The sequence below is a fragment of the Spea bombifrons genome, chromosome 10, assembly GCF_027358695.1.
Source record: "Spea bombifrons isolate aSpeBom1 chromosome 10, aSpeBom1.2.pri, whole genome shotgun sequence".
Lineage (NCBI taxonomy): Eukaryota > Metazoa > Chordata > Amphibia > Anura > Pelobatidae > Spea > Spea bombifrons.
Window position 1 is genome coordinate 26237996 of NC_071096.1, and position 70774 is coordinate 26308769.

The 70774-nt window shown below is 41.6% G+C and overlaps 6 protein-coding genes, 1 non-coding gene and 1 pseudogene across 9 annotated transcripts in view; 2 read left to right on the plus strand and 6 right to left on the minus strand.

Annotated features, from left to right (window-relative positions):
- Positions 1-3221, minus strand: part of CFL1 (cofilin 1) — a 5766-nt gene extending 2545 nt beyond the window's left edge. Inside the window, exons 1-2 of the mRNA XM_053449701.1 lie at positions 3065-3221; positions 577-884 (exon numbers count right to left, since the gene is read on the minus strand). Coding sequence (XP_053305676.1) covers positions 577-884; positions 3065-3067 — 311 coding nt within the window. The 5' untranslated portion in view covers positions 3068-3221. The remainder of the gene's footprint in view (positions 1-576; positions 885-3064) is intronic.
- A 15223-nt stretch (positions 3222-18444) lies between these two features.
- Positions 18445-29388, plus strand: MUS81 (MUS81 structure-specific endonuclease subunit). The gene is made up of 16 exons (XM_053449703.1): positions 18445-18612; positions 20080-20209; positions 21523-21671; positions 21986-22084; positions 22642-22722; positions 23820-23908; positions 24813-24971; positions 25415-25588; positions 25892-26019; positions 26143-26255; positions 26580-26696; positions 26830-26925; positions 27189-27317; positions 27787-27890; positions 28149-28232; positions 29147-29388. The coding sequence occupies exons 1-16, from the start codon at positions 18478-18480 to the stop codon at positions 29211-29213; spliced, it is 1854 nt and encodes a 617-aa protein (XP_053305678.1). The 5' UTR covers positions 18445-18477; the 3' UTR covers positions 29214-29388.
- On the minus strand, positions 28541-28612 carry TRNAA-UGC (transfer RNA alanine (anticodon UGC)). Its single transcript has one exon. It is a non-coding gene; the product is annotated as a tRNA-Ala (tRNA).
- A 1227-nt stretch (positions 29389-30615) lies between the features above and the next one.
- Positions 30616-40493, minus strand: EFEMP2 (EGF containing fibulin extracellular matrix protein 2). Its single transcript, XM_053449686.1, has 11 exons — positions 40080-40493; positions 38888-38962; positions 38548-38596; positions 38192-38425; positions 37539-37661; positions 37125-37241; positions 36091-36210; positions 35777-35896; positions 34666-34792; positions 32286-32481; positions 30616-30912 (listed from the first exon to the last, which is right to left on the minus strand). Exons 2-11 carry the CDS (start codon positions 38960-38962, stop codon positions 30751-30753), a joined length of 1323 nt encoding a protein of 440 aa, XP_053305661.1. The 5' UTR covers positions 40080-40493; the 3' UTR covers positions 30616-30750.
- A 3777-nt stretch (positions 40494-44270) lies between these two features.
- FIBP (FGF1 intracellular binding protein) lies at positions 44271-49394 on the minus strand. 2 transcript variants are annotated; one of them, XM_053449689.1, is made up of 11 exons: positions 49356-49394; positions 48873-48968; positions 47883-48081; positions 47508-47634; positions 47315-47415; positions 46594-46727; positions 45780-45885; positions 45530-45593; positions 45145-45231; positions 44946-45043; positions 44271-44540 (listed from the first exon to the last, which is right to left on the minus strand). In XM_053449689.1, the coding sequence occupies exons 2-11, from the start codon at positions 48955-48957 to the stop codon at positions 44471-44473; spliced, it is 1071 nt and encodes a 356-aa protein (XP_053305664.1). In that variant the 5' UTR covers positions 48958-48968; positions 49356-49394; the 3' UTR covers positions 44271-44470. The 2 variants fall into 2 exon arrangements, with proteins under 2 accessions (XP_053305664.1, XP_053305663.1); XM_053449688.1 differs by having other exon boundaries at positions 48873-48973; positions 49356-49386.
- A 4099-nt stretch (positions 49395-53493) lies between these two features.
- Positions 53494-56292, plus strand: CCDC85B (coiled-coil domain containing 85B). Of its 2 annotated transcripts, XM_053449700.1 has the most exons (3): positions 53494-53530; positions 54324-54601; positions 55356-56292. In XM_053449700.1, exon 3 carries the CDS (start codon positions 55441-55443, stop codon positions 56044-56046), a length of 606 nt encoding a protein of 201 aa, XP_053305675.1. In that variant the 5' UTR covers positions 53494-53530; positions 54324-54601; positions 55356-55440; the 3' UTR covers positions 56047-56292. The 2 variants fall into 2 exon arrangements, with proteins under 2 accessions (XP_053305675.1, XP_053305674.1); XM_053449699.1 differs by lacking the exon at positions 53494-53530 and having other exon boundaries at positions 54003-54601.
- An 11803-nt stretch (positions 56293-68095) lies between these two features.
- Positions 68096-70774, minus strand: part of FOSL1 (FOS like 1, AP-1 transcription factor subunit) — a 6090-nt gene continuing 3411 nt past the window's right edge. Inside the window, exons 2-4 of the mRNA XM_053449693.1 lie at positions 69937-70128; positions 69278-69385; positions 68096-69131 (exon numbers count right to left, since the gene is read on the minus strand). Of these exons, the coding sequence (XP_053305668.1) occupies positions 68703-69131; positions 69278-69385; positions 69937-70128 (729 nt within the window). The 3' untranslated portion in view covers positions 68096-68702. The remainder of the gene's footprint in view (positions 69132-69277; positions 69386-69936; positions 70129-70774) is intronic.
- On the minus strand, positions 70543-70681 carry LOC128468098 (uncharacterized; annotated as a pseudogene).

Genomic DNA, 70774 nt, shown 5'->3' on the forward strand with positions numbered 1-70774 from the left:
GCAGAGGGCCAACACATCCAATCCTGTTCATGAATCTCATGTAGTACATTATAAAGCCACAGGGTGGCGCTGCAGTTCTACAGACAAGTCTGATTCAACACTTGGGAAAGCATTCGTTCGCTAAGCAGTATTGCAACATCAAGTGCCACATTTACTCTGACTTAGATGCAGGCAGCAGACATTCTTTAGCGCATGGAACAAAAATGCATCTGAAAGGCTCATTGTCTGATAGGGCATTCAACCACAGAACAAGAAAATGCAGCTGTAGTCTACAGGGAAGTACTACCTAGAGAAAGCTACAAACAGGAGGACCCAATGGAGACTGTCCATACACTATGCCATCAAAAACCCATTACATGACAGCTTCCAGATCCTTACAAACAGGTTCTTGGAATTCTGAGAAAGTGGACACCCATAGTAGGAACTGAACATAAGGGTAGCGCTCTATTTTTAATGGACTTGTTCACAGCACCTAATGGCAAGTGGGATGCTACCCAGCCATCACACATACAAGTTGACTCCACTTGTATGGAGGGGGCACTTATTCTTCCCCTAATCCAGGCTATAACTGCTCACCAGAAGATGAAAACCAGATCCTCTTTCTTGGTCTCCTTTGTTTCATAGGTGGCATCATACAAAGCATAACGGCAGTCATCCCGGGGAAGCATGTCCACAAAACACTTGTAGGGGTCTTCAACAGTACTACCGATGTCTCCCACTAAGATCTCCTTCCCTTCCTCTAAGATGATGCTTTTCTTGTCATCACTTAAGCAGAACAGCACAGCCTTCTTGCGTTTCTTGATCTCTTCTGGGGTAGATGACTTGCGGACTTTCATATCGTTGAAAGTCTTGATGACATCATCATCAACCATAACACCAGAGGCCTGTACAGAAAGCACATGAAGCAAGATGTTAAAGGGTTTGTTTCAAGAAAATGCAACAAACTATGAATAGTAGGTGATCAAACAGACCCGCATCCCAAACATAAACTGACCCGACTTCTGAAAGCTACGTTCATGCAAAACCAGAGCAATTGGGCCATCTCTGTCAAGTTATGATACAGTATTGTTTAAAAACTTAGTTTTGGAGTGCAGGCCAAGTACTACCTACAGTTAATGGAATGAGCGAATCCGTTTTCAGGGGTTAAGCAGGATATATAAAACACAATAAATTAGGTGAGAGACGTAGATGGGAAGAGAAAAAAAAGCTGCGTCATGTTTATGACACAGTGACTAATTTGACACAAGTCTCAACTAAGTTGTGTTGCATAGACTAAGAGCTTTGAGGATCACAAACGATCTGGCCTAAAGAGGTTAGTTTTACATGAAACTGATCACAAACTAAAGCTAATGGTGGCAACTCTAGAATTTAACACACAAGCACAAGTTCATTTGTTTGTTGAAGCCTTGTGTCACACCTACTGGTTACTATCCATATAAGTGTGTGCATGAATGAACCCATTCAATGATTTTGGCACATGAAGACGGCACATGTGAGGCCGGTATTCCATGGGAGTGGGGGAATCTAGCCTAAATTTGGCAATTCAGACTTGAAGCTGCAGAAATCACTGAACGCACCCACTTCTAGAATGCAAGTAACAGGATATGCTGCCGGTAAAGTGTGCTGTAGTGGACCCCTAAAGAATATATATATCACTCATTCCAATATCCTACAGTCATGCAACATTGTGTAGCGAGGGGCCGTCTTGCATGCGTCACATCTCTGCGCTGTTAAATGGTTGACTTGCTCAGGTGATGAGGAGAAGACGTCACATGCTAGTTGTATCATTTAGCCACTATATGGAAAGCCCTTTAGGTAAAGACTCTAAAGCAATCCAACTCGGAAGCGCACACTAGGCAGGTTTCCCATAAATTAGTTTAGTCGATACAAGGAAGGCCGCAACTGCAGAAGCTGTCGACGATAAATCCAAAATAAAGAAGCAGAGGCTCAGCACTCAAATGACAAGGTGAGTTTATTTCACACATGCAACGTTTCGACGCACAGGTCTTTCTCAAGCCATTTGAGTGCTGAGCCTCTGCTTCTTTATTTTGGATTTATTGAGGGACTTGGTGGTACCCTGGCTCGTGCACCATTTCACTGCTGAGTGCTGCATTCCAACCTTTCTTTTTATCTGTCGACGATAGACACCACAAACGGATCTATGACGCCACGCATAGGAGCCATTGAAGCGGAGGCGCGCACGCGCATTTGTCGCGTGAAGCGAGAGCGCGCGCCCTGCAGTCCGCCAAAGAAAGACTCCAATCGGGACGGGGTCGCGCCTCCACACCTGGCGCACGCTTGGCCACGCCCATCATCTCATCCTATTCAAGTTCAGCATCCGCTGGCAGGGCGCGTAATCCGCTGAATGAAGCCTGGCTGTCAAAGTCAGGCGCCCTTCACACAAAGGGCTCACCACCCTTTCCATCCGCACCCCCGTAACCCGCAATTCCCCCAAGCGTTTATGATTAGCCTCCGGGAAGAAAAAGCCTTACAACTAAAGGCGTGGCTTTTCGCCTTATGCCATGACGTACTAGGCCACACCCAGCACCACGGCACCCGCCGTTCCCGCCCTTTTCGCCGTTCTCTCGAAAGATTTATACAATATACTGGGAAAGTGCTGGATAGGCCATGCGGAAAATGATGCCAATGGCCGCATGACAACCGGCTTCCACAGCACTGCCCACGATCCACCCCTCTAAGAGGAAAAAACCCAAAGCGCAGCAGAGCGAAGAACACAGACGGCTCGCGTTGCAGATAAAAAGGTAAGCCTAGAGTACAGTAAAGTAAGCCAACGCTAACCGATAACATAGTTACAGCATGTTAACCAGCTGCATAACAAAGATGCCCCTTACAATCCTCACGACAAAAATAAACGAAGCGATAGCCCCCAATACAACTCATAAAAGGAGGCGACCTGAATGGCTAGTCAGTCAAAGGTACCCTTTGCCAGGATGGCAGGGGTTGTAGAAGATGGCGGCTCGAGGGAGCGGCCCCGGCTGCTTCCCCTCAGCATGGACCAAATGCAAGCTGCTGTACATCCTCCTCCGCTGTCAATTCTACTTACCATTGTGAAGCCGAATAGTAAACGGGGCTGAGGAAACGGTGGAAATAGGGCAGGGAAGGAGAGGAAGGCAGCCGGTGTCTTGGTGTGGTGAGGAAAAGGGCCGTGCCGCTGTCTGCCAGACTCACACCGAAATGAAGCCTCCCCTGTAGCCTCCTTCCGCTTTCTTTAAGCGCTGCACAATGAGGAGGGAGGGGCTGACTTCCTGTCTAGGTGCGAATGGTATCCCGGGAGTTGTAGTCCTGTCATTGAATGGACGCATAGTCCTTTGTGGGACTGTTTCTCTGCGTGATGCGACCTGACAGAGGGGAGGTGGTGAGTGGGGGTAGTTTTTTGACAAGGTGGGCGGAGCTACTGGGGCACTTGACAGCAGAGGCATTGTGTGTTATGCTTTAATATGCAATAATGATATGGGTCTTCATTCAATGGAGACACTGAAGACAAAGGCAGAAAATCTTGGGAGTCAGTAATACAGCTACTGCTGCCAATACCTGTACACTCATCCTCCAGATGTTTATTTCACTCCTCTGCTTTTACAGCATCATAACACAAACACTAAGGTATTCATTTCTAAATGTTAAGCTTCGTTGGGTACAAAGTAAGACGCCTTTTAAGAGCTATTGGCACCTAACTCTGCATTATGCTCAACATCGCTTGCAAACCTACGGTTTGGCGTAATACCATCATCTGTTGGATTAATATATTATTTTAGAATTAACTGTGGTCACAGATTTGATCCACAGCAGGCCCTGACTGGCCATCTAGCACACCAGGCATATACCACGTAGCGCATGGCCACAGGAATCCAGACGTGGTCTGCACTTACGTTTTCAGGTGGCCCCATCATCACCAGTGTGGCCCTGGTCCACAGTCACAAGTAGCCATCCACACTTACGATCCCCAGCCGGCCATGTGTTCTTCGGTTCACCGTCCCCACCCGTCTTCTCTCATTTCTGTATTTTGAAAGCTTTACAAAGAGCCTTTTTTTTGCTTCCTACTTGCTCTAGCTGCTCTTCTACATAGACTATAGGAGAACAAGGATTTGGGGTACTAGCACAATAGCCGCACTGTTTAAAGACTCTGTGCCTTTAAAACAGCATTTCCCTTAGTGTGAGAAGTACAACAGCAGGTCTGTTACTAAGTCTTATATACTGTATCATATTTACTGGAACAGAAGGAAAACAGCAAGAGGTTCCTTCTTATGACCGTAACTTGATGACCTGCCTTGGCCGCGTGCTGGCGTTTAACCAGACGAGCTCTTGGAGATCCCCACTTCACTAAGCGTGGCTTCGGTAGTGGCTGAGGGTGGCAGATCTGCCCAACAAATACCGGCGGTTTTCCTTTTTTCATAAGAAGAAACATTTCTAAAGAATGCCTGTGTTCGTTTCCAGAATTAAAAAATTCAGCCATCCCAGCAAAATGTTACATAGAGAGCCGGCAATTGTAAAAGGGGCTGCAAAGCTACCGAGGCGCATGTTTGTGGTTAGGTAACCAGCATTCTTTATTCATAGTTTATAGTGGGTTTTTTTCCCATTTTTTTTTTAAAAAAATAGTAAAATCGTAATATTTATTATTTGTTTTAAATTATATTTACCATGTCTGTGTTGAAACATATATTTAAAGCGCTGCAGAATATGATGGCGCTATATAAAAAAGAAATAATAATTTATATTGGGTTATCCACATGTACATGCCAGATCGTTGTTTCTGCATCTCTTGCAGCCGGTTACACGAGACTCCACACACGCCTGCATGCTTGGCAGCCCATTACTGATATCGTTAAGACCAATTTGTAATTCTTTAATTGATGCCATATGACAGTGACAGATGTGTCCTGTTCTGGCTCTACGAGACTTTGCCAAGTAATGTATAACGAGGAGCCCGTGTTGGTTTGTTTCATACGGTATCATAGCTTGCAATGATGTCATTATTAGCAAGCACTACAGATGCAATGAATTCCTCGCCCTGGGGCTTGCAGATTTAATGCCAGTCATGCATATGTCAGCCAGAGAAACCCAGCTCATCGTATTTATGAGCTCTGGCGTGGGACATGCTATGAGCGGTAAATACACGCCATGGTTAACATATTCATATGAGAGTAGGGTTTCGGCTTCCCCGTGTATAAAAGTGTAGTTTTGCCCTTGCCGTAGTTTCCAGCAGTAGGCGCAGGTGGCAGTAAGGGCAGGTGGCGGTATTGGCAGTTGGCAGTTGTCGCACCCTTAGTGTTGTACCACCGAGTGCCACTCCCTAAGTTGTGTAAATCCCAACTCTAGATACTTGTTGTGAAAGTTGGCACTTGTCATACACAGAGTGTGCATCAGCACGGAGTCATAGTGTGCGGAGGAGAAATGAGGACATCTTAGCCATAGTCATTTGCCACGGAACGTTAATATCAATGCCTGCTGTTATAAACTGAATGAATCAACCAATGGTTTCTTCTACATGCAATCTGTTCCTATATACCGAACAATGCTGTTGGGTCCTTACCAATGAAGCAATCAGTTTGGCAGCATCCATAATAATTGAAAGTTTCATAATAACCCAAGTGACATGGATAGCATTGACTGATGTCACCGAGCTGACACCATAGCTTGTACCTGATGCAACACAAGCGTTCTAAATTCCCCTTATATGGCTTGAGTTGTAGTCCTGCCCGCCTAACACGACCTTTGGCTATTTCGTAAGCCTTCATAATATAGGAAGTAAACCAAAAACAGACTTGCCTACTCATCTAGTGTGACTCTTTGCATGCTGGCCGCTTTCACTACGGAGATTATCGAGCTGCTGCTTATCTTGGCTTATCGCTGCGGCCCTATGCATATTGATCTAACCTGATGTAACACAATACGCTGAGGTCATGTGATTGCACAAATGTGCAGCAAATAATAATTTTGCACAAAAATCAGGCCTGGTGATTCTGGCATCCCGTGCCGTAGCTTTTTGTCTGGCAGGCACGTTCATCCAAGTGGCCCGGTCAAATGCTTCAGCAAAGACTGATTGATCACAATAGGAGCCCTTTAATGCCACGAATAAGCTGCGTCAAGCAGCCAATCAGTGGCAAAGATTGTTGGACCACTGATGAGGAGGGCATCTGCAGCGTCAGAGCTGCAGCTTCTACCCCAAGTAAGGGACAGTAAGCTGTCCCTTTAATAATTTACTGGTATACATTTTAGACGTTTGCACCGCCACGAAACACAAATATGTTTGCGTAACGATGCACAAAATATTTGATTTCGATTTGGCAACATTGTTTTCATGAATGAACGCTATAGAAACACTGCGTTAAAACGACTAATTCTTCTCTATTTAGAACGATTGCAAATTAAACTTGGCTCCCGCAGCCATTTAGCCGGTGGCTTATACACTGGCTGATGGAATTCACCGGTTTTAAATTCATCATGGATTCCTGAGATGCCGTTTAGCAGGCCAACATTCACAGAGACAGATGGAGAGCTACATAAGCTTACAGAAGCTTTGAAGACCTCAGAAGTCCATTCTGGGCTTTATTACATCGGAAAGAGGCACCTCTGAGGTCTTCTGTCAAATAGAAAGCATAAGATGTGAAAATGGTAACTATATAAATATATATATTAAAAAAAAATCCCCTGCATAAGAGTTCTTTTTTTTTTTTTAAGCTTTTTTGTTCAACCCTTTGAGATCCAGAGACTGGTGCATTGTGATGAACTGTTCACGCATCCTTTCTTCAAATGGGTTAAATAGGCCGCGCATGCATTTTTTCCGTGTGAGCTTCAGAGTCTGCTAGGATAAATACACAGTCATGTTTGAGGATTTGGCACTTCTCAGGCAGTGGGCTTTACGTCTAAGTGATGCCAACGTGAACAAATGGAATGCTGTCTGTCTGTCTGTCTGTCTTGGCTGCACAGTGGAATGGGCCATTAAATAAATATCCTTTACATGCCTGTTTCCAGCATTTAAGTACTTAGAGGCCACCCTAGCAGCAAATTCACTGAAATCGTATGTATCCTTTGGGGCAGTAGGTATGAATATGTAAGTGTGCATACAGAGGCCATTCATGAAAGGGAAGAAAAGGTGCACATACCAAGATAGCACCTTTTATCTACTACAATGAAAATCCAGCCTTTGTAATCGGGTAAAGTGTGACCACATGATCACACAATGGGCCACATTCATAAAGAACTATGCCACTAAATGCTGGCAAGCAGGCAGGGCTATTCCATTGGTTTCTATGTCCAGAGCTGGCTCAGAACTGTCATTTTATTTCTCCTTTTTAATTAAAAAAAATCTCGGCAGCTTCCTTTGTTCCCTACATGCCACGGCTACGCTCTCAATGAATAAAGCAAGTGCCTCTTCCTGCAGTCGCACGACGGAGGCTGATTTCCTCTATAGGAGGCAGCCCAGTGTATTTTTTCAGTGTAAAAGGTTCATTTTCTGTTCTGGTTGCTGCGATGCTTTTTGCTTGGTAGGGGAGGCCAAGGATTGCCCTATATGTCCTTATATGGACATGCAGGCTGCAGTGGGCGTTCCCCGGGCTGTATCAATGCCTGTGGAGGGAGGGGGGTGTTAAGGCGTCTAGGACTTCCTTTTTTGGAAGCAAGTTAAACCTTCCCTGCCTTGATCGAGAAGGCTGAACGGCTAAGACATCCCATGACATCTAGAAAAGACACATGGGAGGTGCGAGCTTGACGCTGCTGCAGGGGTGGCGCGCTTCATTGTGCAGTAGCTAGACACAGAGTACAATAAAGCAAAGCGGCGTTTGAATGATCACAATGCGCAAGATCTTTTAACAAAACGGTGCTCAGCTAGCTACCGAAAACACTGTTCCATTCAAGTGTAAATTGGAAACACCATAGGCAGGTTGCGATGCTGACTCACAGTCAACGCCTGATGTTCCCTGGCCACGAAAATTGTAATAATAGCAGTGACACATTTAAGCCTATCTGTGCCATTGGACTAGCTGCGTCATATGTGTGGAAGCCTAAATTATGAACCCGTTCTTTTACATGTATTGATTGAAAGGTATAGCCTTGTACAATAATAACAATTCACTTTTAGATGAAGAAAGGAACCCTGACTGCCGGCGTAAGAGTAGGGCAAAACGGTGGCACTGTAACCCAGAAGGGCCACATGAGATGAGTATCCGTCTGATAAAATGTGCCACGATTGCCCATCCCTGATTTACGAGAGGTCAGGACACAGACTCTTCCCTTTGTCTTTGTTTCATGTATGTCCGTCTCTCGTGTTATTCTTCCTCTGTCTCCTATCCTGTTTCCCAGAGGTATATTGTCTGACATTATTGCATTGTATTCTGATAATTCACCTCCTTCAATGTGCTGAGAAAAAAAAGGAAGTGGACCCCAGCAACTGTTTATTTACTGCATATCTTCTAATTATAAAGCCCCTGAAGCTGAATAGGAAGCTGAAGAACCCATGTCCTGTAACAATAGGATATTATTTCTACAACACATATGGCTTTTAGAAGAACTGACCCTGGCACAAAATTCATCTAGCCTTCCCACTATCCAGAATGTAGTTGTGCTTATCTGCGATCATGCCTTGTGTTGCTGCCGTATGACACCTGCACAGAAACCACCACCGAGCCAGATGTAGCGGTGACAGCAGAGGACAATATCTCTAAACTTAAACTAATAGTGGTTTAGACAAACTCAATATATTGTCGAGAAACATGTCCAAAAACCTCCCTATGGCTGTGATGCTCATCTCTTAGAGTCCATCACTAGGCAGTGTAGGAATCAGAACCTGGACGGACGCTTACAATGACCTATTTGGGTTTGCGGCTCTAGATTTTCAGCTATTACGCTGTTTCCAAGTTCTTGCACTGCATAACTTCATACATTATTCCTGCGCAGCAGAACATACAGGCAGAGCCTCGAGGCGGGCAAAGTAGGACATTGGAAAGCACTCTACATTCTACAGAGTAAATTCTTCTTTAAAAAAAATAGTAATGAAAGCCGGGTTCAGAGGTCCTCTAAATGTATTAAACAGTCTAAAGAGACAGCCAATAAAAGTACTTTAATGTTAAAATGATACATCAATTTAGGGCACTATGCTACTAGTGCCACCTTGTGTTACATTTAAGACTCATTAATAATACCAAGTTGTGCTACAGATACTACAGTGCAGTAGGTTTGAGTAACCCTCAACCACAGTGACCTAATGACATTAACACGTTCTTTGGAGTGTGACTCTCACCACTCAATCAATGCCAGCCTGTGTTTTATAGTCTGTATCCAGTATATGCAATTACAATCAGATTTTCGGAATTTTCTGGAACTGAGATATTGCCATATCTGTGATGTTTACTACAAGTCACTTCTCTACTGGTTGGAGGCAGTTATCAAAACAAGAAAGCCCTTCTTCACCTCTCCTCCGCAAGGCAAGTTTCAAACTTGCAGCTACTTGTTCACGACACTTCGGGATTCCAGAAATGCCGTGTATGCTTAAAAGCATAGAAAAAAAAAAACAGAAAATCAGAATCGGGACTTTACTTCTAGTCTGGTTCGGTAGCGTTACGCATGACACCGTATGTGACTCAGTTTTATTTCCTTATGCAAGAACAGGATCTGAGTCAGGTAGCAGGGTGATTTTATTGTATTGTTACATACAGTGTCCTGGTGTGTTCCGTATAATTTAGGAAGGAAAATTACCCACAAGCCGATCACCAGAACACGCCAAATGGGACATTATTAGTCATATGGAGCATGAAAGCAAAAATGAAAGCGTGATTATAGCATTTTCATATTATATGAGCATTTTTCATGTAGTTTTGTTGGCAATTCATGGATATTTCCAGTAGTACGCATGCAACAACGTTAAATGAGAGATATAACCCGAAGGTGCGTCTGAAATGACCAAAGCAGCACCTATTCTTCTATTTTTGATGCGATGATGACCCAGACTCCTGCCCGAATTGGATTGTAATGCTTTTAAAGAGACAGTTGCACTTGTATGAAAATATGAGTTGCACTCTTCAGTATGTTAAAGCTAAAGAAACGTACATGGTCTGTCATGTTATTCTTTCCTCCGCAGGTTTAGCCACAGAAACTTTTAAAAACTTTGAAATCACTGTTTCTTAATGTTAATGTTAAGGCTTGCTTTTTATTACAAAACATATGGTAAGGGTGGGCACCATTATGTTTGTGTGCTGTCGTGACCTGTTTTTCAGACAGGCCGGGAGGGACACAAAAACCCTAGACAACTTCACGTGGCACCTGGGTCACCGATTTGGACAACAGTGAATCACCATATCCCATATCGGAATTTAAGTACATTAACTAAACGATCTATAAACAGACTTCTGCACTTTGCTCTGTCTGATCCATTTACCTGCCCGGTGACGCACAGCCCCGGGTGGGGGGTGGTGTGGTAGAAGCAAGGTGTGTCAGGAATGCGCTACATGACACTGGCCCACGGCATAATGATTTCTGTGGAGTTTCCTGGCTGTCAGACCCATCTCTCCTCTGTAATTTTTGGTTTTATAGTTCCTCTAAAGAAACCATCACGTGTGACTGGCTTTGCACATAGCTTTGTGCAATCATACCCATCCCCCAGGTGTCCCCGTTCAGGGGTAACAGTCCTCTTCTGGCCCTAAATCCCCCTGTCCCTCTTTCCTCCCCTCTGATGTTCATCTCTTTTGTCATCTAACAATGTATGGTGGGTGTTAGTTTGTGCTAGTGCTCTCCAGCCCTAAACGTTATGATAATGTTTATAGAAACAATAGAAAATGTGTTTATAAACGAAATAGTGTAAATAAAAGTAACTGTAGAAATCACAAACATAAAAAAGTCTTGTAAAGCCCTGCCCCCCAGCCACACCTCTAACCACACCCCCTAAATAAAGGCGACCGTATTTAAAATGTTGGGAGGGATGGTGTAAAATATCCTCACCCATCTATGTATGTGTTTGTGTCTCTGATCTCTATAGCCTTGGCCATTATGAAGCTCGGACTAGATTTATCATGTAGACAAACAGGAAAATTATTTTATATTATTATTATTATTATTATTACATTTTATGTCCCTTTGCATACTGGAAAAGTAGGTCAAAAATATCCCACTTCATGAAGCATCACCGACACCTATTTGTTCTATTCTGATGTTTTATTTAAGAAAATATATTGGAGATTTGGTCCAATTTCCAGATCTTTTATACATTAATATATTTGCCAAATTTTGTATAATGCACATTAGAATTCCTACCTACATGACTCACAAGTGACCGGGCGAATTACGTGAACTACTTTGTCATATCATAGGAGGCTTTGCTGAAGCTACTTGGGATTGTCATGTTACGCTTTGTGCTCAACCAGGCTTTGGTTCCAAACCTTTTGGCCGTGCATGATGGCCAGCGGTTCTGGTGATAGTTTGGACAGCTGGATGATGGGCAATAATTCCACTGTTCTGACTGTCCTAATTAAATAAAAGGGTTGGAAACTAAAGGTGGGGATCCATACCAATGCGTGGTAGTGAGCTCTGTGTATTGTGTTAGGTCAGGGAAATGTGTGTTACAAGACTTCTGTGTAAAAAAAAAAATATAATTAAAAAAAAGATTTTTAACGGACCTAAATTATTGGCTAGGTGACAGGTACTGGAGTAGACACAAGATTGTTACTATTACTATTGGCTATTACTATTATATATAATTTACACATTACATAGGAAGTGTGCATGGCCCCCTTGCAGGAGTTCACACTTAAAAACAAAACAAAGCATGGCGTTTCTAGCTATTTATTTAGCAAGTCTTCATTCTTTAGGATGAAAATAAATGTCCTTAGTGGGGCCTTTTCCAGGATATGAGTATCAGCCTAGGAAACTGCTTTCTGCGTTTTTACTTGAGTCACGTTTCCTGTTAAACTAAAGAAAATAGGTGAGGAAGTGGGTTTGCTTGGTGGTAGACCAACGGCCTGTGTTAATTTCCATTGTAAGTTGATTGAAAGGGTGTGTATAATAAGTGTATCTAAAAATATATAACATAACACATTTTACGTTTCAGAAAAGTGTGACTTTTTTTAAATAAAGTTGGCCAAGTGTCAATTCGGAACTGCATACAGGGATTCCTCAGAATTCTCCCCATGCATTCTGGGTGATAATCTATCCGGCAGCTCCTGGCCCTCGTCAGAGATGCATTCGGCCAAACTGAGCTAAAACTGGTGGGGTACAAGGAGCACTCGGGGGTGCAGATCTGGAGCTGCATTTATGGAGGCAGATAAGTTGCCCCCAACCCAAAGTAAAGGGTATCAAGGGTAAACACCAGTGATCTTGCACGTTAGCCCTGCATAACACATCGGCAATGGGGGAGATTTCACTATTTCCTGTTGCCCGTAGGGCCAGCGTGGCCCCTCTTCTTCTATGAAAGCTTGAAGGCTTACTGGAGCAGTCCATTTAAATTAATTGAGACATCAGCGTTCTCTTCTTCATAAGGACAGGGTCCTGCTCACATTGTCCCATTCACATGATGGATGCGCCGGTGTGATGATGCTGGCACAACACACTTGTCTCACCCCTTTTTACGGCAATCTATGCAACTATGCAGATTGTTGTTTTATCAAATGGGAAGATAAAATGTTATCTTCCATCTTCCACCCTCCATCCTATATCCTTTAGTGAGAGCGCGTGGTCTGCCATTTCAGACCTCGGCTTTCGTGCTCCCTAATCACTATGCGCCGGCTATTAATGCAGAGCGCGGAGATGACGTCATATCCCGCAGCTCGGCATTATTTGCCATTGCGTAGTAATTAGGGAGCACGAAAGCCGAGGTCTCCCCAACCAGCCCTGCAGGCTGCTGATCGGGTGGCTGTGCGCCTCCTCGCAGCTGTGCCCGAGGCGAGTGCCTCTCTCGCCTCACCCTTCCTATGGCCCTGATCTTCCCATTTGCTTTTAGGTTACCATATTACCAAATTTGGTTAAGTGGTTGGATAGACCTTATGCCACGTTTCTCCTCTCATATTTTTAATATAATATCACAACTGTACAAGGTGGAACCGCCGCATGGCTGACACATCTGCTGCTCTGCACATATTCCAGAACAGTGGCCTTACAATCTTCTTTTTGTTCTGGTTTTTATGTTATTATATGTATAGCTGGGTCACTAGATCTCCCTTTTGCCCGGGGATTGGGAAATTGTATCTTGTAGGTCTGCGTGTAAATCAAACCTGTCCAACATGCTGCATTTTTATATGTGGTTCCAGTTAAAGGAACAATCTGGCCACCATAAGTGTTTATGATAAGGGGAGAGCACCATTAATTAACAGCTTCAAATTATATTAAGAATTGAGACAATGTGTTTGTCACAGATCTGGCTAGTCCGACCGACTACCTCCGCTGACTTGTGCTCCCTTAGCCTGGGACACCACACTTACCCCGGTTCCCCAGTCACTAGCCGAGACTCAGTGTAGGGTAAAACCAAACGAAGACTGATTTAATTTGGACACACAGAGCTGGATATATCCAGCAAAACACACATTAACATAAAATAAGATATTGGGACACAAACCGGACCCTTAAACTGCCTCCCAGAGACAACAGGGGCAGTAACGGGATTAACAATTCAATAGGGGGGGGGGGACTGATTTATACAACATAATAATGAGGGGTCTGATATTAAGTTAAAACAATGGCGGTCACTCCCTGGTTGCAGATCCTGGCTGTCTAACAGAGATAATCCCCTCAGCCAGTGATGAGATGATATACTGCTGAGGTAGCCACAGAAGTCTTTACAAACCCAGGGTCCATAGTGAATAGGGAGGAGGCAGGGCCGGCCTTTGGGGTGTGCGACCTGTGCGACTGCACAGGGCGCCACACTCCAGGGGGCGCCGTCGCGGGGTCCGCCGACGCCGCCAGTAGCGTACCTGGGTGCCGCTCATCAGGGGGGCACCAGGCACCCCTCCAGAGACGGACAGTAATGTCCGCCGCTGGAGGAGCAAGGGAGCGGTATCGGAGGTCTTTAACAGACCTCCGGCTCCCTTGAGTGATTTTAAGCCGGTTCAAGGATCTCCCTTGAACCCGTCTTAAAATCACTCAAGGGAGCCGGAGGTCTGTTAAAGACCTCCGATACCGCTCCCTTGTGATCTGCGCGGCAACAGCTGCTGTGCGCCGGGGTTTGTTGTTAGATCCCGGCGCACAACACTGAAGCCGCGCCCACCGCTGTCCGTGCCCTCTGACCCGGAAGAAGACAGAAGAACTGAAGAAGAGGAGCGAAGAGAAGGAAAAGGAGCTGTAAGGAGAAAAGAGGAAAGGTAGGAAAGCATTCAGTGAGAGTGGATTGGTATGTGTGTGTGGATTGGTGTATGTGTGTGGATTGGTATGTGTGTGGATTGGTATATATGTGTGGATTGGTATATATGTGTGGATTGGTATATATGTGTGGATTAGTGTATATGTGTGGATTAGTGTATATGTGTGGATTAGTGTATATGTGTGGATTAGTGTATATGTGTGGATTAGTGTACGTGTGGATTGGTATATGTGTGGATTAGAGTGTGTGTGGATTGGTATGTATGTGGATTGGTATATGTGTGGATTGGTAAGTGTGGATTGGTATATATGTGTGGATTAGTGTATACGTGTGGATTGGTATGTGTGTGGATTGGTATATATGTGTGGATTGGTATATATGTGTGGATTGGTATATATGTGTGGATTAGTGTATATGTGTGGATTAGTGTATATGTGTGGATTGGTATATGTGTGGATTGGTATATGTGTGGATTAGAGTGTGTGTGGATTGGTATGTGTGTGGATTGGTATATGTGTGGATTGGTAAATGTGGATTGGTATATATGTGTGGATTAGTGTATACGTGTGGATTGGTATACGTGTGGATTGGTATACGTGTGGATTGGTATATGTGTGGATTGGTATATGTGTGGATTAGAGTGTGTGTGGATTGGTATGTGTGTGGATTGGTATATGTGTGGATTGGTATACGTGTGGATTGGTATATATGTGTGGATTAGTGTATACGTGTGGATTGGTATACGTGTGGATTGGTATACGTGTGGATTGGTATACGTGTGGATTGGTATGTATGCGTGTGGATTGGTATATGTGTGGATTGGTAAGTGTGTGAGAGTGATGGGTGTTATGCTGTACCATTTCCAATGTCTTTTTCATGATCTAATTATGCTCTAAAAGTACATCATAACTCCCATCACTCTATACTGTTCCATACAGTGGCAGAGCTGGGAGGCAGAGGCCTTGCACCCCCACCGCAGGACTTCTGAAAGGTAAGTGAACTTCAAAGAGGGAAAGGGTAGATAGTTAGGAGGGGGTAGATAGGGAGAAGGGAGTGAGACGGGGGAAAGGGGGTAGATAGGGCAATCACACTCCTATCATGCCAAATCTGCGAGTACATCCTGGAATCTGGGTATGCCTGGGCATGATAGGAATGTGATTGCTGTTAATCATATATATATATATATATATATATATATATATATAATATTGTTATTTAATTGTTTTGTCCTATTTTGGTGTGTTACTTACTTTAAATAAAAGTGTTAGATTTTTTTTATGGTGTGGGGGGGGGGTCATATTCGGTTTTGGCCAGGTAAATGCTGCGCTTTCCGTTTTTAGTCCAGAATTCGTTTCGGTGCATCTCTACTACTAAGCCAGACAATGAAGTGGTAGGCCTACACCACATCAATGTTTGGCGTAGTATATAGTGATTGGGGTTTTGTTACAAGTTTTTATGCCTTTCTTTTTTTGGGATGGGGGGGCGCCAGAGGAGTAGTCCGCACAGGGCGCCAGAACACCTAAGGCCGGCTCTGGGAGGAGGCTGGCAGTCAGGCCTCTCCAGTGGTCCCAGTGATGGAGGGTCCCGTCACAGTGTTCTTCCCCAAACATGTTTGCTAGTTACTATGGAGAATAAGACATTTTATTAGAGATAAATCACCCAAGGGAAGAAATCGTGGTGTGGGTTTCTTACTTACTTGCCATGAGCGATTACCAGAAATTCTGTCAATAACATTTATACAGAATGAAAATTGACCTCTAGTATTAATGTTTTAAGTCCAACAGACCTGTTTACTTTTAGGGTTGGGAAGGACAAGAGATAAGGAGAGAGGTTTGCCAGCACTTATCAAGGAGAAAGGTATCGACTTTAGCAACAACACGTCTAAACACAAAATTAGCTCTAAGCTCATAGGTTGGCAGGTGTGCCAAAACCGCCCCAAATGCCTTGATAGCCACCATTTATTATTAGTCACTCAAACTACTCTTCTTATTTGGTATTTTGTCCTCCTGAGTATCTGTGTAGGTGGTTGAGAGGACTTTATGTTGAGTGTGAGTCCTGCTTGGCTTATTCATGGCTCAAACTTGAGCTAGAAGTCTGGCTCGGCTTATGTTGAGCAAATGGCCAATTTGTCTACCTCTGCAAATTGTATGGTCCAGTATATCAAGTTTTTTTCCCCTAAAGTTAATCAATTACATTTTGCCCTAATTTCAGAAGTGTGTAGATGTTTGGACCAAAAGTGAGACACAATTAAATTGCAGCTCTTCCTGCTGACAGTCTCTCTGTCTACAGCCTTACTCTTTCTTTTATGGATTTTATGTCCCTGGGCATTCCAGCAGGTAGTTCTTCAAGTGTCAAATGATGCATGAAAAAGTTATGCACATGTATTTTTGAAGCAACAGGTACTGTCCTTTGCTGTCCGGACTGGATCACCTGGTCCTCAGTCTTCTTCTGGGTAGCATTCCAAGAAATCATTGGCACACATGCACAATAAAAAGTACAATAAAATAACAATAAAAAGGAACAGCCCCAGCCAAAGGTTATCATTGTAACAATATATCCAGCACCTGTCACAGGTAGCCTGTAACAAAGGGTCCACCAGTGCTTTGGTGGCTTTACCAGCCCAACTCAAGAGATTGCCTTCACCAAAACACACCATGAAGGGACCATTCCCTGGGGGCGATAAAGCACCTTGGGCAACTTGCCTCCACAACTTTAAGTGCCCCAATCATGAATATCTTAATGACCTATGCAGGGCTTAAAAGCCACTGGCAACAAACACCGCATTTGCACGGAGAGACAAGGACAAAGGTGTGCTATTTTTGTATATCTATTAAACCGTGGTGTGCAAGGTACCTGTCTCAGCGTACCCCTGCTATAAAAAAAAAAAAGGTAGAAAACAGCACACATCTTATTTTAAGGCAAATTAATACATGTATTTTATATGGTAAATTCCCTTTAAGAAATGCCTTTTATGGACATTTATTCTATGCAGACAGAAAGCCAGAGCAAAAGTTATTTTTAAACTGGTGGAAAAACGTACAACGTGCCCATGTCAGGAATGCAGGGCTCGAGATGCTAGTCGGGAAAACAAGAGACTGAAATCGACGTCACCCAGGCACTGAAATGGTCTGAAATATCAAGCTCCAGTCTAGCTGGAAATAAAACTAAAACGCAGCAGGATCTGAAGTCACAAGGTAATTCACCAAGCCTGCTCTTTCACCTAAAAGACATGTCTTATTTTTTTTTTTTTATTAAAACATTTAAAGACCCTCCTCCTCCTTAGCAAAACAATTTTACTAGAAATGTTATGCCCTGGGCCTACACTCCCACCATGCTCTGGCACCCTACCCTGAATAGCAGACCATCGTACATGTAGTGCACCCCGGGTTCATTACTCATTACCCAGCCACAAGAGGAAGAAGCACTGGGTACTCCACCTTCTGATCGCCATGTCACATAGCCATTCCTGGGAACTATCTAAATGAGCTGACCCTAAAACTCTTCTTCAAATATTAACCCTTCAATACCCCATTGTGAAGATTCTCTGTAGTGACTCGTGAAATGTGTTAAACCAAATGGTTCTAATACCTGTCCGCATGGAAACCTTGACTCGCCATTACTTAAAGATACACTTATTTAAATCATCAGGAGTAACCTGGTGAGGTTTTCTCACAAGAAGGGCTTGGTTGGCCCTGTATCGTTCATTGTTCAATGTGTCAGTCGAATTGAAGTATTCATTGTGGAGGGTTGTCTTTTGCAGGAGACACTTACAGGAGTTAGCCCTTTACAATGTGTAATAAGGTGAGTTGAAGCCATAACACTCCAGCAAATCGCTATGCAGGCTCACAATTTAGTGAATAAACCACCATAGCTAAAATTTGTACCACAAGGGCTAAAATGGGCTTTAATTCTGAAAACCTGCTGTATCAGTGGCCCAAACGGCTGAAGTCACACACCTTAGTATTAATATTTTTATGTCATTATAGTGGCTGACAGTTCATGTATCAGAATTCCATGTTCAGTGGCTGTTTTAGAGTGCGAGAAATGCATTGATCTGAATTAAAGTAAGTTTGCTAATTATCGTGCTATAATTATATACTTTTAGGAGGCAGAGCATCTTGAGTTCATTTGCAGTTTTGGATTTCAGGCACAAATACCATCAAGACACCTGGAAACACCAGAAGATGCCGGGTCAAGTCACCTTTGGACGTAAGCGCCCCCTGCCTCCCTGCCCCAATCCTCTCTTTCTCAAATGGCTGACTGAGTGGAGGGACGCTGCTGCTGAGAAAGGATTGAAAACTCAGTTTGTTTACCAGAAGGTAAGATGGTATTAAAACCCCCCATAATATATAACAAAGTATTATAAACACTATACGCCTACTGCAAGCTGGGTATGCAACGTGCCATTAGCACCATAATAATGCAGTAACCTCACGTTAAAGTAACTTGAAAAACAAGTGCGGGGTATAAAAATACAATATACCAATATTTGTTTATGCATTCTTGAAACGAGCGTCACACGAGAAACGTTTAAGGTGTATGCGTTTCAATGCCTAAACATTCCGCGGTATGAATGTCCTCTCACGCTTCACGCACTCATTCAGGGGAATAATGGCCACGGTTCCTTCCACCACTCGTCGTTCGCTGTGTGAATCGTATATTCTTTATATACAAACATTTGTTTAGCATTTATTACATTAACATATTGATTAAAAAAAGGATCCGTCCCCAAATGTACAGCTTTAACCCACAACTTGCCAGACACAGGCTTGACAGTGGAGTTTCCCATTGATTGTAAGCCTTAGGCAAATGTATCCCATTAACCACTTGATAAAGCTGCCCTTCACATGTTAGCTGGTGAGAATGCAAATCAGTTAACCTGAGTCGATTGACTCACCTGTAGTTATGCAGGGCTAGCCCTGATTTGTGCCTTGTTAGTGCGATATAAGGATATCCCTTAATAGTGTTAGTATGATGAACTGTACAAACGCAGCAGTATGCAGGGCTATTTGTATACTTTCTTCTGAGAAGTCAGTTCTAGTCTGCATAGACACAGGCAGAGGGCTGGTGTGATTGCTAACTAACCCACATATGTATCTCCAGTTGGATGGGTGATAATGTGGTTTTATTCTATCCTGGGTAGATTCGGATTTAACTCCTGAACCCCTTTGAAGGGTTGGTAGATCAAAAATTGAAGCCCATATTCTACATGCAACATGACAGTCACTGCCTGGTAGTATGTATGCATACAATAAGTGAATTCTACATACGGTAGGGTTGTATATATCAAAGATTTTCTGCTAGCATATGAAATATATATATACATATTGGCCTGTAATTAAAAAATCTAGTGGGTAGGTTGTCTTGTTTCTCTGTTTAGTCCTACCAGACTATGAACCATAGGTTTCAGTGTAAGACAAGTAGTGTTAAAAATATATAAAAATGTTTTAAGGTTTTGCACAGAGGTGAAACCTGACCGTATCGGGCCTGGTATTTGGCCTCCAAGTTGTAACTTAAATACAGTTGGCCATTGTTGAGAAGAGTAGATATCAAAACCTGGAGCAGCCACTATGAAAATCAGTGTAATGCATTTATTTGGACTATTAACCCTTTATTTGTAGCCTATAGCTGCCTTTTACATTGCTGGACCCCAGTGTGCCTTGCAGATTTTTCCATTGATGTTTCCGGTGTTGGTCATGGCTGTAGCCATACTGTACATGGCATCGGCAAATCGTTAATATTTTTGTATATTGTAGTGTTCTAATTTCTTCCTCTTCTTTCATCAGGCAATAAGCTCGCTAAAGAAGTATCCCCTGCCCCTCCGAAACGGAAAAGAGGCCAAAATCCTGCAAAACTTTGGCGACGGCATCTGTAAGATGTTGGATCAAAGACTGGAGAAGCACTATGCTGAACATGGTGCGTACTTAGTTTAAGCTATAGATTGACAATTTAAGAGCAGGTTCTGGGGATGCCTGTGATAGAGCTCTGTTGAGGTATAGATATATATAATACGGTCCGTTCTCCAATCGTTATGTAGCTGTGTGAGAAATCAATATATTCTCAGAACCCAAAGTCCTCATTAAGTCCCAGCTTCTCCCACTCAATTATTCATAATAATATTCCTCGCTATTCAAACAGCTAAGACAGTGGCTATGGGAAGACCGTGGACATCGATGAAAGAACACCAAATATATACCGGTATATAAATATCTGTCTGAGCCAAGCGCTTTAAAGGAGCTGAAAGGGAACTGTCTCAGACAGCATTCATCAGCTTTTTCTACCTTCAACAGAGCCAGACATGGAGCAAATCATGCGGAGGACATTTGGACAAATACATCTCCTGCGGGGCATTTAGCGCATGGATAGGGAAAGGGGTAAATGCAGAAGATTCTGCAGAACCCCCCCCCATGCATATCCACATAAAAGTTTAAAGGGACCATACACCCATCGTATATTAAAGCGCATCCCCAGTCTGTTTCTATAGTAAAGAAAACCGTACAGTACAGAAGGCATGTTCATGGTCAGGAACCCCTATGGGCAATACTATAAAGCTGTCTAGTACAAGCATAACAACTATATAACACAAGAAGCTGTGACCGATACTGTGCTTACTGGGGAAGTCTGTACGGCTGTTATAAAAGTTTAGGCACCTGCGTTGTTGAGTCTTCTAATGCCAAATATTTTAACGAAAGACACTCTTGTGGGGTGTGTATGCAAAAGTGGGATTTTGCGGGTGAGTTGGCTGGAGAGCTGCTGTTTCAACTTGCGGACGTCCTTCCATATTGTGAAGAGCCAGCGCTGAAACTGGAGCGTCGCAGCTTGGCCAACTCTGTAATAGAGCAACTAAATTAATCGAGCAAGTGATGTCATCACTCGTCTGGTGTACTTTCTGTAAAATGGCTTCTGTGCTGTTCTGCGTATTTGCAGTCTGAAACTCTATCGCCACCCAGTGTTCATTAAGGTAACAGCAAGCTACTGAGAAATTGGCTTTGTATGAATAAAACAGCTTCTATAGACATGCATGTAAATGTTATATACATTATACTAAAGAAAGTAAGAGGGGAGATAAATTCAGTAATCTTATGGGCACTAGGAGAGCCAGTTTTCTACATTGTCTGGACAGAGTTGTTAAGTACAGCATGGTGTGTTTATACTTGCATGACTATCCGATCAGTGTATACTGTACATACTCCGCTTAAGCATTATGATGATTGTCCTTGCTTTTCCAGGACCAGATGCCTCGATTCATTCTCTCCCCGGCTCGAGTTCAACGTCGGCTAGAGGAAGAGAGCAGCAGAGAGCATCCTCACCCATTCCCACCACATCTGGACTAGAAGCACCTCAGACAGAGAGCCATCAGCAAGGACCATCTCCCTCTGTGAGTGCTGGACAATGCTAACAATGAAATGTTTGTAGCACGTAAAACCCTAAAAATACAGATAGTTACTTAACAGCAAACAAAACAGAGCAAGCTTCTGAGACCCCATTTGCGGAATCTATAGTCATTTCTAAATTGTGATATCCCCAAACCTTCAATTTTAGAATCTGCATCCAATACCTTGAATACAAAATAACACACTGATTGTGTCTCCTTGTTCATTTGGTTCCCAAACCCTTTTTTAGTGTTATATTATGACACTGAAATCAGGGCTACAGTTCACTTCTTATATATAATGAGCACTTTTACTGCAGAAAAAGAAGAAAACAGAAGGGAAAAAACAGAGGGAGTATGTTCCACAGAAAAGGTCCGGAGGGTTTGCAGTGCTGGTAACCCTCTACAAAAATAGCAAGGTAAGAATACGCCTCACTTTGGGTTTTAGGAAGAGCTCGGCTGGACCTGTATAATGTATATTTAAATCAGTCGGATTTCCTCACACATAGACATATGCATTATACAGGGCCACCTCAGCCCTTGCTGGAGAAATGGAGTGAAGCTCTTTGTATACTCTCTTTGAGACCCAGGGGTCTATTTGAGTGAGAAATTTAAAGATTTTTAAGTTCCTGTCCTCCCGTCTACCCTGACATAAGACATGACTTGGATACCGCACTGCAATAAAAAACCCAGAACAACAACAGTGGAAGAGCCATGTTTGGACACCCCATGGGTTACACTAAATAATACAGCCATGGATCTCCTTTGCCCTTGAGTGCAAAGAGTAGTAGATTACACAGTCGGTCCCAGGAGGACAGATGGATAGAGGTGCTCCAAATCACTCCTTTTAGGCATAGCATCAAAATGTAACAGTTTGCTGCACACCATAATGAAATCGGATCTATATAAAAGGTTATATAGGGCTCAGACGTTGAGAAGCGTCTGATAATAAACGTTTTATTCTCGATTCCTCCAGAGTCCAGGTTCCAAAGGTTATATGACTAAAGCAGAACTTCAAAGAGAAGCCCAGCCGCTATGTGACAAGTCGTTCACGCTGGTGAGTAATATTCCTGCATCTCCAACATCGTCAGCCCCAAGTTAGCAAATCTCTGAAACAGAAAGATGTCCACATGATAGCAGCTCGCTTCTCGTAAGTATTCGACTTACATCCCGTGTGGGAATCATATGGTAAAAACATCTCGCAACAGCTCTGTTTTTATTACAACTTCAGGGAAGGAGGTTTTACTGCTGTCTATCTAATTATATATATATGTTATTATCTAATTATTATCTGTCTAATTATATATGTTTACCCGTTTCAACAAGCAAATAAAGGTTAAATTATTATTAAAATACAATCTAGTATATAAAGAGAAATACCAATTCAATGCAATGGATTACATGAGTGGATCAATCAAAGAGTCAAATGGGCATTCAACGATGGGAAATGGTGTGAATGAAGACGTTGATAGTATAGTTTGGATGATGGGATTAAGGTATTTGTCAGAAAAACTAATAGTACCCATTACGGATATTGAGACCTGGGCATGGCAGGCTTTGTAGTTGGATTGTGACCCAATTCAACTACACAATAATTGTTGTATATACTCCAAAAAAAGGCAGAATGAGTTTATTTCAAGGCTCTGCAAGCGCTACTCTGTGCTATTCTATGGAACCCTGAGATACTCGTATCACCCTTATTATTAATGTAGTTTATTATTTGCAGAGACTTGGCACAAAAAAAATCCGATATCGTACTCTTCATCCACAAGTTCTAGATGCATTGTGATCTTTATGCTAGTTGATAATGGGTAACGATACATATGTAGTTTAAAAAGGAATTGTTATCTTGGTAGCATTAAACCTAAATAAATTCACGCTACCTATAGCTTGTGCTGTACGAAGAGTTACATTCATTTAAGAAACAGTGTGCAATAACATAATGGGGAGGAATAATCTTCCAAGTCCTGTGAAATGCAAATGGATGTTCTCATTCATGCACATATAAGGTGGGCTCCTCATACATATAGTGCGTATTTTAATTCATTGGTTTATTGTGCTAAACTGTAAAATGTAGACAATTTTGGGACAATTACAGATCTGCTTAACCCGACTCTTTACGCAGAATGTTAATATGAATCGTTTCTCTCGCAGACTGACCCCAGTAGTAAGTACACTGCTTGGTCTTCTGTTAGTATGTTAATACAAAAGGATTTGGTCATCAAAACCCACAGCCCTGCCAGGTGAGCCACACACTTTTAAAAAATGTGAGAATATTATTAATAATGAAGCCATTCTATCCAAAGATTTTTTACATATACTGTTATAGATTAAAAGCAAAATGATGCCGCACTTTACTATAAATTGGATTATGTATGTAATCCTAAAACTTTCCGCTATTACATGCAGTGGACAGACCTATGCTTCATAGCCTGTTTCTCTAAGGCGTCTTTGTTTGCAGTCGCCATACTGGCCGAATAATGTAAGACTAATGACTCAACCGTTATAACCTGCAACAGAAGCCAGATTCATACCGCAAAGTTATTTCTAGAAGTCAGGCCACGGTTCCTAACAGGAGCCTTGCCAAGTGTACATTATGGGCATGGTTGTGTAAAGTCTCCTTTATTAAAATATAACTAACATGTACAAATGACCAATGTCGCCCGATCTATCTCGCATCCCTTTTGTTCCATACCGTAAAATATTTTATTGCATTATTTCTGGACGTTTAGACAGCGGGTGTGTACAAACTAACATGAGGCTGCGTGTAAACTTTTCCTGCAACGTTAGTCATACGTTTAGAGTTATAGCCATGAGTGGGTATTATATCCAGGATTTTACGGTGTTCCTCATGTCTTGATGTGACTTAGAAACTTCGATCTACAAGCTGATAACCAGGTATGGTCTGGTTATTTTGGCCAGTGGTTCCAGGTTCTTGAAGTCTCGGACATCACCGACTCCACAGTCCTGAACCTCTGAGATTGCTTAGTCCCCTTTATAGTTCCACATTAGTCCTAGATCATTGATTTACCTCCAAAAATAGAGGACATTTATTAATAACTCAGTAGGTACATGGTAGTTACCCTCTGTCGTTGGATCACTCTATCATATATGTGATGCATTCCTATATATCGCTGTTGTCTGAAGGTACTCTTTGACAGAGAAAGGGTCTGAGCTGGCACGGAAGCTGGCAGCAGCAGAGCAAGGTCCCGAGTATTCAGACAAATCCAATGTGGTCACTTCACATGATGAAGAAGAGCTGGAGAAAGAAAGCATGGATCAAGAGAAGGATGTCCAAAATATACGGTAAACAATGCAGACCTGGATTTCTGCTCTAATTACACAAATGTTCTTAATTGTATCTGTTGGAAATAAAATCCATCATCTCACGGTTCTCCACGCTGACACTTTGTATGGGTTTAGAGTACACATCCTCATAAAATAAATAAATGCTCCTTGTCATGTTTAAGTATCACATTTGTCTTCTCACCTTAACACCTTTCAATATGTTTCTGCTTCTGTGGAAGTCTCTTGTGTTATGAGGTGGAATTACGTCCTAAAACTACGCCAGGTCTGCCTGTTCTTCATACTCTATGCAGGATACAGATCTTTTTATTGGCATCCTCACATAACATATATAACCCCATCTTATCTACTGTGGCCTCTTCTTCTCCTTGTTCCCAAATATGTTTTTTTGTGCATTACTTTGAGTAATTATTATCAAGAACATTATGCGTGTTCGCTTGTAGGGTTCTTCCTGTCCAGAGTCATCATTATCAACCGTTGAGCGTTTCCTCCTTGAAGATCATGCAGGAGCCTAGTGGAACCCATGCTTCCAGTTCTTATCAACACGTGCCAGATTTCACGCTGCGCCCCGGACAGTTCGACATTATTCTTTGTGTTGACTTCATTGAGACGACAGGGTAAGAACAGTATGATGGTGAAATCGGATTATTCCCTACCTCTCTTAAAGTTCCCTTTCAATGTAATTAAAGTACAGCAACCCGTTATCTTTGTTTCAGAGCTAAGTTAACATTGGTCTATGTGGAACATATTAACTACCAGTGTGCTTTCATATATTTAATGAGGCGGACGTTGTGTATGTGTACCGACGCCATAATGGCACTAGTGCTATGCTTTTTATTGTTGGATATCTATCAGCCACTTGCGAAATTACTAGTATTCCAGTTTCAAACATCTGAGAGGCTTCCAATCCATCCTCGTAGGGGCGCAGCGCACCGGAAGCAGGATCTCGTTTCAGAGCTGAAGAAGAATGGAGTGAATTTTGACGTGCGCAAACTGCACATTGGAGATTTCGTATGGATCGCCCAGGAGAAAGTGCAGCCTTTGCCAGGTTAATACACGCCTTTCTAGCCTACCAAGCTTTTATCCATGTCACAATTAACTTGATAACCCATAATTTGGCATTTGACAGCGTTGTTTTTAAGAAGGGACTTTATTGTCCTATGTCTCACAGGCCAGCTGCGTATGCCACAAGCCCGGGAGCTAGTATTAGACTATGTCGTAGAACGAAAGAGAATGGATGATCTCTGTGGAAGTATTATAGATGGTCGCTTCAGGGAGCAAAAGGCAAGTAAATCACTTTCCTGTATGGTCTGGAGAATACTTTATTTTAGAGCTGGGGGCTTCTCATTGATAGAAACAAGGGTCATCACATCCATTTCCAATGATGTCCTCTCTGGATGAACCTGAACGCTTGTATAACAATGCATATTGTTTCTTTTGAACAATAGACCATACGTGGGAAGGGGAATGTGACACCGGCAGTGATGTTTAAACTTCGTTCAAATGTTTGAACACCAGCAAATTTTGATTAAGGTCTGTAGGAAATGGGTGCCTATAACGGCATCCCAGAGATAAAAATTAGTATTGTCTTTGATTCCTTTTTTCCAGTTCCGCCTAAAAAGGTGTGGGTTGTGTCGTCCAATATACTTGGTGGAAGACCATGGGTCAGCCCAGCATCTGAGTATTCCTGAGACCACCCTACAGCAAGCAATAGTGAACACACAGGTAATGTACCACCTTTTTTCCCACTCCCTGAGTGTATACTCTGTGTGTGTGGATATGTATATATATCATCCGACGCAAATGTATTAAAAGGAAATGTTTTTCAGACTTCACAGCACATGTTTTATCCACATAGGTGGTAGATGGGTTCTTTATCAAGCGCACTAAGGACGTGCGTGAATCTGCTGCCTACTTGACCTTAATGACCCGTTATCTGCATGGCATGTACTCGGTGAGAAATCTGCATTCTAAAGGATCCATGTTCTCTGTCTGTCTGTCTAATGCCAAGCCTCTTCTCTTAATAATTAATACCAGGCTTTGCAATACTTGGCGCCCTTGCCGTATCCTCTCTGATAGCCCTAAGATTGATAGCCACCATCCTTTCCCTTCCCGTCAGTGCCGGGCTTCTTAATCTCTGTGCCCGTTATGTGACCACCATTGCCGCAAGTTCTGGTCCCGGTATTAACTCACGGTGATTTTTATACCTGTTTACAGTCTAAAATTCTGCTGAGCTGCACCAAAGAAGACAATGATAAATTTCAGAGGGAGCTTCCAAGCCGAAATGCCCAAAGCTGCATTCTTTTGGACTTCAAGGAATTTAACGAGGGAGCCATGAAGAATAAGGTGACACCACCATAGACAGAGCGATAAAATAGGTTATGTGATTTATTAAGATGATGGAAAGCTCTATATAGATCCAGGTTTAGTACTAGGGGGTTTTGTATTACACAGTATAACGGCTTCAAAATTTGGAGGAAAAAAGAATACTCCCCTAACAAAGTCTCATATTTAGTAGACATCTGAAACCAAAACAAAATGCAACAGCCTGCGGTGTGGCCCTTTTGTGTAACTCTCAGCCTATACGGGATGTTGTCCAGATCTCGTTTTATTGGGAAAATGCATTCTTCAGGAGAGAGGTGAATTTATTTCGGCAATACGTTCCCCTGTATCGCACAGGAGTCTAATCAAGGTCTGATTTATATCCCCTGTCTCCATATGAACAATTCTGCACATAACCAAAAGGCTGCGTTGGACTGTGTAATATTCTTGTTGGAAGCGCCGCTGTTAAGTTGCCTTGTTTTCTGTTTTTCAGGCTCAGACGGTGAAAGAAGTCTTTGCGCGACAACTCATGCAGATCAGTGGAGTGAGCGGCGAAAAAGCTGCAGCTGTCCTGGATAGATACGGCACGCCAGCCAGGTAATGTACAAATTTATTTCATTTCAAGTGGCACTAAAATTTAAGAAACTTAAGCAAAATGATTAAGGAAACCTTACGAGTATTTAATGTACGGGATCCGGACTTGTTACCCAATTTACTTGTAATTAGTCTATGCTTACAGGCGGAAGTGAGCTCGGTGACTCTTACCCTAAAACAATTCCACCACATGAAAACATCACTTTAGGGCCACAGATCCTGTTTTTATTTGTGTTTTTTTTTCTCCCTTGCAATATACAGCCTTATGTCGGCATATGAACGGTGTAATTCCAATGAAGAGAAGGAGAAGATGCTGTCAAATGTGAAATGTGGGAAGCTGCAGAGGTAAAGCACTCAGTCCATGTGTCACAGCCTTCTATTTATACAGCCACATCGGCACTACATAGAAACACAGCTCAGTCTGCTGTAAAGAAGCGAGCCTTAATCAGTCCACAGTGTTGTCTTTAATTAAGGATAGCAACAGGGGGAATCTTGATTAAACGGACATATGGTAAAAATGGGTACTTAAAAACCTTGGTAATGAAAGGGTTAAACTCCCTAAATGCATTAGCCACTTCTGCTTGGTGTTTATTCCATGTATCCACCAACCTCTTGGTAAAGTAAAATTAAATCTAAGCCTCTAATTTTAAAAGTGGAGATGCCGGGGATTGAACCCGGGGCCTCATACATGCAAAGCATGCGCTCTACCACTGAGCTACATCCCCTGTTACTGTTCTTGGGTGAAATAGGTTCGGGCGGCCAATGCACCTTAGTCCCACCCTTCCTACCTGGGCCATAGAAGAGTCTTCCCTTTAAAAGTGTCCCAGTTACTGATAAGATAACTTGATCAATCCGTTCGAAATGATTGGCTGCCTTTTCGAAAAATAATGTTAATAGTAAGAAAATGAAGACGCCTTTGCAGAAGAGCAGGGGCCAAGTTATAAACCACCTAGAACAACGATTTCATGGCCAGTATGGGCTTGGAAGAACGTATACTATATGGGCCTGACATTAATAGGCTTAGTGGATCAGTCAGTTTCCAAGTCCTAGACTTTACAGCTCAGTGAATCAAATAGAGGTAATGGTAATGGAAATTTTGCAATATTTTGGTTCTATAACTATTTATTACCATGCATATTGTGTGTGGGTAAGCTTATTAAGATTGCAGACCAGCATGTGTTACGTGTGCTATGTATGAGGTATATTATATTTAGGCAGATTCCTTCCTTGTGATTCACGCTTTGTTATTGATCATACAGAAACCTTGGACCAGTTATGAGCAAGACAATATGCCAACTTTACTGCACCAAGGGCTCTTTATCGTGATGCCCCATGGACATCAGAATCCAGCATCCCCAACAGCATGTCATCCATATCTGGTATTGAACACCATGCTGACTCTCTAATGGGCTCCACTCGTGTAAGTTAAGTCAGATACTCCTCACCCATCTATTTGTACCCTCAACTTATGTTGATCTGCTAAAACCACATTTCTGAAAAACTCATTATTTTGTTAATAATAATCTGGTAAATAACCTGGTAAACTTGCTCGGACACCATGTGTTGTCCAGTCTGTGACTACCTCTGTTTGCCTAATTATTAATTAAAAAACACCTGTAATTAATAATACATTAGAAAATAGGAGTTTATGGGTGGAAAAAGAAGAATTGAATTATTGTAAATATATTTTGCCATGTATATTTGTATTGTATGTAGCAAAAAATGTAGCAAGAATGTTTTGTACATGTAAATAAAATATGTTTTGCAGAAAGGCTATGTGTTATTTTTTGTCTAGAAGGATCCAATCTTGTGTGTCTTCTAAGTAAACCTAAAAATGCCTTTTTCCTACCATTGTGTAATAAACTATAAAGTGCAGACTATTAGGCCCTGTGAAAATGAACTATTGTGATGAAAGGACATGAATGCTGCCATAAAGAGGGTATTATCGTAATATTTTCCTTGCTCACCACTATTAATGATAGTAGCCGGCATTTTAACCTTGTGGATACCTTTTAACAACCATTCGTTATTCTGCCCTTCCTGTTTTCCTCGTTTATTAACATAAGGTAACAAAAAAATGTGAATTATTACAACACTGCTACAAAGTGGGATAATTTACAATAAAGGGTAACATATAATTAACTACAGATCCAACAACACACTTATAGACATTTGCCAAAGACCAATGTAAATATTGGGCCTAGAGAACCATTGACTGTCACACTAATGTGTCCACCACTATAGTCCTCAAAATTGGGTCATCGCTCAAACTTGGTCTTTTAATGGTGTTTTACTTAAATGCCCTGAGCTTTTTAGAGCATGGGCCACCGGCAATTTATTACTCTATCACTGTACAGTCTTGGCCTGTCCTCATAATCGGCAGACTGTAGGTCATGCTGTCTGATAAAGTATTATTAGTAGATCACCATTATGTGGAAGAAACCCATCGCCCTTTGAACCAAGTCTTGATGATCTATAGTCCTTAGATCTTCAGCTACTAGAAGATCTCCACCATCGGGTCACTTTATTTAAGTCAGTCTGTAACTTTCTTTATGTAATCTGAAGTCAGCATAAACCTATAAATGCCTGCCACACTTTCCAGTCTTCCTATGGGATGACATGGATCCACTCGGTACTGTCTGGGCCAAGATATACTACTAATATAACAGCACAATAAACCTATTCACTGGCAGATAGGCTTGTAACAATGCTTTGCACCGAAAGGCAGTTTCAAACAGAACAAATTCATGTTTTAATAAAAAAATAAAATACAGATTAGTAAAAAGAAAATATTTCACAAAGGACAAAAAAAAATGTTTATGGGCAATATGCAGATAATGTCCTGTTTTTTTTTTATGTATCTCTAGAAGGAATAGCCCCCCACAAACACGATAAGCCTGAGCACTGAGCTAGAGCGATAGCTAAGCAGGGAGTTGGAGGTCAACATTTCAAGATCCAGAACGTATTCCTGGGGGCCGGTGACTGGACGGGCCAGCACGAGCATGGCGCTGATGTTGTTGATTTGCTGCAGAGGAAACCAAGAGAAATAAAGAGTTGTTATCAGTTTGGCCGGAGAACACATATGTTATAGCAGCATATATGTTAAATGGCATCTATACAATGTACATACATTCCTTCTGTGACAGCGCGTTGAGTTCCGTAGGCTCTGGTAGTATGCAGAACAACTTGTGTGTTTAAACAGACCCAGCTATATACTTAGGTCAAGGGAGTCCAACCTCCGGCCCCCCAGCTGCTGCAGGACTACATCTCCCATACTCCTCAACCAGCCCCTTAGATGAAAGAGCATTGTGGGAGATGTAGTCCTGCAGCAGCTGGAGGGCCGCAGCTTGGACACCCCTGATATAGGGTAAAAAAACCCATAAATAAAACAAGGCAAGACAGTTGTGTGTCTTTGACCAGCAGGGAGAAGACCAGGCCAAAAAAAAAGGTTATTTTTAAACATTACTGCTTCTATAAAAAGGTTAAGTGCAACAACACTGCCAACAGATGATCTGCTCTTCCCAGATGATGGTTTGTTACCAAAAAAAAACCACATTTCATCCAACTTTAAACAAATTTAATGTTTGTATGTAACGGGTTTGATGAGAAATGCATTTCCAAAAGCTCAGCTGGACTTTAAACTGCTATGCGGGGTTAGGAAGGTTTTATTTTCATGTTCAGGGTTGTTGGCTTTATGAGTAAATAGTTTAGGAATTACTAATATTCTCCAGAGAATTAACGTTTTGGTATTTGAACCAATCGTCCGAAAAACATTAGCGTTCTAAGTTGTTTCAAACAGAAGGGATGTAGAAGAAGCTTGTTTCTACCAAATGTCTTTCTCATATCCTTTCTATAGAGATCACCGTGTGAATCGTCAGTGCTATGTAAATAATAATAATAATATCGCTATGACATTAAATTGATGTTTCTGATTCCTAATAAGAAGGTAAGCGTTGTTTGGCCCCATACAAAGGGATACTAGTAGTTTTAATATGTAAACATGGAGTCCTAGTAGTTTATACATTATGATGGTGTCAATACTATTAGAGCTCAATTACATGCTTGGATTGTTAGCTCTTGTACCTGTCCATTTTGTATTATATAGGGAAAGAGGCCATATAACTGGCTTATTCTTCTGCATAGAGGGTTCTTTGTGGGTTTTTTGCTCCATTGTATAACCATACATATATGAGTACCAGATTCACACATGCACAACGATATGTTCAGCCATTTAGGTGAAAAACCTGATATATATATATATACAGTTTATAACCCCAGCATTTGGTGTTAAGCTCTCTTCTTTTTTAATTCACAAAACGACTAGCTACATTCGTGGGTGTATTTCAATGTTTCTCCATGAGGTCACTCCAACAACCATCTTCTCCATATGTCGCTTACCCTGATGTAGAAGTCTCCCTGCTCGTTTCCAGAGCGAATCTGGAACGTGTTGTATGCCCCGGGATATACGCTGGTTGCCTGGATCTGGAATATATCGGAGGGGACGCTCCTGTCTGAAGTGATGCTCATGTAGCGATACACAATAGAGCCTGGCTCGTCGCGACACATCTGGTTGGTTCCTGGACACATACATCGGCTGCAAGACAATACCCGGTATTAGCTCTACTTACATGCCAACACCACACATATATATATAAATGTAACTGTTAATGTCTCGTGCAACTTTATTTTACCCCAGTTGTGAGGTTAAAAGGGAACACATCGAGGTGATTCGTGTAGCTGAATATAGTTTATATTTTTCCCATCCTAGTGGGATTCCAATGAATAGTGAGTTGGGTTTGGCCCAGTAGCGTACCTAGCGGGGGGCGGGGGTTGCGGTCCGGCACCTCTCCAGAGACGGACAGTAATGTCCGCCGCTGGAGGAGCATGCTCGCAAGGGAGCGGTATCGGAGGTCTTTAACAGACCTCCGATACCGCTCCCTTGCAATCCGCGCGGCAACTGCTGCTGTGCGCCGGGGTTTGTTGTCAGACCCCGGCGTACAACACTGAAGCCTCGCCCACCGCCGTCTGTGCCCTCTGAACCGGAAGAAGACAGAAGAAGAGGAGCGAAGAGCAGGAAAAGGAGCTGACTGCTGTAAGGAGAAAAAAGGAAAGGTAGGAAAGCCTTCAGTGAGAGTGACAGTGGATTTGTATGTGTGGATTGGTATGTGTGTGGATTGGTATGTGTGTGGATTGGTATGTGTGTGGATTGGTATGTGTGTGGATTGGTAAATGTGTGAGAGTGATGGGTGTTATGCTGTACCATTTCCAATGTCTTTTTCATTATATAATTATGCTCTAAAAGTACATCATAACTCCCATCACTCTATACTGTTCCATACAGTGGCAGTGCTGAGAGACAGGCCTTGCACCCCCACCATCCGCTGTTTGGGAACAATGCTGACTCATGCTGGGCTGTTTGGGGGCAAAGATGGCGCGTCCTATGTGTGTGTAATTTGGGTGCTGGTCAGGTTCTGTGTGGCCAATGTGGACGCTGGCTGTGATATATGCCTGTAATTGGGGGTTTTATCTCTACCTTTATTGCTGAGTTTTTATGTGATTTCTAGTTGATCTATACCTGCGATGCTATGTTTCCGTACATTATTATTGTATACCTGCAAATAAGGGATTTGTATGTCTGATTCTATGCCTCCAGTGCTAAGTTCACATGAACAATAATAATAACAATATTAATATATATATATATCCTATCATGCCCAGGCAACCAGTACATGCTAGAACCTGGGTATGCCTGGGCGTGATAGCTGTTAACAATAGGGGTTATGCTGCACTATTGTCAATGTCTGGCTCAGTGTATAGTGATAGGTGTTATGTTGTACCACTGTCATTGTCTGCCTCAGTATATAGTGATAGGTGTTATGCTCTACCCCGTGAATGTCTGCCTCAGTATATAGTGATAGGTGTAATGCTGTACCCGTGAATGTCTGCCTCAGTATATAGTGATAGGTGTAATGCTGTACCCATCAATGTCTGCCTCAGTATATAGTGATAGGTGTAATGCTGTACCCGTCAATGTCTGCCTCAGTATATATTGATAGGTGTTATCCTGTACCCTCGTCAATGTCTGCCTCAGTATATAATGATAGGTGTCATGCTGTACCCGTGTCAATGTCTGCCTCAGTATATAGTGATAAGTGTTATGCTGTACCACCTTCAATGTCTGTGCCAGTATATAACGATAGAAGCTATGCAGTTTTAAAGTGTGTGTGCGTGGGGGGGGTGCCACATACAGGATCCGCCCCAGGTGCCAAATACTGTAGGTACGCCCCTGGTTTGGCTTAGTTGCTATTTACTAAATTACTGAATCTCTGTTAGGGATCGTAACCCAGTCTACTTAACTCCCTCTGAAACATTCTATAACATTGTCGTTAGGGTTGTATTTACTAAACTGGGGGCACGCGGGTAAATTAAACATTTTCACTATGTATTATAAAGGGCTAACCCCAGGGGGCTGTGCTGGCCCTGCATAATGCATAGTTACACTGGTGAGATGACTTTCATGACTGCTCCCCGCACTACATTTGCATTATACAGAGCCAGCTCAGCCCTTGCAGAAGAAGCTCATTGTGTTAGCCCTTCACTAATTCACAAAGCAGTTGGTGAACTGAAATGTTGAACTATCCAGGTTAGTTAATGCACCATCATTCTAAACATTTTCATGTCTACCTTGTCTATTTGTTATATAAAGAAATGTCCTACCCTGCATAAGTCATCTATTTGATATATTGCATTTGGAATCAATACTATACATGGCACTCACTTGTCAGACACTTGTATATATGGCTCCTGACAACGGTTCTTTTCGACACAACGGTATCCGCCATGGAAGTTGACACAGGTCTGAGACTCTGAGCAGGTGTGGGTCCCAGCCTCACATTCGTTGATATCTGCAGAGGTGGGCAAAGTCATTAATTATGGTGTGAAAGACCCCAATCAGTAACAACCCTACTTCCATTTATAATCTATTTAAATATATTGATTTCCTATATGATTGTATATAATCATTTTAGGTCAAAGTGTAATCACTAGACACTGAGTAAACTGTAAATTGCTGTGTCCATCCAATCAGCATATCCATAAGCTAAACTCATGACCTTCTACATGTATATTATCAATGTATATCCATAATGCTAGACACTGGCCAATGTCAACATAAGCCAAGAGAGATGGACGGTATTTAGAAACTGTTACTTTTCAGTTTAATGCAAGGATTATAGGTATATATATATATATATATATATATATATATATATATAATCTATATATCAATATTAGGGATGGGTTTGAAAGGACAATATATAATTATTCTCTGTTACTGCATCAGAAGTCATAAGCATGGGATTTGTGGAATGCTATAACCTCTCATTAACGGAAACTAATAATTAAATGTAACCAAAAGTGTCTGATCTTGAACAGTAAATGTAATATTTACTCCCAGAAGGAGTCGTAAATTTTATGACATAGTTAACATTCAAGGTGTGGTAACATTGTAAAAAAAATTGATATTTAGCTGATATTTACTATATAATAACTATACTATAAATAAAAGAATCGAGGGAGGAAAGGGGTACAGAGGGCTTATTTTAAGACCACTTTAAGAAGTTGGGCTCTCCCTGCTTGAATAATTCACATAGGGGGTAACTGTCCCCCTGTGCCCTGGGGCTGCCAACCCCTGAAACAGTGGATCTCTATCGGGCGAGGAGAGCGAGAGAGAGAGGGATTTGGGTTCTAAAAGATGGGTTATCCCTCCCAAAGAATAAGCATTGATCTCATTTGACTGGAAACAATGACTCCTGTAACTGGACCATATAATAGGGAAAATATGACCAGGCGCAAGCTCTGATGTCAGAGTTTGGTGTTGGTTGTCTCACCTTGGCATAGCCGAGTGCCTAACAGCTGGTATCCATCTGGACAGATACACGAGAAGCGGCCCGGCTCGTTCACACACTGGTACTGGCAAAGGTAACTAGAATAACTGCACTCATCAATGTCTAAAACAGATGCAAAATAAAGAGGCATGTTATATGTATATTTGGCATAGCGTCTCAGAAGACAAAAATACATATATTTGTACATACATACATACCATACTTTTAATCATAGGTGTTCATTGACTGACAAAAAAGTGGAGCAAAGAACAATCTAGTGGCATTTGTGGAGCTAAGCCCTTTTGTTGTGTACTTACCATTACAAGTATGGCCATCTTGGTCCAACTCATACCCTTGGTTGCAGCGGCATAAGAAGGTCCCATAGGTATTGTAACAGCGCTGTTGGCAGGGTGCTCCCATGGAGCATTCATTAACATCTGCAAAGGGTAATTATGTAGGACTGATTAACTGTATATACGAGGCATTACTGCAGAATGGCTAAAAACTCTTCACCCATCCACTAGTTCCCCTATTGGCAGCACAGCATACGCGGGTAGATAGGTTTTTATGAATGTTATGTTGCATGAGAAAGAGCAGTACAGGATGACCCAAACTGGCAAAGGATGATGAGGGTTGTGGTTCAGACAGGTGGACTCCTGTGAGGCTAAAGGCACATACAGAGGTGATGCACAAAATATGGTGCATTAACATGTAGGATATGCTTCAGAAACTGCATATATGCTAAATGACGTGACAAAGTGACAAGGGCCTAATGGATTACTGTGGGTCAGAGCGAGCTGTACATCAAAACAAACGCTGTGATTCATCTGAGAAGAATTGGCGATGCTCACTTAATTGGAATTTGCGTCATATTTAAACCCTTCAGTGACCTCCAAAGTTATTCCTGTGGCCTTTTAGTGTTCTCTTGTTGATTTTCCACCATCCAGACCATCTGCCCCAACTTGACCAACTCAGTCTGCAGCCCTGCGCTGACCCTTGGCCCTTTGAACTTCCTCTTGTTTCTTTGTGACTGACATTTGTGGGATGTTTGACCTTTGGCTTGTTTGCCTTTGCTGTTTGATGTGCCCTTTGATTTTGACGCCTGGACCATTCTTTGTACCAACGAGTTGCCTCATTGCTCTGCTAATTGACAGAAACTAGCCTAATGTAAAAACTGACAAAAAGAGCAAATCAGCTGCCCTTATTTCTTTTAATATAGCCGGTCACCACACTAAAGGGGAATTTCTCCCATTTCAGTTCTTGCAATTATTGCTTGGTTTTATTCCTATTTCCATCAACTTAAAAGTCATTTAGACATATAGGTGAGCTCCTTGTTATAAAATAGTCTTACCCACACAGGAGCGGTTGTTGGATGCCAGCTGGAATCCAGGCTCACACTGACAGGTGAAGGAGCCCGGGGAGTTAACACAGCGATGCTGACAGTACCGGTATCTGCACTCGTCTATGTCTACAGAGGAAAGGGGTGGAATAGGATGGAGAGAAAAACACAATGAGAATTATGACACAGACAGATGGTAAGGTAGGCGAAGTTAAGAAGGATCTACCGGATTTAATAATAAGGAACCAGAAAGATTAGATGTAAGTCAGAGGTAAAACTGGTTAAATGATACTGGCACCATAAGGAGTAAGTAGGAAGATGAGAAGACAGGGACAGACTTTTAGATTCAGTATTTTGGTTATTAAGGAGTATGAACTATGAGCACACGGGTGCCGGAGGAGGTGATTTAAGTCATCTCTCACTCACCTACACACTCACTCCCAATCTTCCTGTACCCATCGGGACATTTGCAGTGAAAGCCGCCTGGTACATTTACACACTCTTGGCTGGGCAGACAGTCGTCCAGTTCAAATGCACACTCGTCCACATCTAGAAGGGCAGAGTAGAGTGTTAAAATGTAACTGCAAATCTTTACAAACCATAAAACTTTACAAAGATCAACACAACTCCCTAAAATGTACTCGGTATAACCCCGACAGTTAAGCTCAGCTCTGTATATATTCAGAAGGACCCATATGCTGCAGCCCCTTGATCATAATGTCCCTTTAATACGTCATACATCGGGGCCATTTGAAGCAGTATTTAATTCTCTGATGTAATATCCAACGCAAAGTGTATAAGCCACTTCATAAGCAATGGTACCCACATTCTGCGTATGTGATACCTTCTGGCAGCGTTATCTACCTCATTAAATTCATCACATTACAGCTATGCCTATCATCCCATAATGGGATGGCAAACATTATATTTTCAACTGAACCCAATTATCATCTCACAAAGGAATTGATAGTCCAAAATCATTATTACAAATGGTGTTATTTCACATTAATAGCTGCCTAATGGTAATCCCAAATACACCATTATGACTATTCAGAGAGCCCCATATCTCACCAACTCACCCACGCAGGTGCCCAGCCCCTGAGAGTCAGGCTGGTAGCCTTGAGGGCATGGGTTCGGCTGCTGCTGCTCTACGACATCAGGCTGGGAAGGGAGCTGGTCATGAGTGGCAGATTCCGAGTGAGAGTCGCTGATCACAGAGGCAGAGCGTGGAAGGCACAGGTAGCCCCCATAATGATTAATGCACTTCATCTCCCCCTTACAGGCATCAGGGATTGTCTGGCATTCATTAATATCTACATTGGGTTGAGACAGGTATAAAAAAAAAACATAAAGTTAGGTTAACAGAAGAAATCTTACCAGAAGCCACTATATATTATATGACCATTAATATTTGCTAATACATTATATATTGTACCTTTGCAATGTTGTCTGTCTGGGTCCCATTCATAACCATCTGTACATTCCTGGTGTGCAAAGAGAGGACAGGTTTAAATAGACCCACAAAAGTCTTTAGTTAAAGATGGAGTCTTTAGTCCAAAGTGGGATGATGTAATGTTCAGTTGGATCTGAAGAAGACACCTCAGATGCCTCAGAGTCTACATCTCCCAATAGAAGGTATCATCTTTGGCTAAAGACTCCTTAAAAAACATACTATTACAATTTTAAAGTATGAGTGGAAAACGTAGAATGGTTGATATCACCATATGCCTGGTTCCTTTCCCCGTAACTCGAGGGATGATATCTTTTTTGCGTACCGTAAAACTGTTTGGCTCCTCTTGCTGTCTACTTGAAGCCAGGAGGAGACAAAATAACACGGAGAAAAACAGCATCTATAATGAGAGATAATGGAAGGGGTCACATCAAAGTTGCTAGATCATCATCAAATTTATAACATGTATGTCTATTTATAACATGTATGTATGCCTATGCCCGTCAGTGCTGCTACAGTGGGTCCCAGTTAGAGCTTTTAAAGCTTCTGTTCCACGTTCTCTGGAGAACTTAACACAGTTACTTTGTAACTAAATCTATCACGAGAAACATAATTCCTGGCGCTATTGAAGTCCTCTTTCTGTTTCTAATCCATAATTAGGATATTTAAGATGATATAAAAAAGATAAGCATAATGCTATCCAAAACACCGGACGATACAAGGGACCAAGACCAAGCGAGACCCAAACCTTTACGGCAAAAACGCTAAATGAGTTCAAACTGTGAAATACAAAGTTACAAAGGTGGCCATTTCCCATTGATGCAATGTTGGCAGAGCATGATGTGAGTTTCTACCCACTGGAACGTAAAAGGTGACATAAGCCTTGCCTTCTTATAGAAATTGTCACTGTTAGTCCTGCTCCTGGACCCGTCCTACTGATTCACAAACAAGTGCCGCTCTCTCATTGTTTTATCAATGGGAGTTAACATGGGGGGGGTACTACGCACTTTCTTTTCCACTCACAAGGCAGAAGCCTATTAGATTTGGGGAAGATGAAAATCAGATAAAGAAATCAGAAAGGAATAATGGCAAGAGAGATTTGTAACTGGGTAGAAGAAGGTGCGTGGTAGAAGAGGAGTGCAAAACCAAAGTGAGAAAATAGTCAATAACTCCTAAAAATACGCTTTCTGTGCATGTTCTAAAATGTATCTGTAGGTATTTATTGAAAAAACTGAATTACTGAAATTCTCCCAATCTCACAAATGCATAAAATAACTGCTAATAAACATCTTAAATATCATTATTATTAAAAGTATTGATGCCATTTTCTTAAAACATGAGAAATATGAGAATAGGAAACTACGCCATAATTTGTCTAGGCTGTAAAATACTCATTCATTGGAGTGGAAGAGACAGAATGAGTCTGTGTGACTGCAACAGTCACCGATATAGATGAGAAGTAAATAGCTTTACACCGCAGAATGCGCAGTTACTAACTATAGGTTGTAAATACTCACGATTCTCTCTTTTCTGTATCGAGGAGGTCAGAAAAGTAACAGTTTTGCCTCTAACTTCTCCAGTTGCTCCTTCTTCTTGGAACGCCTTCTTCTGTCCTTCTGGGGCCTTCTCGTGTACGTTCTCTTTCTCCCTCCTATATATTCCCACTCCCTCCGGTTCCTTTTCTCACTTTTGCTAAATGTTTGCCGTTGTCACTTTGTTCTCTATGCTTCTTTTTCGCCTTTTTTCCCGCTTTCAATCCCTTTATATTTTCAGTTGGTGTCTTTCTTCTAAACCTCTCTCCCAGTGTGTGCTACAACTCTGCCCCCTCTGACCTCCTCCCTCTCTCTTTCAGTCTCTCATTCCTTCTATCTCTCTCTCTCTCTAAATTCCTGAGTTTCTGCCAATCCCTCCCCGCTTTCCAGTAAAATTCTCCCCACACCTGGTTTTACTTAAACACAGACACACAGCCCTTTCATGTCCAGCTGTTCACCCCCCTCCCACCAGGTCCCCACCCCTTATACACCCCCCAGAGACTCATGTCACAACCCCTTCCCCCCCAGAGACCCTCAGTCGAGAGATCTTACAACCTTAGAAACCCCTAGTACACGATAACTGCCCATATAGCGAACCCTTCGCAAATGTCGCAGAACTTTCCCCATCATCCTGTCGCTTGCAGAGGATCATAGGAATTGTTAAACATCACCTGGGATGTTCTTCCCCAAAAGCTAAAAACATACTTCATTTTAGTACGATACCAAACATTAGAGGTAGTGGGGTATAAATATGCCACGTCAATACCATTACCTGGGTATATAAGTTTTTAGACTAGTCTAGATAGTAAGTTTGTTTGACCAGGTCCTACTCACCTTCTCAATTATTGTGTCCTGCTAACCCATTGTACCGCGGTGCTGAATATGGGGGGCACTATGTAAGTCATTAAATAGTAATAAATACTTATTTACATTATGGACATGATGAAAGACGAGCCAAACCAACCCCCCCCCCAAAAAAAAAATACAGTGTTGTACAGAATACAGTTAGTGGGATTCTGCAAGGCTGGCTTCCAACAAGAAAGCCACATCAATCAACAGAGATGTCAACACAGAAAGGGAAGCCCAACTAACGTCCATACAGTGAGCAATGGGGACCTTACATCAGAATCTTATTTTTACCGGTATTTAAACAATATTACTTACAACGAGGATACTACCCCCGCCGCTGTTTTGGATGTCATTACATCATGATCATAATACAACTGTTTTGATAGAGAAAGGGGAGGGCTGCTGACTTTCATCACAATTAGCCTAGTAATATAGTGGCCCAAATCACATAGCATAGCCAGGGTCCCTCGGGAATCTGCTCATTGTACAGAACACATCATGCTGTGCATAAGATATGTTGCCATGGACTGTAATTTGGTGGGTTTGATGTGCACTTAAGGAGTGCCCAAAGATAATAGCTGATTTGCTCTTTCTTCGTACATACTATCCCTTCTCTTTAGTGAGTCTCAGCTCTTTATTTGCTCTTTTATCAATGGTAAACCAGCAGTCCCCGAGGCTGAACACGTGCAGAGTAGTTCCCACTGGATATGAGTTTCATTTCCTGCTCTATTTTATCAAAGTGTTTCCTTTCCGTGTTTGGGACGTCTACACTTTCGTCCCGTGATCTTTGTGTGTCACTTGTATGTAGATCAGGCTACCTATCTCACCTGAAAATATAATTCACGATATTTTATTCTTCATTTGACTTTCTCTGTGGTATACTCATTTTGCGCTCTAACCTTTTTAACACAGTTCTTTCATATCCATGAAACAACCAAGTATTAAAGATAACAAGCCTCAAACTATTATTGACCAGATGCCACAGCTGTGTTCAATATTCAATAGAAACCTTTGATCCAGTCACTACTACCGTCATCGACATAGGAATAGTAAATACCCTGTACTATGCCATTGGCAAATTTAATACAAATACCTTACTGATTGTATCAGATTGTATTACTGGGAACCATAACTTCATGTTTTAAAATAGCTGAAACAAAAATAGTCTTTTTTGCTCGTTTCTCATGATTCACTGGGTAGGTCAGAGAGCTTATCGGAGGAACAGATCTGGAGTTGAGCTCTGAGAAAATAAAAATCAGTTGGGGACAGGTTTGTCCATTCATATCGATTTCAAAACATTTTATATTGAATTGAGTAGGTTGGGAGGTATTTATGGACCCCATTAAGCAGTGGTGTAACATGGCTTCAGGGAATGCTTCTACAACTAGACAGCCAAGGGGGTCCAGTCACTCTATACCTATGGCCTATTTAGTGGGCTACATCTTTGCCTAAATCTCAACAGATCTCTTACCTGTTGCTTCCTGACATTAAGCAACAAACTATGTGGACCTTTGAGGGAGCAGGAGAGTGTGATTTATCTATAAATGACCATGAATAGTGCCACCTACCCAGGTTGAAGGGACCATCAATTCCCAGAGAAATGTCTTGCGTTACTAGAAAAAGATGGTATTGGTTACATTTTGGGCTAACTTTGCCTTGATTTTTTTCCCACGCATCCATTCAAAAAGCTAAACAAATGTACGACATGACAAATGTTTTGTTGGGTTGTTGGTTTCTGAAGGTATTATATGACCAATAACCAACACACCCTTCAAGCAAACCGTAGAAGACCCCATGCACAGGGGAGAGGTAAGGGATTGTAATTTGGGGCAAATTAAAACAAAACTCAGGCAACAATGGTTTACAAAGACAGAAACAGACCTTTTAGATTAGGGGGAGAGAGAATATCATAAATCCCATATTTAAATATTTTTAACCACATAAGTCTAAGAATAATAAGCTTCAGAAGCTCAAGAGATATCACTGATGGCTGAGTACAGCATGTAGTTGGGGTATTATTCTTTTTTTAACCAAACAATGCCGTGTCTTCATTACAGACCAATATTTAATACTGCGTGAGGAGTAAGTTGCTTGATGTAGCACTAGTGCAGCATTACATTAAGATGGCATGAAGGTAACATTAAAGTAGGGTAGGGTATTTGTGGAAATGGAGGACACCAAGGACCCACATTCTCTGTGAAAACATAGGTTGTACTGTATTACATCACCCACCAAAGGTCTCTGTACAGTGTGTGGTTCTCTGTATTAAATAGTTTGACAACACTGAGACACATGAACAGGAGAGAAGATTGAAAGGCATCCTAAGCATTTGGGGTCAGATATCAAGAGAACCCAATTTATGAGAAAATAAACAGACATCAAATAAGAGTTCGATATGTGGACATTTACCAAATGGCTTTGGAAGAGGGGGAGGATAGTGAAGGCAGGTGATAAAAAACACAGACTGGGTGGTCCCATCAGTAAGGGACAGCTGCTACCCTATAAAAGCCTCATTACACTCTTTAGGGGTCAAAAGAAAGCAATGATAATCTGCTTTCTACATTAAGAGACAAGACAGGGGAAAAAAATGGAGTAAGACAACTCTGAGATAGACACGTTCCCTTCTGCTACATTGTGTGAATTTGCCAAGACGTGAAAAGTTGGGGTAAAAACCCTTGTTGTTCTAAGGAGACTATTCTTCTGTATGAAAATTAGGCTAACGTGAATAGAGTTTTAACCTTAACAAGTCCGCATTTCCGTCCTGCAATGGATGGCATTTGCTCCGTATGAGAAAATAAATATCTGAGATAGAGATGAGTTATAGAAGAATCATTTTGAATCTTCCCATTTAAGTACAGCGCTCCAAGGGAGTCAATACTCTGTACAAAGAGAAAACTATACAATTGTGACATGCTGGAATAGACTGTGTGAGGAACCACGCTTGTTAATGCTTCTCATCCAAGGGAGTAGTGGTAACCAATACACAAGAAATAAGACTGCTGTGCAATGTAGTTAAATGCGCAAACTAGTTATACACCCGGCAGGGAGACTTGTTCGGATATGTGAGGCTGGATGTAACCTCGTTCAGCCCTCCTTACCCGTTTCTTTAACTAAAATTGTTATGTTATATATAACTTGTAAGGTCTTGTTTGTATAGCGCTGCAGAATATGATGGCGCTATATAAAAATAATATGTTCAATTATAGCTAAACACCGAGGCCAGTTCAGACATAGCCTAATACTGTATTTGATGTGAATGGATAATTAGCAAAACATTAATTTAAACATACATATAATAAAAACAAAAACAGGAAAGGATGCAGCAAATAGTTTAACCATTTTAATTAAAAAGACAAATCTATATACATATATACACAAAATGTTGGCAATCAAGATTTAACAGACTTTATATGCATGCAGAGGGCAGAACACTGGTGTGAATGGTGTTAGTTCCCCCGACACCTTTTAGACACGGTAGTGATTAGAGCCAGATAATAACATTCATGGCTACAAGGCAAAGTCTAAAGTTAGTTGTGGTACATTTTCAGAAGACAGCTTCGTAGGGTACCCATGTATCGCTCCCACAGAGATTGTTGCCTGAGAAAGACACGGAAAAATCGTTTCAAGGATTCTGACATTGTGGAAATAAAATAGACCAACTAGAAAGGATCACAGGCCAAGAGCTAGAGACGCATGCGAGAGAGAAAAGTGTTGATGAGGGGGAAAAAAGAAGAAAGAGAATGTAGAGAGGAAAGACAAAGGATGACCGGAATAAGAAAAGTGGATTAAGGCTCGGGAGAAAAAGGGTGAATAGGAATGAATACAGATGTCGAAGTTAAAATAGGAATGAGAAGAAGCATGATGAGACATGAGTTCAAGTAAAGGGGTGAAAAGAGAAGTAAAATAGAGAGTACAGAGAGAAGTAAATAGAAACAAAGCTGGGAAAAGGAGCATACATTAAAAAAAGGGGGTGAAGTGGAAAGACAACTGAAGGTAACTCACTTGAAGGCATCAAGAGCCCGAGCAGACGCTGTATACTGAGTAAGGAAAAGCTGAACGTCTGAAAATGACCAGCCAGCAGCCTTACAGGGCTCTATAAACTGAGAATCGTGGACAGTAACAGTGATTAGCATATCATTAGTCCTCCAAGACATGGCAGTACACTGAATATATTAGAAGTGCTTTTTCATGTGGGTCTTACCTTTTCCACAAGGTCAATAAAGAAATCTCTGACATCTTTGTTGTGAGTGAGACTGGTCCCAATATTCACAACAGCCCGAGACAGCGTCTGTAGCAGAAACAATGATAAGGAGAGTATCACTGTTAGTAATGGATTAAGGGGTATGAGTGTACCTAATCATTATATGGAGGGTACAAGATATAAAGAGGTGGTTGCAATGCCCTGCCCATTGCATTGGTACAACAGAGAAGCACTGTGTAAGAAGGGAATTATGGCTTCATTTGCTTATACAGAACACTCTATGTTATGTCAGAAGTGGCCACAAGCCAGGTTCCAGCTGTGTATGGGTCACCACGTAGCCGCGTGTGCAGGCCTGTAAGGTTTCAGACAGTACTGTTAAAGTTACCTTGAAGTTTGACTCCATTTCATTAAAGACACCGATTTTCCCTCTTAGAGATGTACACACCAAGCTGTAAGTGACAACAAAACAACATTTGTTGAAACTATGTATTTCTAAATCCATAATTTAACAAAAAAAAATGTATCGGACAAGCAAGAGTAGGTTGGCAGTGGATTCACTCGCAAGAAGGCTGGAAAAGGTCTGCAAACTACTGATGAAGTTAAGGCCCCAGCATGTCCTGCTACTGATGGGTTACCTTTTGTGCTGGTCCAGGAGGTCTTTGTCCGTAATCAGGATCTTCAGATCTTTTAAATCCTGGAGAAATTCCTTATCTAAATCCATATCCATGTCATCAGCGACATCTGTACGGATGACATATTTATTTAGGTCTTGTTAGAGTTGGTCTGGTTCTTGTTCACCTAATGAAGCATCTCTCAAGTCAGTTCTCCAAACACTATGTCTGCGTAAATGTCCAACTAGTGGCTACACTTTAGCGATTTCAGTCTTTCCATAAATTACCTGGGGATATATTACCGTAGAAATGAGTGGTACTTTTCCTGCACTTTGTGGTGTTGTATTGTAAGTTGGAATGAGAAGATTATTAAATATAGAAATAGTGTCTCAAATCAGTGTTGCTACCTATTTTAAATTTCCAGAACAAAATATAAGAGACCCCCTCACCTCAATGTATTAACGTATGTTTATGCACTAAGTTGCTACCTATATAGTATAGGTACACGTACGATTTTACATGAGTATCCATGATACTACCCTTAAGTGTACTATTCTACCCTCTCAGTTGAATTTAAGGACTCTTGTAACTAAATGCCCCATTAGAAACACTGGAATGCCTGAAACCTTCCCTAAAATAATTTGTTTAATCGTGTAAAATGACTTGACACGTGACACGCAAGCAGGCCGTTGCCATAGAAACTGAAAAGCTTCTTAAAAAGTTTGCGTTGTTTTTGTGATTTAACCTTCAGATAAAAGCGGTATCTGCTATCCACGGGATACGATTTCTTATATGTACACTAACTCTGCACACCCTCAGCCAAGACCTGCGTACGCACCTACGGCTCCCAGCGTCCAGTTCTGAATTAACTGCTCAGCACAAGTGGCGAAGTCTTCGAACGTCAAGTATTGCAGCTTACGCTTCCCTGTCTCAAAGCGACTGTTAGCAAAAAAAACAATGGCAGCGTAATCCCTGTGTGAAGAAGGAGATATTGGAGTAAGAAGAGTTTCAGCTGAGGATATAGAGCATTTAATAGAGATTTCTTTAAACACCATCTCCTAGATAAACGTCTCCTTTTATAAAAGTCTTTTAGGTGTCACTGTTCACCTTAGAGGGAACCCTGGTGCTTAGTTACCGATAACCTCTTGTACGTAGTGCACAGAAGGGTTGGCTGGCTAAGCAAAATACAGTTGGCATGGCTGCTATATTGATACATTCTGTTCAGTTTTGGGCACAACTTTATAAGAAATATGTGACTGAATTGGAAATATTACAAATAAAAGCTACATTCTTCACAGTAAGGGCTGTAAAGCTCCGAAATACACTACCCATGATAGCGATGTGTTTTTGGCCAGAGAGGCCATTCATGGTTAATCATACTACTCTAAAAGCTGCGGATCCAGAATGTATTCTTCAATTCATCAAATTATGTTTTTCCCATTTATGAGCACAACAGGCGTGTTCTAAAGAGTTTTTTTTTACCTTTGTTATGATCAGCGCATGATCTGACGCTTACTACGTGAGAATAGCATTCATAGAAAAGTTAGGATCTCACATACCTGGCAAGCTTGTCTGACAGCAAGAAATTCTGCTGAATGTTCTCCACAAGAGCCCCCCTCATCTCCTCTACTACCTTGAACACACGCTTGAAGTTGTCAAACTGGGAGAAGGAAAACAAATGAATTAAAGCTAACATTTGAACAAATGACACCTAGAAGAGGTGCACACATTAACAGTGATACTTTAAATTACCTGCCTCCTGCAGCTTTTTAATGTTACCCCGGTCTTTGCGCTTATGTCATCCAGATCTTTCTTAGTACCTTTAGAAAGTTTTTTCCCCAGAACTTCACGGACAAAAGCTTCATCGAACGCATAATACCTGAGAGATCAAAAAATGCATCACACAAGACTGCGACATGCAATCATTTGAGCTGTTTTAATGCAGTTATATATTTAAAGCTTTCTCTGTAACAAAAACACGATTGGCATTGTCTTCTCCAGGTGAGCTCCCCGGGTTTTAACCACCCAAGCTGGCATCCAACATTTTTAATAACTCTATTTCATTTGTAAGACTGAGAATGTTTTCTCTCTGCTGGTCCGACGCTGTTGTAACGTTTTCTCTCCTACCTCTCAATCAGCATGCTCTGTTTGTAAGGAGGTATCTGGAAGAGCAGCTGCTGCACAAGTTTTGGCGGGTAATGAAGGAGTCTCTCGATCATCTGGAATGTACGGTAGTGATCCATGGTGTCACTCTGCAAGACGTCCGCTTCTGCTCCGGTCTGCTCCAGAATGCCACTTTTCAGCCTTATGTTCACAGCGTCACTCACTGCAGATGACACAGATAGAAAGAAGAGGATGCTGCTATTATCTCAGGGTGACCAAGTGGGACTTCTGATTAGGACTTTTATAAGTTAACGGTATGTAACTGCTAGAATTGGTGGTACCTAAAGGAAAAAGGTCTACTGAGGTTACTGGGCTGAAAGTAATGGATCTTAGTTGTTTTTTCTTAAATAAACATTTTCACAAGGTGATATAGAAGTGGTATCTGCTTGTTAGTAAATATACTGTTGTATAATGCAGAGCTCAGCAAAACAATTATAATGTTACAAATATAAACATAAATTTCCAAAACACAATTGTTGGGTATTACATTAAAACAAAAGGTAGACAGGGTAGCTCTGTTGAGAGGCTAAAACTATAGTCGAGCAGAACATCTAGGCTGGATGTTAGCAGTAATGTAATACTTTACAATCAGTAGCTCATGTTGATGATGAGTTCCTACATCCAATCTCACCAACCAAATGCCTAAACATGGCTAAAGCCTTATGCAAAGAGGATGGAAAGCTGTAGCATGTCCAGGTCCTTGTTAGGGCATATATGCAGCATTTGATAATCTGGATAGACATCATGCATGCAACATTTAGGGAAGGATACGCCCCGGGTGGCAGCATTGACAGGTGATGGACAATGTCAGGAGAATATGACTTGTAGAGCGGATTTGACACCGTCACACGGAATGAATGCACCATGTACACAAGTAGCAGTAGAATACAGCAAAACAGACAGGGACATGCTTTAGGTTTAGATTTTCACTTTATTGCTATCTTTGTGAATTACCTGAATATCCATCCAACCAGAGTTGATAGACCTCCTCATCTATCAGGGTGGTGTTGCCAACAAAGACATCCAGTTCATGAGCCATGGCGAGGATTCCTGTGCTGGAGCAAAAGGTTTATTATCATTACTCTCGTGTTCTCTCCATCGTCGGCGCCTCTTTGCGCCCAGGGTTTGAAAAAGCTCACTCTTTTTACACGGTCACCTGGTGTACCTTCACATCAACATCCCAGATCAATGAACTTATTATATGAAAACATCTCACAACATAACAAGAATATATATATATATATATATATATATATATATATATATATATATATATAAAATATAGCTATAGTGGTGAAGTGAGAAACTGTCAGATCCATCTGATCTGCACACACACACACACGTTACTGACCCTGTGTTGCTCATTATATATATATATATATATTCCGTCTCATAAATATCAGGTTATTAGCACTTTACAATTTCCCTGTAACTTACCCTCTCGCAAATCCCTTCCACTGTTCCTGCTATGTGATTAAAACACTTCCGGTTCGGTAATTGAAACGCATACACCGGTTTCATGATTGCGTCATCAAACTTCCGGTGTCATGGCGACTGACAGTGAGTAATCTCATAGGAAATGCAGGAATGAATGAAGAAGGTGAACAGAGCAATAACGCAGTGGTACTCTATACCAGTGCCCCACCGCCATTATGTACATTTAAGAGAAAAGAGGAAAAAGAAACTCAAAACATTAGCACGTTCCATTAAATAGACCTTTTCAATAATTACGTATTGTGCAGATTAAAAAGTGGCTGCCAGCTGCTAGTGGTTTCAGAGGACAGCCTAGTGTAAATTCTACCCACAGCCTACTGGCCATTTGCAGTCTCTGCCCATCCAAGGGACAGTTTACGGTCCCTGACATCCCCACTAAAGGAGAATTCAAATTCAGTTACTCTGATATGGGTTCTGTAAAAGCAGGGAAAAGATGCTTGCCCAGGCTGGAAGCTGCAGCTCTGCAACTGCAGCTGCCCTCCTCCATGGTCTGACAATTCCTGAAATCAAGAGGTGTGCTTTACTTGCATATTTTATGCTTTCCTGCATAGGTCACCGAGCCAGCAAGAGGCAGGAAGATCTGTTCGACTGAAAACATCCGCATGGCGGCTAGCAAATGCACATGGCGGATGCATAATCCCCCCCCCATGCATTTATAAAAGTGACATCACGCAAATTTAAAGCTGTCATATTAATTTACTGGAGTGTCTCTCCTTCTATTTCTTTGTTACCAGAAACGGTTGTTCTTCCCGGAGACACCCTGTGTAATGTAGAAATACAACAGGTCTGCTATTAAAGGGACAGCCGAGTGTCACATACAGCCCCAGCTATAAAGAATGCATATTACCATTAATATGGGTTCTTTAAAGCTAGAAAGGTCCTGTTTTGTACCACTTTTGGCTACCTGATTTGGCACTGCCCTGGTCCCATTTCTTTCTTCTTTTGTTTTATAATTCAACAGCACCAGAACATGAGGACCAGTATTCATATATGATATATGAGAGCACGGACAGGATTTCATCAAAAACTGGCACTACCTTTGTAGTCACACAGAATTGTGCGTTCAGACCCGTTTTAGGCAATATTTGCATGGCGTGCCTTATTGTAGAGGGTGAGCGTTTGTGCTTCGAACAAAATACAGTACTAATGCCTCAAAATGCTTTAATGTATCTGTTAACAGATTTGGTATCGAGTGCTGTTTGGCAATATGGCCGAAATTATTGCTCCTGCAGTTGGCCTTTTGCAGTGGGATTGTGTCCACATAGGCCGTGTTTTCTAGGACACATAAATGTTTTTCATATTGATGACCAGCACAGGTAAAGTGCTGCCCTGCAGTATGGGTGATGCATACTCACGGAAAGGAACCAATTAGTGAGATATACATACAGGGCAGGTCAGCAACATGTAAATATTATATATGTACTGGAAAACATGGCAACAGTAGAGATTGTGGGGTTTAACCTGAGGAAGGAACTTAGGATGCTAAATTGTAACTTGATTCGTGGTCTGATGTGTGGCAGACACATAATTGGTTTTCCTGATTCAAATTTCCCATTAATACAGATCTACTTACCAGAAAGTACCCTGCCTTAGTGTACACAGGTTAGGCTGCCACCTGCTGGCAAGAAGATAAACTGCAGGAGCATGGACTGGGAAGCCATGCATATGTTTAAGGGATCAGTGAATCATACCATCATGTTTGCATGTTTCGGGGAATGGAATGCAAGGGGCAATTATCCCCTAGGCTGCGCTGATTTCATGATTTTAGTCTACTACCACTAATTACACATGTGGAGTCACAGGACATTTCAGGCAGCACAAACATGTAGCCTAAGTCAGGAACGCGAAACGCGTTAGTTTCATATGGTTATATATGATGATGCACTATGCTGTATATTCCTCCTCTTGTCTTTTAATGGAAATGAATAAAATTCTATGATTTTATACTACTACACCTGAGTAAAGTTGGATTGATTAAAGCGTTTCAGGGATTGTCACCGCCTATCGAGTAGAGGATGTGTCTATTCTTTTACAAGCTCGTCAGTTTAGAGACTGATGCTCAAGAGTATTCGGTCATTTCCTCTAAATAAACTTATTGTGTGGCAGGGCTCAGCATTATACCTATAAAGCTGGCATGAGTGGCCCTATGCCAAAAGCATTCAGTTTGAAGGATGCCTTTTTGATCTCTGAATTCGGACTCCAAGATCCTAAGCTTCCATCGGGCTCATATACACAGGGAGTCTACACATTGAGAGTGTTGCCTGTCTTCTCTTGGAAGGGATCTAGAATAACATCGCTGTCCCAGACTGCGTTTTCTCAGGTCTGTGCTGGAAAAGGTTGAGCGGTGTTGTGATGACGTGGCTTTAATGCTGTGGCTGTAGGAACTGTTTAGAAACTACCTCCTGAAATGCTTACACATATATATATATATATATATATATATATATATATATATATATATATATATATATATATATATATATATATAATAAAACCAATTGACGCTGCTTTGGCTGTAACTGGAAATATGGCATCAGAAAACAATACTGTGTAGATACGAAACCTATATTTATAATAAGAGGTATTTCTGTTCATGCCAAAGCCCTGATTCTCTCCACAGGTTGCCCAACCGTACAACGCACACCATACATAATAAAATACAAAATAACAAACATTTTTACTACCTGTGGGTCCAGTCTGAGTGCTGGTCGGATAATGGAATGGGATTAGAATGGAGTTGACCTGTTTTTAAAACTCACAAGGCCTGTCCCTTATTTGTTTTTAGTATTTAGTATCCCTTGTATTGAGTAGTCCCTTTTCCAGAACATAAACAGCCAATTCTGTTCATTTACCATGTAGGTCAAGCGCGCGTCTTAAGTAAAAATCTTTGATTACATCCTTTGGATTTCTGCTCTTTTGTCTTTTCTCTTCCTTAAGTCCTAAATCCACAATCCATGCTGCTGATGTCTTCTGCAATTTCCTTCCTTTTCTTATCTATCCTGCCACACTTTGTGACAATGCATAATCTAGCTGGAAAACCCATTCCTAGTGATTTTTTTGTAAAGATGAACTAAATGGCATAGGAATAGTCTACATGCAAGTACAATTAACCATTTTATATCTTGAGTGTTGTTCGATGCACTTAAGGAACACTTTTCACAGGGGTACCAAACAGGAGGAAAGGTTTCTGGTCATAATGCGATGTTCAGCACACAATTGAAAACTTTGCTGATCTGCTACAGAGGTTCCATGTATAACCGCTGACTATCAAGCCCATGCAGCGACTACCTCTGGGCTAAAGTAATGACCTCTTCTGCTATAAATTCTCCACTGGACGTAAACAGTACCTTTACGGATACAACATGGACGATGGCCTGTTGAAGCAGTCCAGGAAAATGTGCTAACCAAACCAACTGTTGACGTAGTATTTGCCAGCATTATACTTTAAGAAATGTACTTAACATGATATGTATTTTATTATATCCAGACACGTATTTCATTTATGGTGGTAGAAACCCTAGCTGGCCCTGTATCATGCATATTTTCATAGCTAAGGAGTCTTTAAACAAGTCACACTGGTATTTCTAAACATGATACAGGGCCAGCCAAGCGCGTCCTGCAGAAGCTCATTGGGGTTGGACATTAATAACTCTCCTATCAACTCTCCCTTTAGTGAATAAACCCCTATAAAACGTATACAACCTTTAAAAGCATAGAATTAGACCAAAAATTAAATAGTAGCTAAATGGTTATGTTTAGGGCATGCGACAAAAATGCTCCTTTGCTTTATACTCTCCGTTACCATTTCATGCAGGGAATTATTAGAAAACTTTTTTTTTCTCTATCACACTATTTATTTTTTTCCGCAAAATGTTGATACATCCCCGTCCTTATGGATACATGTATAATTCGCAACATCTGTGCATGTGAGACGGCGTTTGTCCAAACAAATACAATAGACATTGTGTCTGTGTAAGCTTGTTCTCTGCACAGGATTTCCTGAGCTCTCCTCATCGTCCGTGACATCACAAACCTCCCTTCACTCCCCCACCTCTCCTACTCCCCTCCCCCGGCTCTTTTTCGCTCCCACTCTCTCTCTCCATCAGCTGCACGAGCAGGTTAGCTGCCTCTCTCTTTTATTAAACCGTCTATCTCCTCCCTTTCTCTTGATTATTCTCTTTTTGTACTTCGTTCTCTCTCTCCTTTATACCATTTCATATATATATCTCAATCTATTCCCCTTATATTGCAATCTTCTCTCCTTACATCTCTGCCTCTGGCTTTTCTTTTGTATTTCTCCATTTTTCTCACCTTGCGTCCCTGTGATTTTCTCCCATCCTCCATTCCTATTTTCTGTAATCCTCCTTTTTTCCACCCTCGTGTCCTGATATTTCCATTGCTCGGTTAGCACATTTGTCTCTATGTATACTGCTATATTTACATGCATCCTCCTCCTCGCTTCTGTCCGATACTATTATTCTCTTTTTTTTTTCCAGTATCTCCTCACATCTTTTGCCCTCCTACCCCGATATTTTGTCTTCCCCATCTTAAAACCTTCATGTATTTGCTGGTTCATTCCTCCTTTCCGATTTTATTTTATGTATCGGTTTCCTACATCTCTCTCGTTGTGCCTGTTTTCAGTGCATAATCATATAGCTCTGTCGTTGGTCCTCCTCTGTTCACATTATGATCTTTCCTGATACATTGATTTATCATATTAAAAACCATTTGTATTTTTACCATTATTGGAGTGTCTAGCTCTTGTTTTGATGCGGTATTTACGTCTACTCCGTAATTATATGCCACCTTTTTGTGTTGTTTTATTGTTTTATTCCCATAACTCTTGTTTACATTCTTGCGTGCCTCATACATTTACGATGATAAAGTCCAGTGTCCTCATTCACCCCACAGGTGTATCATATCCAGATATGTGAATTTCCCTCTCCTCGGCACCTTCTGGCACATGCCCGGTGGAGACCCCAAGCAGAGGATCTTTTTGTCTATTTGGATGGTACATAAACTAACGGAAGCATCATCTCTGCTGTATAAGCCCATGAGATCAATACCTGGACCCTCACTGGAATGTGTCCTGCAAAGGCCCAACGATCTTGTTAGACTGTGTACCTGGGGCTTGGAGCCAAAAACCTATATGAATTGCTTATAAAACTTCATAACTTGACAAAGCCTAGGTGAGCGGAGTCGTAGGCTAGTGCCTTAAGCCTTTCTGGACGGTGAAAACCATACACGCTTTGTGCTGGGGTGCTGCGGTATTAATCCCTTTTGAATGGTTGCAATCCGGATTCAGTTCTAAAGTGAAGCTGTGCTGCGTACTTTGCCAACTTTTGTTGCGACCAGGACATGGTATTTAGATATATTTTTTTATAGTAACGCATTTTAATAAGTGTAAAAGCCTGATCAAACAGGGTGATCCTTTGAAACATTCAGTTCTACAGCTGAAGCCTTTGTGGAATTACCGATCCACTTTAGGAGATCCGGGTATAACCAGGAGCAAGACTATGAGGACCTGATATTGTTTTGCTTATTGGCCGTTGTCTCCCGAAAAAGTTTCTTTCACAAATTCAAACGGAGGCAGCAATATCTATTTGTTTAGTGGGTTTCATCGTATTTTCAACTCGCACTCTTCTTTTTGCAGCCATTGGAAGCCATTTTGAAGAATAACGACCCTTTTTCGAGGAACTAGTAATGCCTAGACCCTCTATGCCTTATTTCAACTATTGTCGTAACTTTGCATAGCCATATTTTTGAAATCTATTATACCAGGACTCCAGGACAATTTACATTATTTTAATTATTGTCTGTTTTATTAATTTCTGTAATCGATTATGATATGTGGTGCCATTTTAAGACTGACTGATTTATCACACACTGCTTTAAAATCATTGGCAAGAAAAAGAGTCTCATCTATTTTTCTACTTTCTACAGGCGGGATTGGTGACATCACCAAAAAAGTCCAAGTTTCATTAATCCCAGTTGAAGCTTTGTTACTATCAATCAAGTAAGCCAAAGGATGAATGAGGAATGTGGTCTGCTAGGCTGGGACCTTTCCAAGATGACAGATGAGGAAATGCTGTCTCATAGTAAAGAAGAACTAGTTAGGAAGCTGAGAGAAGAGGAGGCAGAGAAGATGGCTGCCCTTATTCAGAGAGGCCGTCTCATCAAAGAGGTCAACCGCCAACTCCAAGGTCATCTAACAGAAATACGTGAGCTAAAACAAGTCAACCATCGTCTTCAAGAAGAGAACAGGGAGCTGAAAGATCTCTGCTGCTTTTTGGATGATGATAGGTTAAAGAGCAAGAAGCTGGCTAGTGAGTGGCAACTGTTTGGCTACCATGCAGCTAAGGTATTGAGGGAGGACCTTGGCGGGTACCTTAAGAAGCTTTCTGAGCTTGAGAGACGTCAAGAGGAGCTCATGCGTGAAAACTCCTGCCTGTCTGAGGTTTTTCTTGCTCTGGAAGAAGATGGTGCCCCCATACGGCATCATGCCAGCCCTGTTGCTTCATCAGAGCTAAGCCTTTTACCCTGTGGGCCACGAGACTTAGGAGATGGGAGTTCTAGTACGGGCAGTGTGGGCAGCCCAGACCAGCTTCATGTTGTTTGCTCTCCAGATGACTGAAAATGGATGGGATAGCCAAAATATTGAATGTATATGACCACAGTTGGGGGGACGCTTGACTTTGGACTGGGATACTAACAGGGGAATTAATTTGTGAGTGGGTAAGCGCATTCTTTCTTCATTGGGAATTCATTGTATGCACACTTGAGAAAAGATTGGTAACAGATATTGTTCACCCGCATCTCCACATACAGGAGAGAGAACTCCTTGTCCTATTCACTCCTTTCTACACATCTACACTCAAAAGATATAGCCAAGTCCCGGCGCTAATCCACTACACTGTATATATACAACACACACACCTGCAATGATGGTGAACGAAAACTCATGCAGAGATTTTATATATGCATATGCACTGCGTTACATTGAAGTTATCTGGTAGGAGGGGGGTTAAACGCAAAAGTATATCATAGCGTCTCACATAAACTGTCACACCCGCAGATTGCCTTACTGCGACAAACATATTGTCGCGCCCTTTTCCTTTCTCTATTGTTTAGGTTTTCTGTTAATGCTTATTAATAGCAAAGCAGGAAACACAGGGCTGATGGACTCTACTTAGCCTGCCCATGTGTATTGATGCGGAGCGCCATGCATAGGGAGATTGACTAGTTACTGCACTAGATTGCGCAAGACTCTAGGCGGATGCAGAGCTTTCCATCAGCTAAATGGACGTTGCACTGTATACACTACATTGCACGTGGAATTGTCACGTCTGCTCGTATACAATGTAGTGTTTGTCGGCCCAGTGTATTCCACATGCCTGAGAAACGAAAATGGAAAGCAGTCTCTGCTTGCACGTAGTATGATGCGGTGCGCTCACTTTCTGTCTGTAGTATAATGAGGTGTATTTGGGCACAAAAAAGGCATTTTCGATCACTCTGAGACTTTAAGCATGCCGAGGTGAACGGGAAATAATTTACTGCAGCCATGCAAGGATGAGCAGCCTGCCATTTACCGCTTGCATGCAGAGACACGCTGCATGTATTCTGCTGCATGCTAGCAGAGACTGGCGACACACGTGATGCGGCACACGTGATCCAGAAAATCCATTCAAACCCCCCCCCCAAATCAAATTAATTCTAGCATGTGTAACGCAAGGTGCATAACGTAACACAAATTGAACCTTTTCTGGCAATGTATCATAATGATGAAGAAATTAATGAAAATGGCAAATATACAAGAACCACATAAGATGTATGTAGTGCACTATAAAGACAAAAACTACGGGACATGTATTTATATATATATATTATTAAAACAGTACATATATGTAACATTTTTATTAAAAATGGTGTCACTTTTTGTCTTTCTAATATTTTGCACAGGGGCATTTCTGTTTTTTTTTTTTTCATCACTTTTTTATCACCGTTGCATTTGTATAGTTGTTTGCTCGGCCTTATTGCTGCCATGTTTAGAAATTTTCAGTAGTACGTTTTGAGATCATGGGGTTTATTGAAAAGGGGGAAATTCTTGTGAAAACTGCTAAGAGTAGCGTAAGAAGAAGAAACATTGCATTCTTTGCCATGGTAACTGAACCACTCTTATCATTTAGCCCAAGAATAGATCGTCGTACATAAACCCCCAGCATGCAGTTCATTTTATTTTTTAATTCTCAGGGACTGGGGTTACGGATAGAAATTTATTTTTGTGCAAAGGTTGAAAAGTGGCGCTTTTTTTGCCATAGCAATCAATGGAATGCCCCCCGCTGATTGGATTATTCAGTTGGTTGTTGGGGTGATAAGACTACTTATTTTACACTATAATAACCTTTTATTTATCGTATGCACTACGTATATGACTGATGATTGGCAGCTTATGCTTAACCTAACTATATGCACAGAGAGTGACGGTGCAGGGTATGTTGAAGAGGATTGTTTGACTATGTGGACATATCATGCAGTGATTTTTACTGAGATGGTGGTAGATAAGTGGAATTGCCTCCCAGCAGAAGTTGTGGAGGTGAATTTAAACATGCATGCATGCATATGGCTCCTGAATCTAAGACGAGACCAAGGAGTGATTAAGGTCTGAGTCTTTCCATTGGGAAAATGGGCAGAGTAAATGGGTCAAAGGGTTTTTAACTGATGTCCATGTTAATGACGGTAGGGGCTGCATGAATCAGATTTTGTGTGGCGGCGGCCAATGTGCTGCGGCCAACGGCGAATTGTTTGAGATTGCGGCTGTATACTTAAAGCATACGCCGTATTTTACACTGGGAGAAAAGCAGAGCTGGTAGTTTGTCTTGAGTCACTTTGCTGTCAGCCGGATTTAATAGGCGAAGCATCCCAATCAGCTTTTCTCCTTATATAGAGAGAAGACGGCGGCTGCCCTGTTACAGATTCTCTGTAGCTGTTGCCGGGCTGCCTTATAAAAGCATGAATGTCATGCTTCAGAATAAATTACTGCGACTGCAATATATTGTTTTTTTTAAATACTATTTTTAAAGTAATTGCTGCATGAATAAGTTGTTAATTTAAGTTTCACTTAAATTAAATGAAGGGAAATCTTATGCATGCATCAGATAACTGGAAAGGGTTATTTTTGGGGCACTTTAGTGTTTTTTTTTTTTTAAATGTATGAATCATTGGTGGTCAGTGTAAGGATCCTTGTTTGTCTGTATGATGTATTAAGGACCGGTTGTGATGTCACAAACCAAGAACTCTCCATGGATGTGGAATAGAAGCCGGTGCTTTGTATACCGAATGAGGTGCTGCTATTCAACAGTTTTTGTTGTATAAAAAGAATACAAAACTATCATTATATATAATCTTTTGTTTGGTGGGTACTACTTACCCCTTGCGCTGATATAATTAGTATATTTTCTCTATTATATACAATGTTAGAGACATTTTACAGGCAAATCAATAAATTAAATATAAGGCAGGACTGTAATAGGAGTAACGGCACAGGTAAAAGATAAGACCGATCGGCATACATTACATTAAGTGTCACCAGAGAATGGCTTTGCCTCCTAGAATTTGGTCGGTTTTGGAAGAAAAAAAAAAGTTTTAAGGTGGGTATCAGTCTTAGGTAGAAGTTCCATATACAGAAAATTATTAGAGGGGTACTTTGGAGAAGAAAAAAGCCAAAAGTAAGACGTGGAACTGGGGGAATGATCTAAAAATGGAGTTTGTTCCACTTTTGTCTATTGTGAAATAGAAATCGTCCCCTAAAATACTTAGGTTCCCTTCAAATCGATCACAGAATTCATTCTAGTTATATTCAACCTCTGTTAGCACCTCATAGATCACGGGGGTCCCTATGAAGCTTCCCTTGTGTAATCTATTGTTGATGAGCCTGTCGGCAGAATTAAGGGTTGATTAGAGGAGAAAGAAGAAGTTTAGAACAAAAATGACCATTCTGAACAATGCCTAAACAGGATACATGAATAAAATCCGTGTAATAAAAATCTTTGTGGAAGAGTCACTTGCCGGTAATTTGTTGTAAATAGCAATTGACTTTTTAATGGTGGTGGATAGGAGGTTTCTTGAGGAACTGGAGTATGACACATTTCTTGGGACAACAGCAATGTAAGTCATTGGTTTTCTTGTGTCATCTGTAAAAGCATTTTTCTTCCTTTGATGAAACCTCCTCTTTTTTCTATAGTGTAAATGTGTATATAGGAGAAAGGGGCTACTATGAGATATTCCAAAATGAGTTTATCTGCACAATAAATCCTGATTTTGAAATCTTTTTAGTGCCGATAAGGCGGTGTTGGCATGAATCTAGTGCCTAACTTGGCCTGCCAGGAGTAAAGACTGGAGCCAAGCCACAAGTGTCTAAAGTGCTCCCTTTCATCCTGCCATCGGGTCTTCACTTGTGTCTGGAAGGACATGCTTGGACCTGTGTCTCTGCAGGGTGAGTCGGATCATGAATGGAATGTTCCAATGGAATGTTCATGTTGATTAGATGAACCTCCTGATTAGACCACTCTTTTAGTTACTAATAGTGAGAAGACCATTTTCTATACTTTGCAGCAACATCACTGTCACTGACTGGATACATGTTTGCAACAAGACAGTACCAGATAGGGAAAAGAAATGTTTAAGTTTAGTTACGCTTTATAAATCCTTGTATTTGTATATGGTCAGTAAACTAAATAAAGAGTAGCAGTAAGATGAAGAGGAGATGCAGCGTTGAGGTACCACCATTGGATTCTAGAACATATGGGATGGCACCGGTGACAGAGGTTCTCCTAGGTTGCTAGAAACCCTAGAGCTGGCCATGATTTTAGGGCTTTACTTGGCAGCCTTATTTTTCAATGCATGTGTACACTCCAAAAGCATTCTCTGCCTAGTAGCTTTGTTCAAGATTAAATCCTGTGCAACCTGTCCAATGCATTACTGATTAGTGTTCCAGATCCTGATAGTAGCTCTTAGTAGTAAAATAACCTGATATGATAGTTTCTGTTTGTTTGCGCATGACTGGCAGTATATATTTGCAATTAGTTTATAGTCCTGGTATTTTCTGGCCACCCTATTTTTAATATGTAAATTAGAATTTCTGCGAATTCATGCATTAGTGGCGTTTGTTGCACTTGGAGTAAACATATTGAAATATTTTCTTGTAAGAAAATAATGTTCAGCTAGACCTGCTAAATCTCTTTACCAGTTGATATAGAGCCCAAGTAATTGCAGATTAACACTAATGTGACCTCAGTATTTTACGTACCATAGTAGTCATCAATAAGTCTATCCAGGGTGACTAGAGAACCCATTTACCTAGAAGCTGGTGCCTGATAACCCCTCGCACCCACCTCTTCAATACATGTGAACTCATGTTACTCTTCAACATCTGATGTAGACATTTAGTGTGTGGCTTCTTGAATCCAGCAGATGGCCTGTTTTTTATTGACTTGTTGGCCTTAAACTGCCAATGCTATTTTTATTCCCAGTCTGGTCCTACACATCAGATCCCTGTTTATGTATAGGAATTGATGTATGTAACTGGCAACTGCTTGTTTCCATGGTTACAAAAAAATGTAATGTGCATAGGCTACCAGGTGACCTACAGCATGCAGTAAAAAAATGGTAAAACTGTACTTTTAAATAAAAGAATAAGGGTCATTGGAGCGGGTATACCAAAGATACCAGCGCAGGGCAAGGTACAACTCGGAGCAACTTGGCCCGGGGAAACTAACGTCTTCAACCTCATGAGCTGCTCTTCATTGGTTGATGGCAGAGGAGCCCCCTGCCGGCGACCAATAGAGTCGCTCTTACAGACTTTTAAAATCCCGGCGCCCAAGTCTAATTAGTATTATATTCCCAGGCCTGGGCTGCAGCACACTCACACAATCTTCCACTCCAGTGGGTGCTGTCCTGTGCAACCACTGGTTGGATTTGCTTGACTGCACACTACATGAGCATAAAAACGTATGCGGCCGATCAGCAATACTATTGAACATAATGCTGGGGGTGAACACATTATAACATTATGGCCACCTGCCTAATATTGTGTTGGTCCCCCTTTTGCCTCCAAAACAGCCCTGACCCGTCGAGGCATGGACTCTACTAAACCTTTTAAGGTGTGCTGTGGTATCCGGCACCAAGATGTTAGCAGCAGATCCAGGGCCGGCTGAAGATTTAACGCCGCCTGGGGCGAAGTTTAAAATGCCGCCCCCCCCAGCCGACCCGGGGGGGGGGTGGCATTTTAAACTTCGCTGGCGCCATTATTCCCCCCCCCGCTACTTACCTTTAAAGAGTCCTGCCACGGTGCCGGTTTGTAATGCTGAGCGCCGGAAATTGACGCCACTTCCGGCGCTCATCATTACAAGCCGGCACCGAGACTGAACAGGTAGACTCGCCGCAGAGGAGAGAGAGAGGGGCGCCGAGCGGGTAAGCGAAAACTACTCGGCGCCCCTCTCTCTCTCCTCCGCTTCATAACAAACAACCCTTCTAAAGTGCCGCCTGGGGCAATTGCCCCAGTCGGCTTCATTGTAGGGCCGGCCCTGAGCAGATCCTTTAAGTTGTGAGGTGTGGCCTCCATGGATGCATCCTGGTACCATGTGTTCTCCCGGTTAAGTGACGCACCCGGCCATCCACATGATGTAAAAGAAAATGTGTTTCATAAGACCAGGCCACCTTCTTCCATTGCTCTGTGGCCCAGGCTCACATGCCCATTGTAGGTGCTTTCCGCAGTGGACAGATGTCAACATGGGCACCCTGACTGGTCTGCTTCCACGCAGCCCCATAACCAACAAACTGCGATGCACTGTGTGTTCTGACACCTTTCTATCAGAACCAGCGTTAATTTTTTCAGCAATTTGAGCTACTGTAGCTTGTCTGTTGGATTTGACCAAACGGGCCAGCCTTCGCCCCCACGTCCATCAATGACCCCGTCACCAGTTTACTTATTTTCCTTCCTTGGATCACTTTTGATAGGTACTGATCACTACAGACTGGGAACACCCCACAAGAGCTACAGTTTTAGAGATGCCCTGACCCAATCATCAAGCCGTCACAATCTGGCCCTTGTCAAAGTAGCTCAGATCCTTACGCTTTCACATTTTTCCTGCTTCTAACACATCAACTTTGAGGATGAAATTTTCACTTGCTGCATAATATATCTCCCCCACTGACAGGTTCCATGATAACAAGACTATCAGTGTTATTCACTTCACCTGTCAGTGGTCATAATGTTATGGCTGATCCATGTATACATATATATATATATATATATATATTTTTTTTTTTTTCTGCAAGACTTGCGATCACACAGCTGTTTTTCTATTTTTACTATAGGTTCTGTTGAAGCCTGAGTCGCAGTGGCTGTATATGTGTTTGATTATAATGTGATACTGGGCGATTGACTTACAATTGTATTTTGCAGATTTTCCACTAGGTGTCACTAGAGGTGTGGTCTTAAATGGTGTGTATATAGGATCCATAGTGTTATAGTTCCTGACCGGTATACTGGGAAAGTACAGTCCCAGGGATAGTATAGTATAGAATTTGTTATCTTTTATTCTATGTATTTTGGGTGGGCTGGTTCCTGGGGTGTACCTAGATTATTTGGCACCCGGGCGGATCCTGTATGTGACACCCCTCCACACAAAAAAGTTAGTGTTGGCAAGAACAATGATACAGCATAACTCTCTATTACTATACACTGAGTCAGACATTGAAGTGGTAGGCCTCTGCCTATCACTATATACTGAGCCAGACATTGATAGTGGTACAGTGTAACTTCTGTCACTATACACTGAGCCAGACATTGAAGGTAGTGTAGCATAACCCGTATCACTATACACTAAGCCAGACATTTACGTGGTAGGCTTCTGCCCCTAAAACAGCCTGCCTGTGCCACCGCTGCCCCTAAAACAGCCTGCCTATGGCACTGCTGCCTCTTAAGCACTCTGCCTGTGCCACCTCTGCCCCTGAAGTAGCCTGCCTGGGCCACCTCTGCCCCTGAAGCAGCCTGCCTGTGCCAACTCTCCCTCTGAAACAGCCTGCCTATATATATTTTTTTTCTCATAAGAACAAATAGAAGCTGAAATTTTATTTTATGACATCGTTTCTTTGTTCATATACTCTGGACCACACCTGGGAACTTCCTAGGGCTGGACTCCCATAACTTTTCATGATCTGCTCCTTATAGGGGACATTTAAGAGCTATATTCAGTTTCAGAGATGAAGCTCGCCATGTGTAGGGGCTGGTAGGGAGGGATGAAAAAAGTGAACAGGGCCAAATGCCACTGACCCAGAGGTCCAGTAATCAGCTCCAGGACATTCCACTGGTGGCCCTGGACCAGTCACTGTGTTTGCACCTAATTGGACAGAAGCATTGAAAACACCTGCAAGTATACCTGTCTTGTCACCCTCCATGTTGTCCACCTACTTACACGAATAATCCTTTTTTCCCCAGCTGTAATGTTGCCCTTACCACAAAATTAACTCGCCCTTTATCTGAATGCTTTTTCCCCCTCTGCCTTGTTTTCGCCCTCATTAGCGTCCTTGTGTGTTAGCTCTTTGTTATCATGTGACTTGCATTCTGTGCATCACTGGAAGCCGGGGTGGAATAAAGGAATATTGTATTTAGGATAATGCGATTTCCTTATGATTTAAGGATTGCAGAATCAGATAAACAATGGGAAGGTTGTGTAAACTCACAATTCAAGACCGCAGGGGTTCTGTTGATGTCTAGCTGTGGGTACAACCCTGTCATTGCCATGAAAGCTAAGAGTCCTTGTTCGCAATCCCAATAACTGCAATAGCAGAGATACAAAGCCTGCAGTAAACTGGTTATTAATTTCCCATTGAGTGTAAATGATAGATTAGGATAAATTATTAGAAATGTATATCCCTATCCTACAGACTTACATTTCCTGCTTCTCTCTTTGCAAATATCTCCTTTTAGGTGGGAAAAAATAGCTAAATTACATAGAAGTATAGGAATTTGCCAGATAAAATGTAATTGATTTTCACATTGATAAATATGATATAATACGTTATCTTCACTTTTGTCCTGATACATTTAACTAATGAATACCCCACAATGAAACTGTTGTTTTGGGCTGTTCAGTAACAATCCTGGATGGCCATCTTCCTATGCTTCCTACGGAGGAGGAGAGTGCCCCTGAGACCCGAGGAAGCGCGCGATTCCCTCTGAGACTCCAACTAAAACCCAGAGAGTTCCCAGGTATGCACACTCGCACGCAATGTGATTAAAATAGTAATATATATACGTATGGTAAACACCAAATAAACAGTAATTGGTGTACAAACCAATAGTACATTTCAAATAAGTCTGATGACGTGCAAACGTGTAACATTCCTTCTTTGATGACAGCTATAGACAGGTGAATCATTATTCCCCACCTACCACAAAGCTTCCTAATGATGCAACCTAATTACACACAGTTCCTCCCAAGCTCAATGGATTTGGAACATGTAGCACAGTTCCACACAAGCCTAGATTCCAGGTATAGGCCATATGAGTTTAAAATAGTTTACGCTGGACTGGGGTTGTGACTTGGAAACAAATTATATATCTGATGTTATAACTCTTAGATCTCATACTTGCATCTCCTGCCATGTGATAGGCTTACTACCAGTCAGCTGAGACTAGATGAACATAGTGGGGGGTCTAAGAAGACCCTCGTGGCCAATCATCATCAAGAATCTTTGGACCACAGAAGAGGCAGGGAGCTTCAGCTATGTATTTACCTTTTAAATTTTTAAATGATGCATATTAAAATACTCATGAAGTACTTTAATATGCGTTCTTCTTTGGTGAGGCTGTCATCAACATTATTCTACCCATTAATTATGCATTATAAAGGGCCACTATTGACAAGTTTCCCCACTAGAGAGGTGGATGGCCCTGCGTAATCAATTGTTCAATAAGGTGCCCTTCAAGAAATCTGTTTGCTTAAATATGCATTATACAGGGCCAACCATGATGCATATAGCAGGAGACTCACTCACATCATAACGCAAAGTGAAGTTTATTAGCTTAAAAAACCTCCAATGTGTAAATGAAAAGGAGAAAGCAGGACTATATCACACTAGTTACAGATAGTAGTTACAGACAGTGATGTACTTCTGGGGACCTATCCCACGTCTGTCCTTCAGACCTCCTCCGTTGACAGTTTTCTTGTGCAGAGCACTGAGATATCATATCCAGCGCTCCACGTAAGGTGGCACATAAAAGATGTTTCACAGACCTTTTTAGTTTAAATTGTGAGCTCTGGAAGACTAGTAAGGACAACTGTCCAATACGGTGATCACGACTTATTAAAGCTGCCCAGGAACTGCTGCCCCCTCTGGATCTGCTGCCCTTGGCATAGGAGAGCATATGCCCCTGGTCACAGGAGACCGTCTTTGAAGAAGCATATTGTAATTCAAATTTCTTCTTATTTAGCTCAAAATTAGAATTAAGGAAGTGTGAGTTGTTATAAGGTCTGCTTGTGGTTTTGTTTTTGTATGGGCCATCTTTAAGTGGGTGCCCACGGCACGCTTCATCTGGCTTCCTCTTATTAACCTTGTTCTTGCAAACTGGCAACAGCCCCTGTCTAGAGCCCCCTGACAGAAGTCACTTTCCACTTGTCTACCTTGCCTACAGGGTGGGGGCAGCTGGTTAATCTATAGCTGGTGCTCCTTTATGTTACACAACATTGGATATGTCATATCCTGGTGCTTCTGTTTGATGGCCCACAGGAAGTGTTAGGGAGTGCTGGGAGAGGCCTGTGATGGAGACATTCACCCTATAGTTTGGGGAGATGTCTGATTTCTCCTTTTTTATGGGTTATGGACCCCTAAATGTCTCAAGTCTTTAATGGCTCCATGGATTTGAATAGAAAATGAAAATATTTCAATCGATCAGTGCATCCATCCCACTTTTTACACTACAGTGTCCTCCATTTATCATTTATTGAATCCTGTAGTATTATGTAATTATATAATTTGTTTGATGTTGTCTAACCTTACCAGAATTGCACTCATCACAAGACAACCTAGGTGACTGCTTACGGTGCTGCCTCCAGGTTGTCTCCTTTATTAGGGTTGCTATATTATAAAGCAAGGCCATGTAGGGAACACTGGAGACATACGTAAAAAAACAATCCGTACGCCATGTTGTCTAATATAATTTAATTAGTCTGGCATATGACATATGAAGCAATTGCCTCACTTTGTGAGGATATTACATTGTTTACATGGTGGCTCTATTTACAGTGTTTCTGTGCAGGTGCTTGGCCTAGTGCCTTTAGGCTTGACATTGAATAAGTGTGTCTAGCTGGGTAGCTTGTCATTGACAAAAATCTTCTTTGCTGCAGATGGAGAAACTGCGTGCACAGCAGACGAGTGGTGTTGAAACATTTAAATTAATGGAGAAATAGTGGCCAGTGAAGCAAGCACTGTTTGTTTCACTGGTTTCTGAAAAGCAATAACACTGCACCTTTACGGATAGCTTTGCCCACTTTCAGAAGCACACTTTGGGCCTGTCTTCTTTTCATTTCCTAAAGATACCATGTTAGCAATAATTTGTATTCAAAATATTGAATATATATATATATATTGGATATATATATATATTGGATAATGGAGATAATGGAGATAATCGGTAGTGAAATAAGCACATGAAAAGGATTCAAAACGTTCCATAGGATAATGATGATTAAATGATACGGAGAGCAACATTTTCACTTTCCCACCCACTCTGCCTCCTGATCATATTTTAACCCTTAATCATCTTTAAAGCATCCACATCTACCTTCAAGGCCTTTTATTCCCTCGGTCATCCCGCAAGACCCCCAAATACTTTTGAATCTTTCTCTTCGCACTCAAGGAGTAAGCCCCTGACTCCCTTCGCAAATATTTTTTTTGCCATCTCTACAGCTGCTTTTGTTCTTTGCCCACAAAGTCATTTTTCATAAACATTTCTCCCACCCCTTTCAGGATGCATAATCAGCCACAGGAGCACATATTCCTTTAAGATACTGATGATGCCCTATGGGAGTTGTATTTCGCAACACCAAGAAAGCTGCTTGTTGATCTAGGTGAAAGGTTGTGTGAACTCACCTCGATTAGAAGCCTTTTTTATAAAGACTGACTCATCTTGTTGACTCATTATTTAAACCATGATCTTAATTTATGCAAATGGGTGTGTAATGCTTGGCACCCTGTAAATTCGGGAGCAGTTTTTCTGCTTGACTTAAGATCTTTTGGCTTCCTTAAATATCACATTTTGCTGTTCAGAGTAATACATTAAACAGTGCGTAGGGATTGCTACAAAGCAACATATATAACAGTGTATATAATAGATTTTATACAAACACACATGTATAGGATTATACATATAGCTGGGTGACCCAGCATTGGCTTGATCCAAACTCAAACTGTCTCTGTATTTGCTTGTTTTGTCTTGTAAAATGTGGAGAATTGCAAGCTGTACACAGTTTGAACTCTTGCTCAGTATTTTAGTCCTTGCAAGCACCTGTATGGTGTGCCGGGACTTGGCTTCTTGACCACTTCTGTGGAATAGTGGGTTTAAGTTCAGGAAAAACACACCAGTAAGTATATTACAAAGAAAACACTATCAATATGTTGAGGTGTATATTTTTTATTAACATCCCATTATCAAAATGTAGGTTTTTCACCCCAAGTACTAAACATATAAAAAATATATTTTAATAAATATAGAATACGGCTCTGCCGTTGCCTTTACCTGTGACCCAATATTAGGGGTCATACAGTCTAATACTGACTCTTTGACTGTAGAGCAGAGGTCATGCAATCTAATTTAGGCTCTGCCGCAGACTTTACTTGTGACCATAAAATTAGATCACGTAGTCTTATATCGGCCCAGCCGTGAATTATCAATGCTTTTAGAAAAAAACTCATGCAGTGTAATATTAGCTCTGTGGCTGACCTTAACTGTAGCCCAACAATCAAAATTATACAGTCTTTTTAGGCTCTGCCTTTGTCTAAACTTGTAACCTCAATCAGGTCACGCATCTAACTAGAATCACTTCAAGGGAAGGACACGTACATTTCATTGGAGAAAGCCATAGAAGCCCTTATAGGGTTATGTGAGAGCATGCCATACAAAGAAAGTGAATAAGATCCTTTATAGAGGATCTATAAGTTTAAAAAAACTGGCAACTAAATAATGATTCAGAAGACACTTATTGTCATAATCTCAAAGCCATGTTCATCTTAAAGAGTCAAAAGCGTAGGAGAATCGAGAGATCCAGGACTCTGTTCCGCACTGCTACTGCTACTACTGAGCCTGCGGTGAGCAGTTGAGCAGGATTCCTGTGGTCCTGGATAAGTAAAGACTAATGTCGGAGTAAAGGGAGTGATGGATGGTGTCTTCATCAGTGTTGGAGTGTGAAGTGCTTCAGGTTCCAGGAGAGTTTCGCTCAGCTCTATCCTAGGAAGGTTGACTTTGGGACACCTGGCTAGTTCTTCCTGTGGCTCTTTCTTGACTGTTCTGGGAGAGCCCCCTTTCTGATCATGCTGGTTGGGTATCTTACAGATGGGCTGATGAGCATCAAGAATGAGTTCCAACTTGTCCTTCTGTTTCTGCAGTTCTGCAATCTCTTTCTGGAGAGATGACTTTTCCTCTTCAAGCTTGTCTGTCTCCTGCAAATGATGGAATGGAAGTCAGTCTCACCACAATTGCCATTGCTTTATTTCAATTGTTTATGCTACTGCCCTTTCCCTCAGCTTCCTCCAATTACCACCATTTGCCCCCCCATACCCAGTTTTGTTTGCCTATCCACTCTTACCGCCTGTAGATAATCTGTCAGTTCCTTGCGCCTGTTCCGACACTTTGCAGCAGCAATCTTATTTCTCTCTCTACGTATTCTTCTTCTTTCTTCTTCTTCTGGAGTTAGCTTCAGGAAGGATAAAACAGATTTTAACATACAATTCTATAAGGCCAACAGAGAAGCAATTTTCATTGTGTTTTTGCCAGTTATGGTGAGTTCAAATTGTGTGAGGCAGAGGCTGGCACTGCCCTGTTCTACCTTTGCTCTGTATATAGGTCACAGTGTTGCGCTGCGAGTGTGTCAAGGGGAGCAAAGAAAGAACACTGCCCGCCTTGTGAATGAATGAGTGAAGGAATTGGCAGTTTGTGTGATCCTGTGAGTCAGCCATTAATGTTTATCCCTCACTCCAAGCTGTGGTTTGGCACTCCAAGTTGGGCACCGGCCTGCTCTCTTTTCCCTCCTGACTCACCGTACTTTGCCGATGAGTCGCCTGTCAACTGTTTCCGTTATAAATGTAATGATTCTGACTTGAGGCAGTTGTGATTTTTAACCAACTAACCCCACAAAATAAATTTCATGCATAATCATATTACACAAATGGGTCATTTGTAATTACTACTTTATATCGCGAGTCATCAATGCAAGATGGATTTTCAGATTTAAAAAAAGATACTCACATGTTCGCAGTGTCTCCTTCTCCCCATATTCAAGAGAGGCATACTCCTAATAACCCCATGACGGGGGCTGTGGTAGGGAGGTAAGGTCAGAGGCCTGACACTTGGTTGGACCATCCAGTTCAGATCCTGATTTGATGTAATTGCATTTAAGGTTGGGATAAATGAACTGGAAGATGCATGACTTGGGTATTTCTGTGAAAAGAAGAACAAATTTTGTACAAACAAACAATTGAATGAGATGGAAGCACTGTTTTTGTCATGTTAGGGGGCAACTTGTGCCCCTAAATATCCAAAAATGACAGTATAAAATAAAATACTTAAGTAAATATGGATTATACATTATAAATGCCACATAAAATGAATAATATTAATGGTACTGAGAATTGCTCCTTGACGTCTCTATTTATTATAAAGGGCCAGTCCCAGTGAGCTTTAGCTGATGTATAGTAAAAGTAGTGAGTCTTCTCATTCATTGAATTATGAGTTATGTTGGGCCAGCTCAGTACTTCTGGCAAGAGAAACTTGCCAGTGTTGGCCCTTAATATTGAATTATGAAATCTCCTGTAAACTCTCTTGTCCAGTCTCCCTTTAGTGGAAAGACCCCATTATATTGAGTGGTTTACGGACAGTTTGAGAAGCCACAAAGTAGGTGGCACATGCCTCAACCATAAATGTGTTGGAAAGGTCACAAGGACCTTCTCCATCTTTGACCAGGGGAGTGCCAACTTATTCACTATAAAGTCACTGTAATGTTTATAGATAACTAGTAGCTTTACACGGTGTGATTGTCAGTGGGAGGGATTTCTAATAAAATGAAACTCATCTGGATGGATTTGAG

Excerpts from the sequence above, each read along its gene's own strand:
- EFEMP2 (XM_053449686.1), bottom strand. The coding sequence starts at position 38,962 with ATGCTGTTTTTCTCCGTGTTATTTTGTCTCCTCCTGGCTTCAAGTAGA. Across the intron at positions 36,211-37,124 it reads CAACAACCGCTCCTGTGTGG|ATGTTAATGAATGCTCCATG; the intron begins GTAAGACTATTT and ends TACCCTTTGCAG. Across the intron at positions 32,482-34,665 it reads TATATACAAGTGTCTGACAA|CCGATGTATGTGTCCAGGAA; the intron begins GTGAGTGCCATG and ends ATTGTCTTGCAG.
- CCDC85B (XM_053449700.1), top strand. The coding sequence starts at position 55,441 with ATGAATGAGGAATGTGGTCTGCTAGGCTGGGACCTTTCCAAGATGACA.
- MUS81 (XM_053449703.1), top strand. The coding sequence starts at position 18,478 with ATGCCGGGTCAAGTCACCTTTGGACGTAAGCGCCCCCTGCCTCCCTGC. Across the intron at positions 26,256-26,579 it reads GTCGCTTCAGGGAGCAAAAG|TTCCGCCTAAAAAGGTGTGG; the intron begins GCAAGTAAATCA and ends CCTTTTTTCCAG. Across the intron at positions 27,318-27,786 it reads AGGGAGCCATGAAGAATAAG|GCTCAGACGGTGAAAGAAGT; the intron begins GTGACACCACCA and ends TCTGTTTTTCAG.
- FIBP (XM_053449689.1), bottom strand. The coding sequence starts at position 48,957 with ATGGCTCATGAACTGGATGTCTTTGTTGGCAACACCACCCTGATAGAT. Across the intron at positions 47,635-47,882 it reads CAGAGCATGCTGATTGAGAG|GTATTATGCGTTCGATGAAG; the intron begins GTAGGAGAGAAA and ends TTGATCTCTCAG. Across the intron at positions 45,886-46,593 it reads CTGGACGCTGGGAGCCGTAG|ATGTCGCTGATGACATGGAT; the intron begins GTGCGTACGCAG and ends TCATCCGTACAG.